We start from the raw sequence: 72,089 nt of genomic DNA, 5'->3' as shown, positions 1-72,089 counted from the left end.
TACATGGGAGTTGCTGTCAGTAACAAAAATATAGAGTATTGCCAGCCTTATCCTAAAAATATATTTGCCAAGTGTCTGATATAAAGACCTGCACTGGAGGGATAAGTGAATTTCAGTGGGAGTGTTGCAAGCTTGTGCACATGAAGTGACTGACAGCATCCTGACAGGTTCTACCCTGTATCTCCATCTGTGTCTGCTCTTTGAACCCCACATTCACAACAACAATATGAACCTGTTGCAGTTCTAAGAGCCATGCACACACACACACTTACAGAATGAGTACCTAGTAAAGTGCACAGAGTAAGACAATGAAACATTGAAATGAAATGAAAAGTCATTGCAAAGGACAAAAAAATATTCTCCACCAGCATGAATTCTTGCCTCACATGTCTGCAGTGACATTTCCAAGAATGCTAAAAACTGCAGGTATGCCATAATAAAAATCCTCTTACACCATTGAAGGAAACCTGGCATGGAGGCTGCACACAGGCACAGGTTATATGTATGCATGTTGTATACTCCTGCAGTGCAGATACATTACATACCACAGTTATTTCTGGAATTAAAAAAAAAGCATAATTCTTAACTTAACCATAAAACACTTGAATTGAATTGAATTGAATTGAACAGAAGAAACAAACAAATATGTTTGTTTTCTGCTTTTAATGTTGTAGCTAAGCTTCCTTTTTTTTTTTTTTTTTTTTTTTTTTAAATCATGGCTGCTCCAACTTTTCATTTGATTTTCCAAACAGCAGCATACAGGCATAAGGCCCACTGAGTCTGAGTCAGAGTTCTCATGCTCTGTAGTCACATGACAGTTTCCCAAACTCCAGCAGCCCCAGCTATTTGTCACTTCGGCTGAGCTGAGGCACACTAGTAGAGTTTGAGGAGCCCCCGGAGGAACATTATTATCACTATTATTAGTGTGTGAGAACATTACCAGGTCATGATTTCCTTCGACAATTAAAACCCTGAATCGTAGTGTGCTCAGAGGAACATTAAACACCTATTCCACATGAAGACTCCAGTTTGTGACTGCAAGATGATAATAAATGAATGCTGTTATGATAACACTGCATGCAAAATCATGTCACATTCATACTGTAAGGTTTAATTCCTATATGTGCACTAAATAAATGGACATAAGCCCCTCATAATATGTCCACATATAATATTAGCAGGTAGACTACAGTGCTCACACACCCAGGCCAAAACAGGCCCACCAACTCCACTCTCTCTGTAAAGCTGCCTCCAGCTTTCCATTAACAGAGTCAACACTGGCAACACCAAAAAAAAAAAAAAACCAAAAACCAAAAAACACACACACACACGCACACACACTCACTGATATCTGCACTGCACATGGATCAATCACAAGCAGCATATCATGTGGGTGTGGACGAGTGGCATCACCAAATGTCATCCTAAAGCAACGAACACCACCGTGATGACTTAAACGCACAAATCCTGCAGGAGCTGGAAGGAAAGAGCGACAATCCCTAACGCGTGTACCCAGATTTTTCTCCCGTTTTCACAGCAGCAGCAGCAGCAGCAGCACTGGCTCATCGCTGGACTGTACGTCCCCAACGTTGCACAAAATCGTTGCACAGGAGCGGCCGGGCGTCAATGAAGCGATCATTAAAAAACATACACAGCGCACACGTACGCGCGCACACACCGCAACACAGACGTGATCGGAGGTAGAGGGAGGGGAGGGTTTAAAAGGCAGAAAAGAAATGTGCGTGTCACTCACCTCGCAGTCTTATCCCCATGTTTTTTTTTTTTTGTTTTTTTTTTTTCCTCGCTCCAGCCTTCACTGACGTCACGAAGCCCCCTCTCTGCAGCAGAGAGCAGCAGGCCTGCAGAGGACGACCAGGGAGGAGAGAGACACACGGAGGAGGGAGGAGAGCGAGAGAGACAGTGATTGAACAGAATAAAACATGATTCATAAAACACATCCCTCCCATCTACCCCATAAAGCGCAGGGTCTATTGTACCTGTGCTTGCTGAAGGCTGTGGGTATGGAGAAAATGACAGACGGCTCAGCACAGACAGACAGACAGACAGACAGACAGCTGCCTTGCTCTGGGTGTCAGTCGACATAGACCAAACAGGGGTGATTGTGAAACATGTCACAGCTTTTACCATTTAGCGTCCTGTCAATCATCCAACTAGTATGTTTCTCATTCAGTCTTGATAAAAAATAAATAAGGAAGGGGGGGCAGGAATTCATTGACATGGTTCTTGGGGATTCTTGGGGTTCCTGGGTATTAAAGGTACTTGAAGGTTTCGCTTAACACTAAACTGTGTAATTAGCCAACCTGTCCAGCAGACATGGGGCAACCATGGGCCGTGGATTGTTTTCTTTATTATGTCAGTAATTTTGGTTTATTCAGTGCCATTGGGATGAAAAGGGAAATTCAAGAAACGTGTAATAAAAAATGCTTCTGAAAGAAATCACCTACCCTGACTTTAGGCTGCACTTTAAGGTGAGACCCTATAGGCGTTTTCCGAGGAACCTTTGTGTAGTTCTTAGAACTCTGGGAGGAAGTTCCTCTTTTTGTGTGTCTGCTCCGCAGTAACAGAACTATAATAGTTCTTACAACACTGATTTTGGGGACTTTTTCAGCTCCTACGCCAGATTAGGTACTTTTCAGTGCAATAGGAACCATGAGGTTTGTTCCTTAGTAGAGTAGTTCCTAGAACTGAGCCCCGAAACTGTTTGGCCCAAAAGCACCTTAGATGTGTCATCTATCAAGCACAAATATCAAACTTTCTCAGTTTCAAGCTTTGCCAGTGTCACTGCCAAATAGAGGCTCCAGAAGCCCCTGGTTCACTTTTGGTGATTTGGTAATGTGCAGATTTGTTTGGGACTTAGCACCATCAAAATACAACATCAACAGGGTCATGTATTAATCTTGTTTTGCCTTGTAGTGAAACTTTACTTCATAAACATTTGTTGATTTATTTATTGTGCATTTTCAAGTCAAGTAAAGCTGTTTTCATTAAATTACCATACATTTACAAACAAAAGTTTTTCTACAACTGTAAAGTGAATATCTTTGGGTTTTGGACTGCTGGTCATAAAAGATAATCAATTTGAAGACATTGCAGACATTGAAGACATTGTCTCACTAGAGACTAGTGACATAGGCCAGTATAGCAGTGTCATTTTGGGTGGCATCATGTGGAGCTTAAGCATCTGCAAAAAACAAGACCCAAATCACAAACATGCAACCTCTTTCCTTCAGGATTAGAGCATTAAGGTGCAGTAAATGATGACGACTAGAAACCTACTGAGATTTACCATAGTCCAAACAGTGCAGGCTATAACAGTTTTAAGGGCCATCAGGCCTGGTACTCATGGTCTCATCTCGTAGTACCTGCTTCCAAACAATAACAGAAGCAAACCAAAAAAAAAAAAAAAACCTGGACAGGATTTTCAAAGGATCAAGTTAGTAATCCACCAGTATCTCTCTGTCAGAAATCCCAGGTTAATGAGCATTCTTAGTCAAACTAATGGTCTTGGTACTTTAAACGATGATTTTGACATTTTTAAAGTTATTACATTTGGCAGTTTTAAGTGAAAACAAATTAAAATGACAGGATAAATACTGTTTTTGTACTAAAAATAATGTTTAACTGCTAAGATGAGGAAGGTTGAAAATACATTTTTATGGAAATTTTTGGGTGGCTAGTTAGATTTGGGTGGGACTGGGTGACACTCGGGGACTTTTGACATTTGACGTCAATCTCACAAAATTCCTAGATATGTCAGGAATTGTATTTAGAGCTGCTGTTGTATTTGATTCATTGTTATTGGGCAAAAATGACAACGGAGTAAATCATACATTTAAATTGCACTGAATTAAATGATATATTTGTCTGTTTAACAGTAACCACACACATAAGAGGTGATGCGACAGATGCATCCAGGGAATTTGTCACCCTCATCCCTGGTTAAGCTTTTAAATCTAGATTAAATCTTAGCTTTAACATTTGTTGATTAGTAACAACTTATAGATTTCACTCTCTGTCAATCTTATTTCCCCATCATCATGTGGCAAAACGTGTGTCAGGTATGATCTGAGCATCATACTGCTTATTCCTTTGTGGGTCCATGACATCAAAATGTTTGAGAATACTCTAGCTCTTTGTACATGGTCTGTTTGTGTGCATTACAGTGGGGTCATAATTCTTGCAGCTAATCTTACATTAAGTTGCAATGTGGTGGCGGAAAAGAGAAGAAAATAGAAACACGACTACACAACTAGAAATCAACTCCCAGTGCTTGATTCTCCATCTGCTGTTTTGGTCACATGTGTCACAGCCCGGGGATGTTTTCTGTACCAGTGACTTAAAAATAACTGTGTATTTCCAGGAACTATTTACTTTAATCATAAATTTTATATCATCCACCAACTTGTCTTACTTGCTGCTGACTCTATGGTCCTCTTACAGACATAGGTATTGCTGACCTTGCAAGGAAAACTGCATTGTCCTTGTAAAGGTTTCAATTTTTTTTTTTTGTTTTGACATTGCATGCTACATGACCAAAAGTAGAATTTATATATACACATCATATACATTTATGATAATAGCACAGTAAAAAGGTGTATTTCAATAAAGTCAATAAAGCTTTTATGTATTACTGACTGAATTAATGTACAATGTTCAGACTAAATACATTTTTATCTGCTAAGATAGTCAGGTTTAGGAAGATGAACAAACAAAGTGAATATGCAGCATTTGGTGGGATTTTATTGTTGCTTATAAATAAATATTGTCATAACCAGAAAATGTGTGCAAACAACAAACCTGCAATAAACCCTCTCTATGATCATTTTGGGAGATGTAGTTTGTGCTGCTGTTGAACTGTACTGCGTTATACAAAGAGGTGCCTTTGTTTCTTTGGTGAGCCTAGCCTTACTGATTTAAATGGGGTAGGATTTATTGGGATTTATTGCAGGACTGTGAGCTAGATTTATCTAATAAAATGCCAAATGAATTTATGTGTGAGTGTGTAATATACAGGGAAACAAAGTGAGGAAGAGGTTAGAGATCCTCAGAAATCCCTTTTAGGAGCTGAAGCACCACTTACTGGTCAGAAAAGAGAAGTACACCATGTGTAGACTGCCATTTAAAATACTGTGATTCATTTACTGACTTGTACGATCAAGTGAAATATGTTATTTTCCACTTGGCCACACCAACCTCTGAAACACTCCCTAATCTCGTTGGTACATGTGAAATGTTATGTGTAAGTATGTAGAGCATCAGCCGCACTGTAATACACACATCTTACCTCATTAGGGGAAATCAGGTTTATTTAGGAAGTACAGCGTTTACACACAAAACATTTGTTTAGGTTAAATTCACTGCACAGTAATGTGTAAAATGTATAAACCCTGCTTTAATATTAAAAATGTAATTAAAGTCGCTAGCACAACTTTATTCTGAGCAAGTACACAGAATATTGGTGTCAAATGGGTAATAATTTATCACACATCATCTGTCAATTTGTTCATGCCAAATTACATCATTCTTTTTACTAATTTTCTCTGCAGAAACTTGCAGGAGATCAAAAGTAAAGTGGCTTTTTCAAGGCCAATGAGTATTTAGTTAAAAAGCTTTGTTATTGTGATAATTAAAGTAATGTCACTGATAAATGGTCTTACATAGCACGCGACCACACTTAAGTACACTCAAAGCACTTTACACTACTTGCCCATTCACCCATTTGCAGACACAGTCACACAGTTATCAGGAGCAACTTGGGGTTCAGTGTCTTGCCCAAAGAAAACTTCATCATGTGCATTAGAGAAGCTGGGGCTCAAACAACCAAACCTTTGGCAGCAGACCTGCTCTACCTCTTCAGTCACAGTCACAGTCACTTGGAGTAGTGTTGATATAGGCTGTGAAGGATTTGCTATGAAATGACTGTAAATGTTGCACTGAACACACATTTTAAAAACAGGTATGTATATGCAATAAAATATAGAATGTTACAATAAAATAGAAAGAAACTGCTTTATTTATTATTTCTGAGTTTTGTTAATTATCATCATCTTTACTAATATTTCTAGGGAGACAAGAATCGCTGCTCTTCAATGCAGTTAAGTTGCAATTGCAGCTCTTTAGTGGACACACAAGATCAGTATTTTAGAGTTTAATAGTATAACTACCCATTGATTAAAATGATTAAATGTGCAAAGTTTGTTCAATGTCTGCTTTGTTTTTTCCTGCATCACTTATAAAACCAAAATTCAGCACTGCCTTATGTTGGGCATAACACTGTTATTTTATAATCACTGTATAAAGAAGTATCCAGGAGTCATTCTGATTAACAGCAAGCAGGTTTAATAAGGCAAAGATAGTCTTTTTGAATAAAATAAGGTTTAAATGATTATTATGGTTTATGATGACAAACTAACCTTTTACACTCCATTGCTAATTTAAAAAAATGTAATTATACAACACTAGTTATGGTCAAGCCCATTGACACTTAGAGTACGCTACATAGATGCTAAGTGACACATGCAGCACAAGGTGATTTTCACATAGTCCATTAACATTTAGTGTCTGACAGTCTGTCACTAAAGCAGTCACAGTATCTTTCTCTTTTCTATAGACATATTTTCTGTAATAACCTTGAGTTTTTCCTTCGTTTCACAGTAACAGCTGACACCTTAAGGCTGTTTCTACAAAATATAACCCCTTTCATGATTAAAAAAGTAAAAGCCCAAACCTGTTACATCAATCTCTACCCCTCTACGCCCTCTACATGCTGCACTCATCCAGTCATGACAGGGAAAGACTGACACACAAAAGCTTAAAAACTCTCTCCCTCAGGAGATTTTGATAGGATCAATATGATGCTGGGCCGTTTTCTCGTTCTCACGTCAAAAACCGTGGCAAATTTAGACCGAACACCTTTATCCATCCCTCCTTATTCATATTTATGAGACATGACTGACAAACTCATTGTTGGGTAATTACAGTGTGGTGAACCTTCATTGTCTTTAGATTGGTAGAGACTGAGACATGCTGTGCTTTGGCTTGCTGCACTAATGCAAACCTCTTCCATGTAGATATTATTAGTCACTGTTTGCTTAGCAACCATAACACATGTCTAACATTTTTGTACAATGAAAACGTTTTGCCTGGGGGTATATTTTATTTTGGCTGTGAGGATGTAAAAAGGTGATAAATGAGGAGAAAACTGAGAGAAGAGAGGCAAAGTCTCTGTTTGTTATTATGAAGCTAAACATTAAGCATGCTGAAGTTATTTAACACTTATGTTTTTATGCAATATCAGTACCCAATGTGAAATCAATGGAAGAGACAAACATCCAGAAATAGATGATCACATGTTTAGGTTCTCATAAAGGAAGATGAGCTTTATTTGGGGTGACCATAATATACCTAATAATAATAGTACCCATTAAATAACAAACGGCCCCAAACGAAATGAGCCTGGCTCTCTGACCTTAAGATCAGCTGTATACATTGGGTCATTGTTAAACAAAATAAGTCAAACTTAAATATAAGAATTAGTCTTGGCTGGAAGATGTAGCAGCAATATTTCAACAAAACGACAGAACGCAGTTAAAGCTTTGAACAGCAGGGGGCACCAGTAATATGCAGTGATTGATACACAGTATAACAGTCACTGTGAAATATTCTCATTTTGTCAGCAGCACAAGATTGAATCAAATATTTTAAAATGCCTGTAATTGTTTGTTCATATATTGTGGTTTGATGGTTGGATGTTTCCTGTTATTGTCTGCACTTTTCTTGTTTCGAAAATCAAAGGATCAGAATATTTACAAATGATTACACACATACTTTTGTATAAATGTTCCGCCCGTCACATCAACCCACTTTACATACATCTCACAAATAAATATACCCACAGATTAGAGACCACACACTTTGCAGAATGACAGTCAGCCTGGCTTCTTCAAAGCATGAGGAATTCTTGTTACATCAGTAAGTCAAATGGGCTTTTGCCATCTGTTATCACTCAGGGTAACACAATAGAACAACATACAAGCCTGTGGGAGCTAGCCAATATCAATATATCACCTCAAGTGCCAATTATACTCATTACCAGGATAATATGTGATGAAACTGCAGGCTAACAGCTTGAAAATCATTATCACATTCACTTCACATTGCAAGTAAGAATGTAACTCAACTGTAAGTGTACAGTTTATTATCAAGCAGTCCAGCTATGAAAATGAGAGTGTGCAGAGGCACTCTGGAGTGAAAGACCAAGCAACTAGCAAGTATATAACATTTAAAAATCACTTGAAAAATCATTACATAAATTTGGCAACCGGTGCTGCTATTACTTACAGTCGGCACTTATTAAAGCTCTGCAGAAATGTTCTAACTCCAAAGCCAGTTATTGAGGAATTATAACCTCATTTCTCCACTGGTATCAATGTGTGTTTTGAATTGTTCTCAATTGTTTGCTTTGGTCCAAGAGCCACTAAAAACTTTCTAAGTGTTGTAGACAGTGCCAGCTTTTATTGTCACTAAAATAGCAAAACTGGAACGAGACGCTGTTTTGGATAATTGTTTGAATGTTTTTGTCAAAATAAAATGCAATACGCAACCAAACACAAGCAAATCAAAAAAAAAAAAAAAAAAAGTTTACGTTCTGTGACTTGTTTCTGATCTGATCTGATCTGGTCCTTCTTAAACTATTTAAGCAGCCACAAGATCAGATACATTATGATGCACCTCCCTGCAAATATTGTATGTTTATCAAACTGTATGCAAAATATAATCATTCCAAACATACGTACATTACTAATCTTTTTATACAGAGTCTAAAAATAATTTACAGGAATTTTATATTTGTATTCACTTGACCATAAAAGGCAATTTTCTAATGGTTCATGTGAAACACAAAATATACTTTGTTACATGAAAACATGAAACATAAAAATTTCCAAAGAGGTGAATACTTACAGGCACTGGACATCTCATACACCAGTGACTAATATTGTTTCTGCAGCATATCCAGTTTTATTTTAGGACAACTGCAAAAAAAAGGAAACATTAAAAATGATTAATAATTTATTCAAACGGTCACAATACTGTAAATTTAGTTAGTGCAATGTCTCACATATCTGTATATATTTGCACAGGAAGGAATGCATGGCTTAAGTAAATCCTGAAAGAGGAGATATAATGATGGACAGGGGCTTTTGTGTTGCAGACACAGTGTATATGTATAGCCATTGTTAAGATGATTTCTGAATGGAAACTGATCTTGTTGACTGAAAGCATTAATGTCCCAGTATAGTAATACACAGGTTTTATATCAAAACCACATGTATCACAATGACAACGATTATCTGAATTCTTAGCTTGAGCCATGGATGTTGCCATAGTAACACGAGTATGTCTTATCAAGTATGGCCCTTGTGATTTTTCACTGCAACTTATTGGGGCTGTTCACTGTAGGTATGACAACAGGCTATTGAGTTGTTGCATTCATTTCCATGTTAATAGAGTTAACAACCATTGTGTGTTAGCTTAACCTTTGATCTTGCCTTGTCAAATTGTTGTCAGCTAATATTAAATTAGACAAGCAATAGAGGCATTTTATGTAAATGATGTAAAATGCTTCTCAAATTATAAATAGGCATAATTCAGGTGAGAGCTAATATGATGGTCTGTATGTGATATCAAAACTTTGGCTGCACGTTAATGATCAGATTATGAAAAGCCATTTATGATACAAGATATTCTGAGGGGCTGATGTAAATGATGTATATCTTCATCATCACATCACAGCACATATAGGCCAGCAGCATCTGATGGCCTAGCATACATAAAGCAGATTAATGCAGTTTTGTTGATACAAAAAAAAAAAAAAAAACCCTCAAATATCATGGTAAAACACTACTAATCTTCATTTCACATAATATACAGCTAATTTTGAGCAAAAGTGAGTGAAAGAGATGCCTTAAAGCCCCATGTCACCAGGATACACAGTACTTTAATCTATGCAGCATTTTGCTTGCATAGCTTAACCACAAAGTGCAGATTTTATTTGAACTTGGTAGTCACTTTGTAGCTCCAACATACACTTGCGCTTCCTCACTCATTGAAAATAATGAGGCTGTTTGATGTGAAACCACTATAGGCTGTAATGAGAGGAGTAGACTGTTCAGGACACATGAAAGCTCTTCAGTCCATTTGGACCATGAGCGACCATTACGGTGCAGGACCGAGACACCATGGAGGTCTGCTGAATTTATGAAGGGGGTGCAGGATTTAATGATGGACGCAACAGCTAAATCTGTCACCCTTTTAACTTCTCATGGAAGGAGGGAGAAAATATTTCAAGGGTGTTAAACACAGAGGCACCTACAACATTTGAGGGCATGGTGAATGGGCCATATGAACAGGAACATGCTCGCATTAAAAATGACTTTCTGCAGCAGTAGTACTGCAAGAGATCACAAATGAAGAGAATCTGCTACATAAATTAAACTCCTTGATTGTACCAGCTTTGAGACTGTTTAAGTGATTGTTCAACTTCAATCATACTTCTGTATTTGTTCATAATGATAATTTCTTTGAGGGTTATTCTTTGTTAGAAAAAAAATACTGTTTTCACCACCCGCAAAGTGATGAGTCCATAAATTATCTTTTTTATCTTTTTCTTGTCCAGAGGCAGGAAGCAGCACAGCTACCTCTCATCATATCAATCTCTTCCTCCTTCACAAGACGAGCCAGAAGAGACACAAACACAGAGAGTGGATGAGTAGGAGGAAGGAGAAGCTGAAGGTGATGGAAGGATCGAAGAGCCCCAGCTGTGATGGGGTTAATTTTTCTCCAGCTCAGGTTCTGGGGAACATTGTGATTTGTTACCTCTGTAAAAAGCCAAAGCGCCAAGAATCTAGTTAATGGTTAGACGCAGCATCCTGCCACTGGGCACCATTTTGGCTCCATAACAAAGGAAGGCCTGCCTCAGCCACTGAGTAGTGTGGAAGACCTGGGGACCCTGTCACTATCTGTCTCCCCAAAAACTGCAGTTCCTGATCAGTTAATAGTTAACGGACATGTGGATGCATCAATCTTGAGGAGTGACAAGGAGTATAAATGCACAAATACACAGACGGTGGGAGCCCAATGCTGATGCTGTAAACATATCTTGTTAACAGGAAGCAGACCCTATGCCGCCACAGCATTGAGTGACAGGATCACAGATGACTAACAACAACAGCACAGACTCTTTTTTCCCTCCCGTCTTTTCTCACTAGACATTTGCGCTACAAATTCTTCAGTGCTGAAATTTGCATTATTTGATTTAAAAACGCTTCAAAGGAACTTGTTTTTAAAGGCAAACAGCAGAAATTATTTGCACTGATATTCTATATTCATATGCTAGACATAACTTTACACATATGTTTTAAGCACTATTCCTGTCTGCCATGGTTGGAACTACAACTTTATGTCCTTCCAACACTGCTCCATTGCTCAGTTTTCAAACTTGGCCATACCATAATTTCCAAAGCTACTACCTAAGTCACATTGTTAATTCACATGGTGATTGCTTACAGCAGAAGACAAGGGATTTTGGGAACTTGCAGTGAGATAAAGTGTTTTGATTTTTAAATGTGTACTGCCGATCTGACTCATGCATATGAAAGCCCCCATTTAAAGTGCCAAGAATCACAGGAGGCGGACAAAACACGTCTCTTTAGGTTTCCGACACTCTACAGGTTTGAGATCAGAGACAGCTGCAGCCTGATATACAGCAGGGCTCGGGCTTTTAGGCTTGGGAAACATACTGTACTCTATACGCCTGTGTGACCCCAGCATGCCTCCTATAAGCTAAGACAAGGGGCAACGTCACTCTCTGTGCACTCCCTCCGGTGAAAGTGATAGTCCATCACTAGCTAAAACCACTGGGGGGGCAGAACTGGTCATTATGCACTGCTGAGGGGCAACAAGGATGAATAAGAAGAGGAGGGGAGGGGCATGTGTGATGCTACAGCACTCCTATGCTGCTAAACAGAGGGGGGTGTAGGGGAAGGTGGGGGTACAGCAGCTAGTAGGGCTGACAGATAAGTACAGTACATTTAATTTATGCTAAGCAGCATTGTAGACAATCCGTATGGACACCTGTGGCAAAAAGTAATTAAATACATTTACTCAATTACTGTGCATGTCTATAATTTTGAGATACCAGTGTATTTATATCTGATGCTACTGGATCTGATGCTACTATGCATCTATCCTACCTATTATGCATTTCATCAGGACTCCACTACATGAATGTGTCAGCTATCGGTATATTACAGATTTCACATGTAAAACACATTATCAGCTTATAAAACATGATGCCAAAATACCAACCAGCGTACAAAGTTCCTACAATTACCAGCTCCAAATAACAAATCAATGAGTTAAATGTTCTGTTAATCAGCTCATTGTGAGTGATTAGGTCCAATGTGATTCTGCTAAAGGTCTATCGAGTTTTGTTTATGTCACACTAGTGTTTTGTCCTTGTTTTTCCTCACCGGTCTGTGGGAGTTTTCAGGGGCATTAATGCTTTGAAATGGTGTGGTATGCATAGTATGTATTTTGACTTTTGAAATTCAAGCAATAATATTATGAATGCAATGGTGGGGACTACAGCTGTTTCAGTATGCAGTAGCAGAAAATATCAGACTCTTCATGACATAATGGTATAAATAGTGCCACCTCTAAAAGGCTACTAAATAACATCAAACAAAGTCTATAGTCATCCTAGAAAGCCTTTAACTAAAAACTTGATATGATTCAACCCTCCCCAACATAATCCATAATCCAGAATTTATTGATCTATTTATCTAACTAATTTATCATCAGTTAAGCAACTTTCCAGAAAAATAAACTCTAGAAGTAACAATAAAAATACAATGGAAACCAAAGGGAAATAATACAAATACATGTGTAAACATAAATTAAGTGATTTTAAACCTCTATAAACAACCACTGTATGCTTCCATCTGAATGATTTAAGTCTCTCATGTACTTGTCAAAGAAATAATGAGGCTCTCAGTTCTCTGCTGTTCTTTACTAATGGCTCCAATTCACAACCATCAGAATTCAGCAGGCATTAAAACAAGTGTTGTGGCAGAGAAAGCAAGCTGCTAATGCTGAAGTAGCTACATTTTGCATACATTTCATGGAGCTCCAAAGAGCGACGCTTGATTTTGATGGTTAATTTAGATGCAGAATACATACTGTAGTTGAGGCGTTGAGGCTGGTGTGCACATGCAAATCGTCGCCCTGCTTGACGGGGAGGGTGCACTGTATGAGCGGAGCGTGTTCAACCCACTCATTTTTATACTAGTCTTTATGTCCCAGCCCAGCCTCCTCTCCCAGTCTCTGATTCCATCTTGGCAATGACAGATATGCACACACACACACACACACATACACTAATTCACTTCACATACACTCTCAATCGGCCTCCCTCACTCACTTCTTTCTCTCACTAAACACACATGCGCACAGTTTCCTCAGACTTCGACACATTCTCTGTGCTTCTCTATGGGTGAGCCATCATTATCTAGAGAGAGTGCCAGTGTTTGGCCACAGTATGCCTCCTTCCCAGCGCTGAACTGAACAGCCGAGACATAGGCTGCTGGTAGTGACACAGCTGTCACAGACATGCCTCATTACTGCTGTTGCAAATGTCAAAGCACTAAAGTAATCACTCAGAGCTCTGCTGGACACATGGTCATATGATAATTTATTTTATGGGAAGAGGGGTTAACAGCTGTGTGTGTATAGGATGATGTTATATAGATGGTTGGATTGTACACATTTTTTTGTGTGAGATACTTTGCGAGACAGCTGCATGCTAATGTGACAGTAGGTTTTCTAGGTATTTGCAACAAGTAATAGCATGACAGACATTTTTTTTTTTTTTCACAAGCACAAACTTCCTTCAGAGTCATTACTGTCAATCCAGGAGGCTTTCAGCTATGTTGTGTTATATATGCACCTGAAGTTTATTTCCCCCACACACGTCAAAGTATTTGTGCTGGACAGTTCATTGGTAACACATTGTTGCCACCTTTGTTCAAACAACAAAGTGGCATGACCATAGGTAGGATGTTTTTTTTTTTTTAGCACACGTAGCTGCTGACATAACTGATTTAAATGGTCATTCCCTGTTAGAGGACGCTGTAGTACTCTGTCGCCAGCTGATCGTGTTAATATAAACATTACAAGCCGCTGTCAAAGCAGCCAATACAGAGTTGGACCACAGTCAGAGTGGCATTGTTACGGGGAGAGGTCACGAGAAACTAATCAGTCTGTGATGTTGTAAGATGAGTAGGTTCACTTGATGGAAATCATCCATCCATCCATTATCCACTGTTTGAGGTGGGCTGGAGCCAATCGCCAGTCCATCACAGGGCTGACACATAGAGACAAACACTCACACCTACGGCCAATTTAAAGTCATCATTTAGCCTAACCCCAATCTGCATGTCTTTGGACTGTGGGAGGAAACTGGAGTGCCCAGAGAAAACCCACACAGACTCGGGGAAAACATGCAAACTCCACACAGAAAGACCCCCAGGATTGAATAGGATTTGAACTCAAAACCTTCTTTCAGTGAGGCAACAATGCCACACCGCCATGCCGTCCCTTTATGGAAAACATCTGTATCGATTTGTCCTTCATAAACTTGGAACTGTAATTAAAATATTAAAACAAATTTTGGAACTTGACATAAAGTGGATATAGAGAACTTTAAGATCAGAACAACATTTGCATTTATTTAAAAAAAACTCCTTAGAGCTAAGGGGAACTGCAGAATCGTAATAGTTTTCAGGGGTCATCTCCAGGACAGACTCATTTCTCAGTATATATAGACGTTTAATTTAGTGTTAATGAAAAAATTCTAACAGAATATTTTAAAAATCACCCTGTTCCTGCATAACCAAACCAGAAGCAACACGAGTCCAACAGAATGGGATTTTATGCAAACAGGTTAAAGAGATATATATGAATGTGAAGCTAAAGTCTGAATGGAAGTAAATGATTTTTTCCATTGATTATTTAAATTCCTGAGGCTGCTATAGTGCACACATGGCTGCACCACAGTGCTGCAGCAGTATTGTAAGGGCTCAAACCTGGAATGTTCCAAGGGCAGCTATAAATTTTCCTGAGTAAGTGAATTGGTATGAAGTCATTCAGCTAGATAGGGTATGTTCACTGCCTTCTATTTCATTTTCAGCATATACTGTAATGTACAGTACTGACTATAGTGATTTCATGCACAGGATAAACATGGACTCCTTGACCCTATAGAGTTCCCTTATCATGTATGAAGGAAAAAGAAAAAAAAGTTCTTTTGCCAGTCTTTGCCTGATCAGTAATACAAATGAAGAATTTGGGAGCCAGAACAATGGAAAGAATTAGGCACTTTAAAATGTTTGCATAACGAGCTCCTTCTCGCCGCAATGGTTCTCTTCTTTTTAATCACCTGCACTCTCCAAACCACCTACACCCTTCTTCATGATCAGATACAGGACTGACGGGTTGATGTATGATCTGAGGAATTAATCTGCTAAGCCTGATTGCCATTACTGCCATGCGATTATGCACCTTGATTACTGAGCCCACCCCAAGGACCATGACGTGCCCCAGTGCACATTTTAAAGGTGCGCATAAAATTATGTGGTGATTACCCCACAATGGATCAATCCACAAGGGAATGAGACTGTGTGGCCATATAGACCGTCTCAAGTAGGACTGTGATTATTAATAGGTACTTGAGGTGACCTGATACCAGAAGCTTGAACCACTGAAACTGCCTCTGATCCTTCATATAAGCAAATAAATTCATTTTCATACATTCTGAAAGTCATTATTGGATTATTGTTGTAGAGGTAGAATTGTTTGGAGTTCAAGCATGGACAAAAGGGATGTTAGGCTCTTCAGAGACGACTGGGGCTGTACTTGTCCCTCTTAAGATAGGCTTCAGGCATTTAATGGCACCACAGATGTGGATGTACTTGAAACAGGCGACAGGTTTCGGTTATCAGCCTACATAATCTAGATCTGTTGTAAGTCAACATTGGCATGTGCATTCTGCAAGAGAAATATAGATAATGAAAGTCATCATTGGGTTGCGTATGATGCAAAAGAAAATTTTAAAAATATGCAGAAAAAAAACACCAAAACTTTTGTGGTGCCAATCAGAAGAACAGGAAACCGTGTGCTTACAAGTAATTAACATGTAAGTACATATCATTCTGCAATGACACTCATCCTCAACATTTGGACCCATCTAATCCTTCACTGTCATTTTTAAGGATTTTTTATTTAATCATGAGCCAAACTACTCATTTGGTGCAGCAGATAAATAGTTCTATTGACTTATCCAGAAGCAATCCTACAGCAAGCGATTAATTGGATGAGACAATGCACAAGTGCAATCACATCTGTTCACGGTTTTCTTTCTGGTTACATATGGAATATGTTAGTCACACACAAGCACTGCCTTGGATAAACCCCCCACTGCAACACTCCTAATGTTAACATGTTTGCGTTAGTAATACCCTAGCAAGGATTTAATGGACTTGATGTGCTACCATTCACAGCAGAGGTCTACAATCTAAGAAAGCATGGTTCTCGTGTGTCCTCCCTGCAGAATTACTTAATGGCTTCAGCAATTATGCATATCTAGAGGAATAAAAAACATAAATGTCAGTCAGTGGAAAAGAACTGATTTACGTCTTTTGCCTGTATCAAAGCGCAAGTTAGGAAGGTTTATGACATGGTAAATGTATTTAATGAAGACAACAAAGCTAAAGCCATACTCACATGCCGTAGATCAAGGACCATTTACAGTATGCAAATTTTAATCTGAGCTTCCAAATGCACAAATGTAGAAATTCCATCACTGGTCAGAGTTCAATAACTCTTCAATCTTCAAGTGTCTGGATAATGGTCACTGTGACGGCACATCACTGCAATTGAAAACCTCAACTATCCATCACTGGACCGTGTTTACCACTAAAACAACATGGATAAGGGAATGCGTGTTGATGCCGGTTGGGCCGTGTGCTATTGTAAGTGATGATGAGTGATGGACAGGAGAGGATGGGTACATACTATTCACAGTGCTCCATGTGGCAGCTTGCATTTTCACACTGGTACAGTATGTTTGTCAGCTACAGACAACGCAGGCACTTACGCACTGCGGTGGGCAAGCAAGGCGGTGTTCTGCCAGCCGACTGCGTCATGGACACATGCATGTGTTACGTACCACCGCGGAGTCCCTGGTAATACATGCTTGCATGGTTTGCAATGACAGATTGTAAGATCTTGGCATCGTGGAAACATGCACAGGGCACAAAGCATCTTGAGAACTCACTTTAAATATAGACACAACAGTCATCTCACCCAGATCTCTTGCATGTAAACTACAAATGATACTATAAACTTTTGCTTACCTTAAACGTTACTAATACTGTGCTAAAAAGTGTTGAATTTTACCACTTTATATAAAAATGCAGTGACATTTGGTTCTGTTCTTGGTTTAGTAACATACAACAGCTGTTGCTTTGAAGAAAATGCCCTCACCATCGGAAGAGGCAGCAATGGCTAGAACCACTGCTTTTACTTTTTCTCTTTATTTAACTCAAAGGGTTTCAAAGCATGTGGGCCATTAACTGCATTTACAAGACTGTACAGGCAGTTTTGACAAGAGGAGACTTCAGTACCACCATCCTTTGAGAGGAAAAAAATACACGATGATAGACCATAATCGCATTCAGCAATTGAGTGGAAATTAATATCCTTTTATTGCAGAAATGGATCAGTGAACGAACAAAGGAATGAATGAACTGAGAGCATCAGATCATCTTACTGACATGGCAAGAAAATGTCCTGTTTAACAAGTTTCCTGTAGAGATTATCATGGTGCTCATCTCTACAAACACATCACGAGAAAAGTGATCTTTGAGGGGATTCAGACCCACAGCACCGAGTAATAGGCTTTTAACCGTAATGTGTTTGAGTCAAAAGCCTTGTGAGTCACAGGGCAGATCTGTGGCGTCTAATGTTAGGCCTAAAGTGTGGTGCCACAGGTGGCCTGTTATAATGTATATTTCGGGAAGCGATACACTGCCCTGAATACTCCGATGGGGGGTCCTAACACTGCATGAACGTGAGAAATAGTTGAGGAAAAAAAACTCCAGTTTTGCTGATTCTAAATCATGCACAAGAAACTCACAGCTTCCAGAAAATGTTTATTTTGTTCATAAATTTTTCATAAAAATACCAACATCAATTAATTTAAAGTATTGTAGAAACTGTGTATGTACAAAATCTTTACTTGAACAGTTAATATAACTTAAGGCGAGTTAAAGTACTTTTTTTTTTCTTTCTTTCTTTTTTTTTTTTTTTTTTTTTGCAGTTCCCTGTTGGTGACAATTTCACCAAACTCTCAACACATTGTTTTTTTTTTTTTTTTTTTTTTATGTGAACATTTCAGCATAACAACATCTCCAGTAAAAGATACCACCTGTCAAAAAAAAAAAAAAAAACCCCTTTCATCACCAAGGTAAAGTCCACAGAAACTCGCAGCAATGTGTGCTACCTGATTACTCAAAAGCAATGTTTATATGATTTGCTAGTCATTTCTAGCTTGATTAAATATACCTCTGTACATTCTGTAAAATCCGTTTTTGTTGAAAAGCCTGTACCACATCCAGTTGTACGTCCTGGTCTCTTTTAAACCCAGATCCTCAGTGAAATACCTCTTATCATACCAACAATGGAATGAAGTGCGAAGAAATGCTTCTGATATCAAATTGTAACATTTAAAATATTGTGTTACTCAACGATAGCCCTCAAAAAAACCAAGACATTATTAATGATTTAGAATACATTTCACCCTAGAAATGACGCTCAAATGTGATAGATGTAAAATATACAGTTATCTATAAAAATACAAAGAAGTACAGTAATACAAATATATTTATTTCCCATTTATGATATATCTTTCACAATCGTAATAATTCAAACAATTGTAACACAACACAAAGACCAATGACGAAAAAACACTGACAGCCAAAATGATAAGAAGTTAAACAAACACTAAATTTGATCAAAGATGGACAGCTTTGTGGTCAAAGCCATAAATATGTTAGCCTACATTCATTCTATAACCTTCACTGTGTGGTGAAGGAGTACCTTGACAGTGGTTGATATTCCATTTAAAGGAAAAAAAAAAATTAAAAACTTAAAATTAAAATTAAAAAAAAATACTGACATAAACATGCATTTTTAAGAAACATAGTCCAAAACCATTGCTCTAAGAATGCTAAAAGCAGAAAATAAGAATCTTAAATGGAGATATTAATAATCTGTAAGTGCAATCCATCCAGGCTGAGGGGCGGATGGAGGTTGGAGCTGTCCGGATGAAGAGGTGCTGAACAGCAGTCATGCAATGCCGCAGCAGAGAGGTTTGGCTCTACTGACAGGATCAGCAACAAGTCACTGCTGATCTGTTTACCGACTTTTACAATTTTATGCATGTTTGCATAAAGTCAGCAGCATCAGCAGCTGGCAAATAAGGCCAAGGCAGACCTCCCCCCCTCCCCCCCTCATCACCCCCCCCCCCCCCCCCCCCCCACACCCCACCACACACAGCACCACCACCACCACCACCCCCCTCCCCCCCTACTCTCCTCCAAAACTGCAATATTCGCAAAACCTCTCATGTCAGGCATTGGCCTGCCGGTCAACTCAGACGTCAACTTTGTAGTCAGCTGGCTTATCTTCCAAGACGGAAAGATTCCTAATATTGTACGTGCGGGCACATAAGCTTGTCTTCAAATTCCCTCGGGAAGAGCGAATGGCCATGCACCGGAGGTCACCTGTGGCTTTATTTCCATTTTCTCCTTCTGTTTCAGGTGTACGCGCCCGTGCCGTTTCCTTTCGTCGCTCCGGGCAAACCGTTTGCCGCACACGTCGCAGGAAAACGGCTTCTCCCCGGTGTGAGTCCTGGTGTGGGTGGTAAGGTGATCACTACGGCTGAAACTGCGCAAACAAATGCGGCACTGGAAAGGTTTGTGGCCCGTGTGGATGCGGATGTGCCGGTTGAGCTCGTCCGAGCGAGAGAAGCGCCGGTCGCAGCTCTCCATGGGGCAGGTGAAGGGTTTCTCTTTGGCTGGGCCGTGAGAGGCGGCGGGGCTCTTTCTGGCCCTGGGGGGCTTCGTCGCACGGGCAGTGTAACTTTGGGCGAAAGAATCCGGCAACAGGGAAGAGTAGAGAATGGAGTCAATGGTGCTCGGTAAAGCTGGAGATGCGTATAAGGAGTCACACTGGTTAGATGGCTGTGGTGGTTCAGGGAAGGGCTTCAGGTTAGAGGAGAGGCCCATCGGTGGGGGTGGGAGGTAATTATTGTACAGGGGGCTGGAGTAGCTCTGAGAACAGGTGTCAGAGAAACACGGCTCCTGTTTGATACCTCCCTCCGCTTTAAACTCCATCTCTGGGTTGGGGCAAATTGGGGGGAACGTGTCTAAAAGTTCCTTTACATCCATTTGCTGGTCAGGGGGGAAATCGCTCGACATCGGGAAGGTTTCCGTCTGGAAACTCGTCTCCAAACAGTCCGACTTATTAAACGCCCCCCACTCGTAGCAGCTGCTATCAAACTCATTCTTGACAACCACAGGGAAAGAAGCGGCCTCTGATTTTGGTTCAGTCTTCTTCTGGTTTGGAGCTCGCGAGGAGCCGAAGCTGAGCTGGGAAGTGGACGGGTCTTGGGCCTGGCTGCCGGCCTGGTCGTCAGCATACCTCGGGCAAGTCTGGTTCGGAGAATATACAGGAGGGGTAGGTCCGGAGCAAGTGTAGGATTGCCTCTTCACGCCGGGGTCTCCAAAACTGCTATTGTCCATCGGCGCAGGGGACGGATAAGTTCCCCGACTGCTGCCGCTCTGTTGCACTTCTGAAAGTGGCAGCGTAGATATACCCACAATCTCTGTGATCATATTGAGGAGTGTTTCGGTGCTGCACGGCGCTCCCTGAGATGCCTCAACATAGAAACTGCCAGAGTAGGAGAGCGAGGAAGGGGTGTAGGTGTCTTTTGGACACTCGCAGGGGTTAAAAGCAAATTCCGAGTTGGAAGCTTCGGTTTTGAGGGTTGCAGGGGTTCCTTCTGCGGGATTAGAGAGAGAGAAAACTTTGTCATCGCCAGTGTTACATAGGCCTGCTTAAGAATCAGTGCAAATTAAACGAGAAAGAACATCAGCGTTACATAAACACTCATGCGTATTTTGATTTTGGCACCGGAATACTTGGGTAAGATGCCTTGAAATACACGATTGCAAGAAAAGTGTCGTCTGTTTTCTGCGGTAGATCATATTTAACACGTTAAATCCTCGTGCATGCACAATTTATCGACTGCGCAAAGACGCGAACTCACCGTGGCCAAACTGGGCAGGTACCCCCCGCTCTGCATCGACATACACCTCCTGGTTGTCTTTCCGCACGCTGTTTTCCATTCCCAGGGAAGAACTGTTGCAATTTTCAAACTGAGGGTAAAAAGAATCTTTCGCATTCAAATCCATATTGTTCAACATAATGCTGCACTTAGAAGTCCGTCTCCCCCAGGGAAGGAAAAAAAAAGGGCAAGCGAGGAAAATGCAAAACAAATTATGCAGATGACTTTTTTTTCTTTCAACCTCCCCTTTTGATGGTTTTCAACAAATGATCCAAAGTGGTCTGTGTCAAAAGGTGTAAAAAGCAATTAAAGGTATTCCTTTTCGTCTCTCTGCTCCTCGGTGGGTATTTGCTTGCTGTGGATTTCGCATGAGCGACTTCCCCTCTCTCTCCTTATATACACTTTGGCAGCTCCCTCGGCCCTCCTCCCCATTCATCAGCTCCAGTGAGAGGATTCCCCGCTGCGTGTAAACTTCATGCCCATATATGGACAGAGGATGTGACGGAGTCCCCCCACCAACCCCATCCCCAAACCCAACCCTCCCTCCTCCCGTATACCGGAGAGATGGAGTCTGACGTTGCAACAAGTGGCGACCAGCGCTCGATGGTAAAAAACCTTGTAATGATGCTATTTCTTCAACCATTATCATTAACATTAATCCTGAAGTATGAACAGTCTCCAGCCTTGCTCCTCTATAAACAAATACATAAAATCCCTCTGAGGCTGAGGGATCTCAGGCAGCAAACCATCATGTGAGAGATCAGACATGGCAGAAAAAAAGTGGACACTAGCGTTGTTTCACTGCCCTCATATCCCAGCCTTATTGAAATGGGAATAGAAAACCAGAAATCTAATATTTTTTTAGGTAAGGTGGCAACAACAATTTGATTTGTTTTTGTCTTATTATATTTCAGGGGTTTACAATATAATCCAGCAGTAGACATTCCATGAATGGCACAGAACCTACTCAGCATATAGTCTACACATCAGAGGTCAAACACAGGTTTTAGAAAAGTGTTTCACTAAACAGAAAAAAATATTTGGGTTATGTTCGCTCAGTCAGTACTATAACTAATGACTATGACCATGTACAGCTTTTCTAATAATGAATTGGCCTATATGATACTGTGTGATACAGATGCTAGAGGAAAGTAAACTGTATGCCATATGAAACAATATTAATAGGACAGAGAAAAAAGATCAGTAAACATTAAATAGGCTGACACAATACAACGAGCAGGGATGTTTACAACCCTGCAGATATACAAACCATACATGAAAGATGCTTTGATTGAAAGGTAGGAGTACCTGGTCTTTGAGGAGCTGACACTGTTGATCTCAAGGACATGAGATAGCTCATAAAAGCTAATAAATGTAATTAAGCTAGACTATAATTTTGGAGTACAAAAGAAAAAAAAAAGCAACACATTGAAAGGTGATAAATGAAACGATACAAACTGCACCAGTTCACTAATTACTTTAAGAGAAATACTTGCACACATCTGAGGCCTGATACAAGTAATTTCTCCCCCTGACACTTCCTTTTTTATTCACCTCATTTCTGGGTCAGATGCCCGTATGGTCTAGATGTTTTCTGTAGTTAAATTCAACACCTTTTTTAGTCTGTCTGCCGCTTAGATTTACTTTCAGAAATTTACTCTCTGTTGTGTGGCCACTGGAAATGGTGGTTTTCTACACCATCAGGCGCGAATAACTGCAAAGCCCTGTCTAAACGAACCCTTGGCCTTTAAAAGCATTGAAGGGAGTCGATATCACCCCTGAGGTGTTCAGTGGTTGAACCCAACTGTTCACATGACATTTCAACCCCCAAAGCATTTTTTTTTTTTTCAGTTTCGCATCTGTTGCTGGGTGCACTCCGTGGTCACACTTCCTATTACAAAAAGTCAATACTCTTTCATATGACTTCTTAGTCTGCAGCAGACCTCTGGCACTGGTTACAGGTTCAGGACCATGGATAGCGGATGTTGCAGCATTCAGCCATGTAATCACACATGAACCGACAGCATGCAAACCCTTTACTCTTTGCTCCGTATGGGTCCTGCAGTTGAGTATTCATGTGAATCGTATTCTTTTGCCTGAAATCAATCCAAACACAACCCGTAGGAATATGGGATTATTTTAGTCACTACTAACATAATGATTTCACCTTAATACTCTGATGCATTTCTTTCTATACTGTAGAAGCAGTGGTCAACAGAATCATAATACCAGTGCTGTACTCTACCCTTGTCCTGTTTCCCAGTTGTGGAATATAGCTAAGTGTAATGCATTTAAGTAAAGCATTTGTAAAAATCTTGAAAACAAACTGAGAAGAGGAAATAACACTTCAGCTGCATGTCACAAAGCCATGACACATGTAACAAGGGGTCATGAGTGCACATGGTCATACACAAGAACATTTTTAATGGTAAATAGATCAAAACCAGCAAATCCCATCCTTCACATCGTTATACAGAAAGTATCTCACTAATAACCACAGGATTGTGTTCTTATTTTGAGATGTCATGAAAGGTCTCCTGTTGGCTCGCATCTCAGGTCATTCTAATAGTATCTGAATATACTTTTTTTTTTATGGACATTAACCAAAGCTACGAAAGATTGTGAGTTATATGGAATAAAATATATTGTGTTGACTGCATCACAAATGCAAAGAGATTATTAGACATAATAAACAGCCTGCTTATAGTAGACTACTCAAATTTTATGTTATTTCCTTCAATGCCGAGCAGTGGAAAATGTATCAAAGGATCTCTGAGTTGCTACCCTGTCATCTTTTTAAGGCAGTGTATGATAATAGCATATAAGCTCTTTCATTGCAGCAGTGACATTCTCCGCAACAAATCGTTTTCACCTCAGATGTGCACCCTAATTCTAGGCCCAGAGATGTTTAGCTTTGAGGAACTGCCTCCAAGTAATCCAGAGTCTATTAAAACCAATCTGATCACACAGAGTTCAGATCACGAGATGCTGTTATGATAACTGCAGTGTGACTAACCTCTCTCCTCCATAAAATGCCACAGCACAGGGACTAAGTAATGGATTTATGTAATGTTAGCACTTACTGACATTATAGCACAGGGGTAAGTCCATACCAGTGAAAGTTAAATGAAAGCCTTTGTTTTATTCCATCACATCTGAGCGCTGTGAGACAAAATGCTCCAGTTTCTTAGGAAACAGCCTGTTAGATAGAGAAAGAATGTAGAGCAATACGAAGTTGTCTTCATGTTTTAACAAGAATATTGACTCCAAGAGAGGTTCAAAGTGTTGGCTATGGAAAGAAGATGAAACATTCCTTTAATGAAAGCCGATCTTGGCACTTCAACTGAATGAACAGTTTCAGTCAGTAAATTGGAAAATGCATTAATATAGTCCTTACCTAAAATAGGCTCAACTTGTAGTATGCCTTTCTAATTTAGATAATGGCCAGTGTATTCATTTGTCTGTCTACGCAAGGTAACAAATTAAATCTATATTTCTAGATATCATTACTTAATTAGTTATTTTATTAACTGAGTGCTTCCATAATGCTGTGTCCATCCAATTCCATAAATCCATTAGCTACAACTGCTTATACTTTTGAGGGTCACAGACTCAAGCCAGTCCCAGGACCATTACATGACAGGAAGGGGTACACCCATAACAGATAGCCAGTCTAGCACAGGGATGACACATAGAAACAGACACTCACATTCACTGATCTATTGGTTATTTAGAGTTGCTGTTCATATAACCAAACTTGCAGAATGCAGAAACAGGGTGAATATGCAAACTATACACAGAAAGGCCTCAGCCATTCAAAGCTTCAAAGATTTAATTCATATACATCTAAATGCATATTTAAGACTAAGATTAAGATTCATCAGCACTGTTAATGGCATTAAGAGCCTGTCCTTTGAGCTAAATGCTAATGCAAGCTACATATTTGCATGACTTGAAATGTTCCTGCATTGCAATAATACAGCTAATTTTGCATGAAACAAACCCTGTATTTTACAAAGTAGTCTCTCTCTAGATTTGAAAACATAGATGTTCTGACAACTACCATAACTACTCTGTCTTACATTTTAACTATCAAAGAGAGAAAAAAAATGCAGTCTATCATTGCTGTGATCATGTTTTGATCGCATTACTCCTGCTTTATTGTGTGTGCAATGCCTTATGCCACCTTCATAACTGAAGTGAAAGCTTTGTGCACCAGGGCAAGGTAAATATTTTTCTTTATACTGTGTATGTAACCCCCTGGTCGTGTTATTTTCAGGTTCACTCCTGGACAAGGTGTGGGAGTTTTGCTTGCAGGAGGGTGCCTGATAGAGTTGAACAGGCAGTGAAGAGTGATTGCCATCTGAGATCATCACCTGCAAGATGAAGCTAAAGGTGGACCATAAAGTCTCTATTTATTTATTTATTTTTATTCTGACTTACAACATTATTCTTCAGTGTTCCCAATGATATTATAATCATGTAACCATAAGAGTGTTACGCTATGAAGAAGACCTGCTATGCTGACAACAATAAACTAATCTAACCCAGTAATTTAGACAAACTTAGTATTGTTGCTTGTTAAAACTTAATCACAAACAGCACATAAAAATAAGAGCTCTAACTTTAACAAGACACCACTTATTCTGCGGATACTTAAGACAAAATCCTCAACTCTCAGGTGACACAGGCTGTTCAGCAGCATGTAGGCAAATTCGCTATTGTGATTTGTTATTTATATAATGATGCTTTTGTCCTGAAAAGCACATTGTAATTCTGCTTTAGGTCAGATTAGACATGTAGAGGACTTTCTTCCAATTTTGAAAACCAGCTAGTAGTTTCTGTTCATCCAGTGGAAACAGTGGAGTTTATAGCAGCACTTTTTTTTTTTTCCACAGTGATTTTTTTGACTGACAATTTTAAACCTAAGCCATCTTTTGTCTCAAGACTGTAATATCTGAAGTGTTGGCTACTTCTGGTGTCACATGCACATTCATGACAGCATAAGAGGCAATGATTTTATAATTTTGACTTCAAAATGAAATATATCTCACTTGATGTACAGTAGCTCCTCAATGTCTCAATGCCTTGGCATCCTGTCAACCAGCTATGCAACCCACACAGAGTATTATTTTCAGAGTAAATAATAGAAAAACCTGATCCATACCAGGAAATCCACTGAGATACAGAGGCTGTCATTGCTGTGAAATAAAAAAGCATTTCAAACCCTGACCTGGAGAGAAAACACTGCATTCAATCTATAAGACATTAGAAAAAAAAACAAGGTAGGCCACAGCAATGGCCACATTCATATAGTAATAAAATGCATATGACATAGTATGCACATTTACTTCCAGCCTCAAATGCTGTTTTGTACTTTTCAGACTTGAATTATTTTTAAGTTTGTGGATGCAAAACAGATTTTTGGAGCAATCCAATGAAAGCCAGGGTTGCACCAGAGCCGAAGAATCCATCTACCTCCTCCAAATCACATCCTGACATGTCTCACAGTCAAATCTCCCCCCACGGCACTAGATGAGGGAACATCTTCAATCTAAACCTGGATACAATAGGGCCTGTAAGAGACCGCAAAAATGGATTGGGAGTGCTAAAACCACAGAAACCTCTGCCGGAAACACGACTTTCTATAAATACAAGATACTCGCCTCAGCTGCCAAGTTCGTTATTTTCTCTCCCTCTCTCTCTCTATCATGTTAGATTCTGCATAGTTATATATACTACATCATCATTCAAACACTGGGCAATTGAAAGAAAAATAGCACAAATAAGAAAAATAAAAGCAGCGGAAGCGTGGTTCTTCTTTTGAAGGATCATCTCTCTCCTGAGAGTGGGAGTGGGTTAGGGAAGCCCGGTACCAGGCCCCGATCCTGCTGCTGCTGTTGGTGTGGCAGGTTTCCCGTGCAATCCAAAAATACTTTCGCACTCGCCCACTTTGGTCCCTAGCCGCCTGTACTCTTTGGTTCTACAACAGGGATGGGTGAGAATTATATTCAGCTCTCCAATCGTGATCGCGGAATGTCCCAGTGTTTCTTTAACCATGCCCCCAGACTCCTCCACACACACTGCACTCGCATGGCTCCCACCTTGCCCTCTTCTCTGCTGGATCCATGCTTGCAGCACTCTGACAGTCCAACTCTTGGGCCTGATCCAGCTACTGTACCTGCTGTTACCTAACTGCTTGCACATTTTCAGCAGAAAGCCATAAAAAGAGAACAGCAAATGTTCATATTAATCCTTAAACTACATAACAGATTGATTTAACGTAATTTAGACTAAAGAATACTTCACTTCCAGATAACTGTTTAACTGTGCATACACATATGTCAAAATGAAAGTATATAGGTTATTTGCTTTAGCAGATACAACAGCAATCCCCTTGGATTGAAACTCAATAACATCCACTACATAAAATCATTATCACACAACACTGGACTAATTGCATGTACTTTTGACCAACAGAAGTTAATAGGTCTACATATTCTAGTCTCTGACTCATCTGCACCCACACTGATTTCTGTTTGTTGCTCTTTCTTCCATCCAGTGACACCACAACATGTATGAAAAGATATGAACATTAATAATTACAAAGCATTGTTTTCCGTCACTGCTTTATCGATGCACATAGTCATTACAGGGACATGCAACAGATTCAAACAAATAGCTAACAGCAGACATGTGAGGAAACAGATGAAGAATTTTAAGAGCTTGCAGCTAACAAAAGTAACTATGGAAACGGCCAGCTCTACATTGCACTAGCTTCCACAGCTCTCTCCAGAAATAAAAACTGTTGGGCTAAGAGCGAATCAGGTAAAGACAAAAGATCCCGGGTGAACCTATTTATAGTGGGACTTACATAACATACATAGACCTATGTTGGCTGAGTTGGTGCTCAGCAGCAAAGCTACTGGGGGCAAAGGCAGGGTACAGAGAACTGAAGATGCTGCATCCTGGAGGGTATTTTATAGAAAGACATGAAATATAAACAGCAATTAGGCCACTGTGGATGATGATGCCAACTGAAGTAAATAGAGAGAGAGGAAGGCTTGCTGTTTTGATGACAGAGAGAACAAACACTGTTACGCTGCCCTGGGAGGGCAGTGATGTCAAAGCTGGAGTTCCACGAACCACATTAAAATGCAGTAAGCTAATGACAATTGACACATTAAACAGTTCATGGCCACGAGGCTCAAGGAATACACATGCAAATTCATACGTCACACGGAGGAGGAGTTCGTAGCCAATTTGTTTATTTGTATGGGAGGCAAATAAGTTGGGTCAGAGGAGAACACATGACACACACATATGATCATATGCCTCAGGACAAAACATCTCACATCTCCAGTGAGGTAATGTGAACATACAAGCCCACATACGCACATAAACCCTGTGTGAGCCACTGTATTTCATGTTCGGTGATCTAGAAATACAGCCTGCCACCATATCTTAAATCCAAATTGAGCCATTAGCATAATTATCCACTTATACTGCTTTAATTCTAAGTAGCTCTCCATTGTAAGTAAAATGATAGCTAAGCTGTATTCAAAAAGCCTCTTTTCCACTCACAAATGCCTTATTAATTAGCTCCCTCTAGCATAAGTTCGCAGTAATTACATTCAGTGCAGTAGTCAGTACTACAGAGGGGTATCTCCAGTGACTGTTAGACAACTTTATAATTGCTCTGCAGAGGCATAATAGTTTACATCAAAAAAATACTGTATTTCAACACTGAGTATGGTCGTTCGGACGTAGCATTCACTTCATGTGCACTGCACTCGCCAGTCACTTCACAGGTAGCACAGGCAATCACAAAATATTAACTATAGAGAAGCTCTGATAAGGTTGGAATGATATGCAAATAAATACTCCCTGACTCATCTGTTTATTATGCAGCCACATTAGTTAGCTCTGATGCTGTTTGGCTATTATCCCATCTCACTGTGAAAAAAGGGTCTTGGGTGAGGGGGATGGATTGTGCAGTGAGTGCTTTAGTCACACAGATTGTCCGCACTCTTCAAAGAAATAAATGCATTTTCAACTGTAGTTGCATAGAGGGGATGTGGAATCCATTTCCTCTGAGAGAAACAGCAAAAGGCAGAGGATATGGCTCATCTGTGCCCAAATCCCTTGATACCATGCTTTGCGTTAACAGGTCAAAGGGTCACATTACAAGCTTGTGTCTCCCACGACTGAGCCAGAAGGCAATCATTGCACATTTATACATCATAGCTAGTTTTTGAGGTCTAATCTCACAATGATTCAGTTAACTGAATGTTTCATAATGTAAAAAAAAAAAATGTTAAAAGATGAACTTAACAATTTAAGATGCACACAGTCACTAACATAGGGTGTTTATTTGTATTGCTGCTGATTTAAAATATCTATTGCTTTTACAAACTGGAAAAACTGAGGGGGGATATTGCATCTTCTGATAAATGCGGTGAAACTACCAAGCGGTGGATTCACAGCCTATTTGCTGATCTTCTAACTGATAGAGGCACTATTTTTAGCCTTGCTACCTTAATGCACCATGCTAAGCTTTCACCTACAACAGCATATCTAGCCCATTCAAAGCATTCATAAAAGTCCAGGGGTTGGAACACAGTGGTCATGCACACCAGCTCAATGTCGGTGCTTTCAGTATAAGCATTTATTTTTGGTGTCAAAGTATTAATAAGAACATTGTGACTGTATGCCCTGGTGTGTGAATGTATGCCAGCATATGTCAAGGAGCGAAAAGAATTTGCCATCCACTGAATGTATACCCCATGCTTTTTGATGTTAGCTAATTAAGCACCAAGCCCTCACAACAACTGCACTCCATGGAAAAAAAAAAAAGAAAGAAAGAAAAAAAAAAAGAGGAATAACTTGCAGCAGATTGACGTCAGCTAGAGGCCTTCAAATGTGTCATCTGACAAAAGAAAGAGGACCAGGCTGCTATACTTAAGGTCACAGTGTGTGTTTAATCTACTGTCTGCTTTGACTGACAGAGGACTGCTGACATCTGTACTGAAAATGTGACTGCTTATTAACTGCAGGATGAATAAAAAGATTCTGTAATTTCAATCTGTTACATTTAAAAGAAGGACAGGTTACCTGTAGGTCAATAACCGGAGCTGCAAGCAGGCACCAATTTTGGATACTTAGGCTAATTATTGCCAGAAAATGTAATTCCTACTTCTAACACTGTACATTCAGTATGAGGTTAGAATACACTCTCTCTCTATTGGAGCAACCAAGATGAAGTCAAATGCAGTTTATATTACATTCACAGAGGACAGTGTATTTTTAAAGACATATTAGACACAGTTTTTTGTGAGAAACTATTATATTCAGAAATTGATCAATTAGAAGCTCCCATTGTGAATGTTTTGGCCAGAGGAATGAGCCATAACAACCAAGCTCAAATAAGAAAGTTGGGACTGAGACAAAAGGTAATTTTCAGTTTTCTACGTTTCAACCAGAGGCTGTACTGTAACTATAGGTTAATCTGTATTTACCAATTTGCTCCCATTAGGGTATATAAGTCATCTGTATTAAGAAAAAAAAAAGAGCACAGTATGGAAAATTTATTTAAATCATTTATTGTTTTTTAACAAAACAAGACCAATGTCACAGTCAAAGTTGTATTCCCTGCCAGTCAACCCAAAGGCTGTGTATGCAAAATATGGCTGCTTTTAGAAGCAGTAATTTTAGAAATGCTGACCAAGACTTTTATAGAATTTTTTTTGAAAGACTGAGATCAAACAAATATCAAACAATCACCCATTAAGACAGAGAATTGAAGACATACTGTATATTAAAGAGAAAATGGCACAATTAAAAGATAATGGCCCGTATTTGTCAAGTGAAAGCACAACTAGCTCATTTATGCACTTTTCCCAGACACTTGTGACAAATCTGAGACAGTTGTCCATTTAAAATTGTCCTTACATCTAGTGTGAAAGCATGAAACTCCCTTCAGAGAGGTGGACCACTTGCCTGCATGTTAACTAAAAATACATGTTGGTCTTAATTTTCCATACTAAAGACTGCAGTATAAAGCAGTGATGATGCTGGTGTGTGAAAGTGTCAGTAATGTGATTTCATTAAGTAAAATGTATCTCAAGTATAATTAAAGCACTTTACAGTGCTTGGCTCCACATGCGGCAAAGACAGGGAGCTGCACTTACACTGAAATTGCCCTTCAGATAATACTGGCGTAAAACCTGTGGTTTTAATTAGAGGTTAAATGTGGGATTGTGATCATAAATCTTTGAGCTGCACATCAAGCAGACAAAACATACTTCTATGCTTTAACACCTGATGATGTTGTTTCTATCACATTCAGATAAATGGAGGCCAATATCTTTGAAATTAAGAGATAAAAATCAATCAGTATCAGTACTGCTCAGCCATCATCAATACTGTCAGCGCTGACCAGCCGGTAAAGGGGTGGCTTCCTTGGCCCCTGCCAGTACTATCATTATACTGTTCCCAGATATACCCTGTTTCAACATACTGTTTAAAAACATTATTGATAATGTTAGTCCGGAGTTCCTCATAAAGAGAAGCTGCCTTCTCTTTATATGGCCCTTCAATGTTGCTGTAGTGGTGGAGGGCTCTCACTGCCAAATAGTTGACATTAATCCATATTGGGCCCCTCCAGTAGGGGGCATCATGTTCTGTGTTTCGTTTCATATACAGGGGATCAGCCTTAGAAAGTGAACGCAGCCCAAATGGTGTCCACAGCTTGTTGGAATCTCTTATGTCTCGAAACATATGCTCTAGTTTGGGTGAGTCCGGTTGGAGGATGTGCAGTAAGAAGGGAAACAAGCTCACATAACCCAAAGCATTAACATACTGCAGCTTGGGGGCCCTGCGGACAGAGCGCACGAGACGAGCCGCAGGGAACTGATGACGAGGTTGTCCAGGAGGTACGTACACCTTCTCCTGCTGCAAGGACACAGCCTGGGTGTGGTTACCAAAGTCACTAAAAGCACGAAGTTGTTCTGACCAGTGGAGCTCATTCAGCAGGTTGTTGTCACTAAGGATTCGATGGGTGAGTTCATAGTCCTGATGAGGCTCACCTAGAAGCTGTGCTATACTAGCCATGATGCCTGAGGCCAATGCCATCCAGCAGTGTAAATCCACATGCCGCTCATCTGTTGAGGGGTGTGATGCTCGAGGGTAGTCATCCAGTCCAGAGGTTAAGGTCTTTGGATTGAGGAATAGATTGGTGTCCTTGTCCCGTCCACGCCAGCGGTAAGAGTTGGGCAGGGGTCCTGTCTGTGTACTATTGTACCATTCAAACCAAGTTTTTAGTCTGGGGAAGAGCCGTCGGAGGAAAGACAAGGTTGGTTGAGATGCCGCCTTGTCTGAATTAGCAGACAGCTGTTCAATAAGTTCCTGAAGGGGTAAAAAAAGAGTAGGTGGGTTGGCATTCTCGTTCCGCTGAACCACAAACTCAGCTGGGACCTTACTGCAAGCCTCATCTCCCAGGATCTGTTCACGCGGGATCCAACCCTCCATATTCATCAGGTCTACCCAGTGGGCAATAGCCTCCCTTGTCACCTGCGGATCCCACTTACTCAACAGCAACTGGTGAAAGCCCTCATCCCAAAGAAAACCTCTGGGAAAGAAAGAGCGTGATGGTACGGCAGTGAATAACGCACGTTCAGGGTACAGGAGCGGGTGCTCATTGTAGACTGACTGCACCACTGATTGGCCATAGAAGTAGCCCATCCCACCCAACATGTTGCTGAGTGCTGCCTTGCCAAATTTAATATGTGCCTGGCTAAGTCCCTTGGTTTCAAGCCCAAAAGTCTTCTCAAACTTTGCGTCGAACTCCGATTTCCTTTTCTCCAGCTCCTGAGTCATGATGGAGCCAATGAGTTGATTAGGACGATCGTGAAAGCTTCCAGACTCGAACAGAACTTCAATCTGGAACGGTGTCTGGACAGTCACCTGGTGGACCACAAAGTCACTCTCTTTCCTTGTGTCAGCAGGTTTCTGTTGGTTTTGGTGGTGGGGGGGCTTGTAAGTGTCTACAGAAATATAGTGTCTCTTCTCACCAGATGGAGGGTTATAGACAAACCTGCGGTTCAGACTGTGCTTCACAATGTCAGTCAGCTTATCCAAGCCAGGTGACAGAGTCTGGAGGTAGTTGTAACTAAAAAGATAAGAAACTGTTGTCAACTGTCCTGTGTTTTCATATTGATTAAATAAATGTAGTAATACAGTGCTTTTCAAGTGTGGTTTACTTTACAAAAATGATCTTATCTGCCTTATTTGATGTGTTTTGGTACACTTAGCACACTGTTTCTTAGCCTTAGCAAGTTTCATGTTGTGACTAATAGATTAAACTTTAAGCTCCCACTTACACTACATCGTCCATCTGCATACCGTGAATAATAACTCATTCAGTTTTTATTATTTATATCATGGCATACTGTGCATTTGCCTTTTGCGTTGCTGATCTTTTCATAAAAGTGTGAAATATTGATGTTCCTTGTGAATTTTTTTCAAAGTTCTGATCCACAGAAAGTACTGCAACAACAGTTCTTTTTATAAGTGGATTAACATCTCCACTGATATATACACACACATATATGAGGCAATTCAACACCCCATATCATGATGCTCATATAAAAACAGGATTTAAGCATTAGCACCTTAATAAAACAAAGGTGGAAAATGCTGTTTTTGCTGCCATCTAGTGGTTACATTTTTTTAACCCAGTAGCAATGTAGGTTACCATTACAGCTTAACACTGTATTATTACTGATCATCACCCACAGTGTTTAAAAATAAATAAATAAATAAAAAGTTTATGTAAATGTACTTTAGCACCTTATCAAGCAATGATATCTCAGTTACATGCAGTTTATATGACCACTGTGTGTCATAACGATGTTTTCTCTCCTTTCTATCAAGGGGCATCTACGTATGCCTTTTCCCTTAATTGTCATTCTATATTGTGTTCCTTCCAGCTTTCATGATCACTTTCTTTGGAAAGTGCTGAAGATTTTCACTCATATATTTATGCAGTTACCTGGCATACTTGCCGCTGGATAATTCCCCAGTAACAGGCTTTCGAAAGGTGATCTTAAAGTTTCCAAGCTCCTCTGAGGAACCAGTGATGGATGCGAGGCGGTGTTTTTCTTCCACGTGTGCCTGCAGCGAGCCCTGCATGTCTGCTGCTGCATAAAACATCAGGGAGATGACTGGTGCTTGAGGGGCAGAGCTCTGATGGGTAAAGACAAAAGAAATCTAAATCTCATAATCATCAGCGTATCGAACAGAAAACAGTTTGGTTCATGTAAGGGAACTCTGCAAAATATAGTAAAGCTAAAAAAAACAACAAAAGGTAATAAAGCTAAATCAGTCAGCACTCACATGCTGCTTGGCAGTGATCCTCCAAGTCCAATCTCCTCCATGATCACCCCCCATCCTCTTCACAAACTCTGTGGTTAGCGTGAAATCATTGTCTTGGATTTCCTGGACACCAAAGTTGATGCCATCATGCATCAGCCAGCCATACCCCTGCAAACGATCCCCCTGCTCACAAGTGTGCCTCAAGTTTACATCCATGTCAGAAAACTGACGCATCCACATCATGCCTGGAAAGATATAGCAATGAAAGAAATTCAAGTTGGTTGCATAGCAGAAAGGACAGATTGTAACAGATTTTGACCAAAATCCTGTCTGTGGTGGTAGACGGCATTGACATGAACAATACACCGTTGACATGGAATGTATGAATCTCTTTTTTGAGGAACACAAAACAACATGCACATATTACATCCACAGCACTTTAATGTTAAATTACCAGAAATGTGCTGATACATTTCCTATTTTTCCCTCTTCGTACGCGACAGCTTTTCCAGTCTATGTGGAAGTGTGCTTGGGAAAGACACTGAACCACACGTTGTTCCAAGTGAAAGTGCCACTGGTGTGTGCATGGGTGAATGATTATATTGGGCCATCTGTGTGAGTGTGTCTGTGAATAAATGGATGGGCAAAAAGTGAGCACTTTGAGTGCATTTAAGTGTGTGTATAAGTCCATTTGTCTCATTCTCAGTGGACTGCATTTGATTCACTAACCCATTTCTTCCAAGAAGCACTAACATCAGATAACAGAGACAGTGTGTTACTAAATGTAAGACATTTCAGATGAACTTTAATACATTAGGTCAAGCACTTTAACTAACCTTTGAACAAGAGAATTTAGGTGGCAAAGGAAACTTGAACTGAAACAGAAGCTACAGTTTCTGTCTGTCATTACGGGGATGTATTGTATCAAATGTGTCTATGAAAAGGAATTCATATATTCCATGTCGACAATTAAACATCTACATCTTCTACTACATGTTTTCTGAAGAACTACACCTGTAATGTCATCCAATAATGTAGCTTCTCCCACTAAACACAAAAATGGCTTCCCTATGGATCTCATAAAGTGAGTGGAACCAGCAGTTAATCATTGGTGCTTACTCAACATGGTAAGGTCTAGTGCGCTTTATGCTGTCAACTAACAATAGTGGTCATCGAAATTACGTGACAGTGTACACAGTTGCAGGAACTGCGGCCAAGTTTTACTTGAATTTGACAAGCACCTGGGCTCGTTTCCCACCCTGGCCCATTAGTGCAATAAAGCCCATATTTTCTCAAAGCAAACTATTGAATATTAAAAGCAACATTAATCCCAAAAGCAGAAATCAGACTGTAGGATTCCAATTACTTTAGATATGACTTGTGAATGTGACTAGTGTGAATATGATAGTAAACACATGTATCTTTACTATCTTTAATTAGTCACTATTTTGGTTAGTTCTTATTTGTACACTATTACAAAAATACTGTATCTCAACGTATAAATTCTCATGAACAAGTCAAGTCAGTTTCAGCTTGACTCTGAGTGCGTAAATACCTGTCACAATCGACCGGGGACTCCTGGTTTTCATGCCAAAGTAGACCTGAGGCCTGTACGAACCCCAGAAATTGTCTGGGGAAACCTTGGCACTGGTGCTATTGTCATCCAGGACAGGAGGTGATGGGTGCAGAGTCACCACCCGTTTAGCCAGGCTGGATCGCATGTAAAGGGCATAAAAGAACCAGACCAGGCTGAATATACACAGTCCAATGGAGATATTGATGAAGACTTTGCCAATGTCAACTTTCTTTTTCTTCTCCTTGCGGTGAAATGCAGAGGGCTTTTCATCTTTCCTTGGAAGGGGAGCGGCTTCACCAGTCACCACCCTCTTCCTCTGCCTGCCCATCCTGCCCTTCTGAAGCTGGAGACCAGACAAGGACATTTGAATGTAACAGCAGACTTTTGCGTGAAGCTGTGTCAAAGGAACTGATAGGTAAAGGCCTTTTTTTAAACAGAGCTTTCTTATGTACTCATCAACCAACATTTTTATGACTTTGCACCTTTTCTCTGCTGTAAGGTGTTGATTTTAAAGGAGGGATTTACTACAATTACAGTGAATACAGAACAATCAAAACGCAGACAATGCAAAGTTTTCAAGTAATTAAAAGTAAAAGTCTTAACACAAGCACATAATCCAAAGAAATTGTATCTTCAGGTAGGATTTATTGGAACTTATTCAACACTGATTCAACTTCATGGCCATTTTGCAGTTTGTGGTGCTTTTGTAGTAATATGTCTATTCCACTTATACTAATCATAGCTGCCCAATACTGAGGCAAGTAATGCTAACAATATATCCGCATGTAAGGGGTTTGTTGTTGTGTGTTTGTTAACCTAAACCCAGCACACACAAACAAACCTGACTATTTTCTGTGCCCATGGTAAAGACCTCAGATGTAGTCCACCATTTCTGTGCTGCAATTTCTACTTACGTATCTGCCAATACGTCAGCAATAAGTTAGTGTCGGCCTATATTGAGACTATTCGATTATCAAAATAGTTGACTGATCAATGAACGAATAAACCTGCAGCGCCAATAAACAAGTTATTTGGAATTTAAGAAAGGGCTGTTGTTGGCTGCACGGTTTAGCTAAGTGTACCTAATAAACTGGGAACTGTGCTTACGTCTTCACTCAAAAACAAAGGAAATACAGCTCATTAGTATTTAAAGTGCACGATTTAACCATAATGACGACATTTAGCAGACTAAACCCCTCTATTGTTTCTGTAGCAGCCTCCTCTTGTGGTCTAGCTAACGTTAGCCTTGCATGGAAAACAAAAACTGATAATTTCATAAATTAAATTAAACACAGCTAAGATGTAAAGCGTCTCCAAATTAAGCAGCAGTCGCCGACAGTTTACCTCAATACTGTCGCCGCTATCCCCGGGCAATGCAACGATGCCTGCAGGCTTTAGTTAGACTAGTAGTGCCGTGAATACTGTCGTTCGTTACGACTCACTTAGCCTAATGTGGCTTTAATTACTCGTAGCTGATAAAAGAAGGGGTCCGCTGATAATTCTGACTTGATGTTCATTGAGAAGATGGTTTCCTACCTGTCAAAACACCGGAGTCTCAGCTGCTCATTCTCCGTCGCTAGCTAACTAGCTACTTCCTGGTTGCTACTCGCTTTCACTGACGTGTACGCGGCTCTCCATGCTGCGTTCATGGACCGTTGGAAGACAGGTATCTATGCTTGACAATAGAGGGATGCGTTTTTTGATTTTACAACATCTGCGAGATTCTAAGGTAAACGGTGTTTTCTCCAAACAAGCAGTTGTTTACAGGATAAATAAAGAAATATACTGTGCTGAATGGAGGCAGCCCACTTATTTTGGTTCTGCAGCTACACCCGAAACTTTGTTCTGATATTAACTCCATGTCCACAGACATGTCTTTAAAAACCCACTAAAGGTTCCTCTAAAAATGCTCTTTAACATTTAAAAACAGTTAAAACTCCCATATAAAGATGCTTAAAAAAGTTAAAAATATTAAAACCTACGCCGATATTAACTCATTTTGTTGCTGATCGTTGATGTAAATACCAGAGGTGATTTTTGCATTAGTTGCAACCATGACGCTAAACAGTTTGCTGACAGGTCCGTAAGCTCTTTCCACCAAGACCATGCTGTAGCTGAAAATCTCAGAATTACACGTCACAAGTGATGAGATGTACAGTTTAAACGATATGACGTGAATGCATCGTTAGTCTATGAGTATGACGTCATAAGCTTCCATGTTGCTCATCACTAAATTAAAGATCATAATGATCATATTGTTAATGTGCAAGAAAGAAAAACAATCTCACTCTGCAGAGGGAAATGTGTAATTTTATTGAAATATATAAAATGAACTTCTGTGGGGCAGTGGTTGCTGATTCAAAAGAAACCAGTTGTACAAATGTAGGAATACAAAACATTAGCAATGTAGTGTAGTCTCTATCTGACAATGGATCACTGCATGCATCAGTGTGTTCTGTGATTTACACCAGTTTCCAAATATAAACCATTTAACATAAACTTCCTTCTATCAGTTATTTACACCGTTTGCATAATAAAACAGTGCTCCGAAGACAAATGACCAGGTACTTTTTAACTGCGTTCCGTTAACTGGGGCAGAAGACAGAGCTTTATGTGTGTGTGTGTGGGGGGGGGGTTGGGATGGACCTTTGGCCTTAAAGAGCTTCCAAAAACAAGTTTAGGATATTAATCCCTGTTCTGGCCATAAAAATGCAAAGTGAAAGATTATGCTGAAATATTCATTAAAGATCATAACTGATGATTATGACCAACAATGTGATTGTGTCTGTTACACTTGTGGTTATTCTTACCAATACCACATGGCATGAGGGAGGAAAAAGAAGAAGAAAAAAAAAATAAAAAAAAAAATCAGGAACTATTTTGTTGGCTCTTTTAATGAACTAGTTAAACTTCTTATTCACATCTAAAACTGTTATAGACAGTTGCAAAAAAAAAGATATCTTGGTGTTGCAATTTCTCAGTATAGATTCAGTTTAAAGATTTCCATATCAGTCCTACAGAAGGTGTGGCTTGGTATTTTAAGGTTACCTACCTGGAAAACACTGCTGCCCATGTGGCTTTACAAAGTGCAAGTAAAGACCGAGTGCTTAAAGTATTGCTGGTTTAATATGTAACTCCAATTTACTTTTATTTTCAGAAAGAGCTTTCAAAGTTTTTTTTTTTTTTTTTTTTTGTTTTGGAAATTTAAGAAAATCACCAACACTTCTTACTTTTGACTACTGCTGTGCTTTGCTATATGCACATGTAGCCTAAGACATTTCAGATCATTTTTGGCAGAAAATAAGTTTGAGATCTTTTTTGTTAAGCTAGAATTACCAGGTGCTCACTTAACTGTACAATGCGCTCTTTTCCCCCTCATTTATAATGTGTAATATGAAAAAATATAGAGATGTGGCAACAGGTGAAGCAAAGCAAGACACAAATTGCCCAAAGTGATCTCCCACAAAACCCAACCAGGCCACCTGTCTCTCTTCTGCAGCGCTGATTTCAATTATTTGACAAACAGGTACAAAGACTGAGCCAAGATAGGCAAACCAACCCCAGAAATAAAGAATATTCTTACAAAGAAAATATGTCAAACAGTGGTGATCAAGATGAAGGGAACCAAACACCCTGGCCACTCTTCAGTCTGCTTTCACCGAACGTCAACGCTGGTTTGTGTAATAACATTATCAGGAGAGGAACAAGGAAACTTTAGACTGCTAGCATGCCCGGGTTCAGGAACATAAAGCTGGAGAGGAAGCAGGATGTAAGAACCTGTAGAAACCCTGCTCCTCCCTGAACTTCCTCTTCTTCTTGTAGATTAGTTCTTGATCACTCCTCCATCTCCTTCACTTACAAAACGCTTTCGCCCTCTGGTGGAGAAAGTAAAGTTAGTCAAATTTTTGTATGCACCTTAACATTAAAGGTTAAGCCTGGTAATGTGTTATATTTTTATCATTGCCATCAAATCTTCTGAAAAGGACAAAACCAACAATGAATAGATCTTGTACTGTATATGTGGTTATATAAGTGTTATATGTGCAGCCACTATGTGCAGTCACTGAACCTTGTTTTAAAAAGACTTTTTTTTTGGTCTTTAAGTGCAACCCTTAACACTCTGGCTAGAGGGCGCTCAAACAACAAAAAACAAAAAACAGAAAAGGCAACAAATGGAAATTGGCGAGTTCTTGTTGAAAAAAAAAAATGCAATAATGGACGAGGAATAAATGTTTATGTCACTTTGTCACCACGTATCTCCTGTGTATTTTAAAGTGCTGATCATTGCCCAACCAACCTGGAGGGACAGGCATCCCTCAGCTGTTTGGTGATGACAGACTCCTGATAGCACAGGTCCACAAAGGTCTCCATGATAGAGTGGGCATGTGGCACATCAAGGCTGATTTCAGGGAGTTCATCATAAACACGCTGGAAACCCTACATAGAAAACAATGTATAAATATAGTTAGTTTGAATTTTTTCCAGATCTAAGTAAAATGCACATACATTTTCGAAAATACTACTTTCACAGAAAATTTCTTTCATAGAAAACGATATTTCATCTTAAATTAGTGTAAAGAAGTAGTACATTAAGGGACTGACCCGGTTCATCTGATCCACAGTGATCAGCCCTGTTTTCCAGAAGGACTGGAGCAGCTTTATCATCATATGACTGGCAGTGTCCCCTGTGGACTCCAGCACCATCACAATAGCCTGAAAAACAACAGTAAGACAGAGAAAAACACTTATGTGTCTAATCTAAAGTTAAATATGATCAGAACCAAAAAGATTTTTTGATAATTGCTGTTAGGAGCTGAACCTGATGAGATTTGTGTGTAAACCTCTATGGGGGAAAAAAAACTATCATAATTAATCTTTCAGGTGAGCTCCCACCCACTTAGTAGCTCCTCACATACACAACACAATTATAGACTGAATGAAAATCTATTGCTCTGACTGCTATTTATTCACATTTGGCCACAGTGACAATGTTCAACAGGCAAAACAAACATCACTTCACTATCTGATCTCCCCACTTAATATAAAAGACATTTTAAATGTGGTTATCTTTGAACAGCAACAAAAAAATCTTACTAGTCATTTTGGTTGGTGTGTTGAAATCTATGACAAATACCTTTGCACTTTGAAATCATGACGCAATGCCAGACTGTAGAAGCAGTAAAAACTCGGTAGACACCTTTCGAACGTGTAGTATGTGCGGGACAAATAGCAACAAGCTACACCACAGTACAGGGTGGGAGGATTACAAAACTGTCACCAGAATAGTTAAAGCTCATAAAAAAAAAAAAAGTGTAATGTACAGATTGATTACTACTGTTTTTTTTAAAAACATATTTTCATGTAAACGAGTCTATTCAGCTTCATTTGCTGAAAAAATAAAGAATTTGACAATTTTCTCACTTTGAGCAGGTGTAGTTTTGACAGAATGTTTTAAATAATGAAAGGGCTTTCAAATAACTGAATGTCCATTTTCTTTTTGAAAATGAGAAACATTGCAAAAATATATCATGCAACAAATTATACCTCACTGAGAAGTTACATTTGCACAGAGGATAGACATTTATATATATTGCAATGTGCTTCTCCAGTTTGAATTGATTGACTTGGACAGAGCTTTGCTAATACACTTAGTGCAAGCAGGAGAAAGTCTCTGCCAAACACACACTGTCCTTGGCAGAGACTCAGGGACTGTCATTTCTGTTTGCTCTTCAATTTACTTGAGCAGAGTGAAAGAGAGAAAGATGGTGAACATGTAGAAATTTCACCAAAACTCCAAGACTATATGATGTCCCAAAAATAATTTCAAAATAAGATGAGGGTAACATTTTGACTTTAATACCTCATAGACCAGCTCGTGGTGGAAATGGGGGACTTCCAGGTCCCGCAGACAGTGCTCAGCCTCTGATATGTCTCCTGATATGAGATATTCCTTGAGCAGAAGGTTCATCTAGAACAATTGTGCACACATAAAAATCACTTTTGAGATTTCTAGGTTTTTGCATATCAACAAGGTATTAACAGTGTGTGCAAACTATGAAACACAGCCAGAGATTTATACCTGTACTGTCCTTAGAATGAGTTGCATTGTCTACAAAGCCTGTCAGAGACTGTTCTGTTCAGAGTTTTGCCAGCAGGAGCAGACAGATACAGTGTTTCTGCCTTTCATGTCTGCTGGCTCAAAATGCATTAAGGTTTGCTGACCCACATTTGGCAAATTAAATTTAGAAAAGACAGGAACTATGCAAACAATATGATTGTGACTTGGTCAAAACAATATTCAATGAAAGAGACAGTGAAAGTATCAATGAACTTTATTAGATTCCATATCTGTGATCTGCAGACAACACTAAGTTTCATTAACAGCAGCTGAACAGAAAACACACATTGAAGGAAGAATTATCTGCATTACTTTGTGAGGAAGACAACTACTTGTGTTTATGACTATAAACCTAATGTAAATGTAAACCTAATGTCCATTACTTACATTGTCTAATGTAAGTAATGGATGGAAAATGAAACGTAAGTATAAAATGTCCTGAATTTACCATGTTATAGTAAGAGCTGTTTCATTGCCTCTACCTTGGCTGTTCAGTCTTTATCTGTGACAAGGCTTTAGTCTTTCTGGTAGACCCAGGATACACCAAACCTTCACATCTGTTTGTATTCTCAGCACTAAATACACAGAGAGTGAACAGAGAGGTCAAAATATTTTCATCAAGCTCTAAGAGAGCACCTGATCTGACCTCCTTGGAGAAATAAAACCTGGCACACATATCTAATATACAACTTGAAGCCAGTTGAATCTTCATTTGTTAGTTTTACCTGGTTACTGCTGAGCTGCACAGACATTTTGTCGTTAAACCTATTTATGGATCAACTAATCATGAGAGAGGCATGATTGTTGGAGCAAGTTCAAAACTCTGGGCCAGGCGGACACTTCTGATTCACCGTGCTATGGGAATGTGGTGCCAACTGAGCATCAAGACAAACATAAGAGGAAGGAAAGGTAAGACAGTGACAGAGCAGAGGGCAAAGAAACTGAAAGGATCAGATGAAGTCATGAGTAAGAGGATAACAAAAGAGAAGAAAGTGAGCAGTGAGTTAACAAGGCCCTGTGTTTCCCTGAAGCCCCATAAGCTCACCCTGTGGCTGCGGACATCTAGGCAGGAAATCAAAACTGGACAGGAGAGCCTGGGGCCTGAGGGCTGCTGAGGCTTACATAATGCTGTATGACTGAGGGCACCACTCTCTCATTTCCACACATGCACACATTCACTTAAAATGTTACATAACTCATACAACTCCTACAATATCTACACCCACATTAGCATGAAAAATTCCAGAAAATCAAAATCATGGAAGAATAACAGTAAACAATAGTGTGTGTATGTACGTGTGTGTATGCACAGTGCACGTAGCGGTTGAAGCCATGGGTGTGTATCCGCTATTCCCACTTCTCAGGGCAAAAACTGCCCCGCTGACAGATCAACTTAACAGAGGGCTGGCCTGTGGCTCTTTACCCAGCATGCATCTCTGCCTTCTGTTTATGTTACATAAGGTCAACAAAGAAGCAGAGCTGACACTGACCTCAGGTGTTAAGGACTATTTAATAAATTGTTGTGAATACTGAAATGAGCAAATAATATCCAAGTTTATCAGTTTTTAAACATGTAATATTCTGCCGTCTGGCCTGAACTCACCTCTTTGATGAGATGTTTGACAGGTCTCAGGCCTCCACCCACACCCCACACATTATCTAGGCGAACCATCTCCCTCTTCATGGTCAGAAGCACTGCAGCACGGTCTAAAGCCACTCTGAAAACAAATTTAAGAAGGACCAACAAATGTTTTTTTTGCACAAAAATTGGGAAAAAGAATGTATATTAAATCTAATTTGCTTGAAAACACAGAAAAACTAGACTTTTTTTTTACCTAACTGTCATAGAGGCCCAAAAATACCAAGATAGCACCAAAATACAATGTATTTTTTTCTACGTAATTTTTCTATCTCACAACCAAACTACACTACGGGAATGGAAGATATCTGTTCCTCTTAAAGTGAACAGCTACAACAGCTTTTTAACAGCTAGAAAGAAAACCAAAGTGTGATCCTGTTGCATCCTAAATCATTATTAGGTCATCTCACCTTAAAGAACCCTGAAAATCAAATCTTACAGCTGTCGCATTTAAAGGCTGATTTGTTTTAAGAAGCTACTTGTATGTTAGTTTTACTTGTCTTGGCTCACCTGGCATGGTCACAGTCCACTTTGCCCTTGTAACAGTCCAGGAAAGACATGGGAAGGACGTGATCCGCTATGGCTCTGGCTATAAACTGGCCTAACATCTGATGGTGGTGAAAGAAAGTTCAGGTTTAGTTTGAGACAGAGACATAGTGCAAATTTATTTAATCCTTTCTGAACAGTAGTTTCAGAGAACACTTGGAAAGCATGTTTCCCAAACAGGTAACAGACCATTTTTTTCTTTGAGCAATTACAGAATCAATTCAATGGTTCTAAAGAACTGAAGGCATCGATTTAATCTAAGGAATCAGAAGATTTTAATTCTCCAGGCTGATTCACAAGATCACACTCCACTTCTGTGGCAATTACAAGCAGATGACGATTTAAATTAAAAAGTGATATTTTGCTTCTTGATGACCATCACAACCACAAACTCACATTCTTGATCTGTGACGGTCATAAAAAGCACTGCTGAAAACACTTCTTTTTCAGATCCTCAGTCTACCTGTGGAGCCTCCGGTGTGTCCAGAATGAGGTCTGGCAGCTCCTTGAGCATCTTGTCGAAGGCACGCGCCATGTCAACTTGTGACAGCAGCTTGCCCGACAGATCAGCCAGCAGGCGGGAGGTCAGCTCTCTGTGGCTGGCCTTGCCTTCGAGGGACAGGGACACAGCCAGGGAGGAGAACTCGTACTTATGAGGGCCCAGGTTGAGCTCCTTCAGCAGCATCTGACAGGTATGAGGACAAGTAAAAAATGTAAACGTTGTCAATAATGCACAATATGCCAATCTAAACTCTAAAACAATTAGAGTTTATAGATATTTACAGTCTAATCAGTAGTGGTGTCAATCTAACAATCAGCTCTAAAATTACTTGTTTCAATCCACTCATTTAAAATAATTTACCTGGACCTCCTTTGTGTCTCCATGTTCAAAGTACTCCTGTACAATTGGGTTGACCATCTTTTCCAGTTCCTTCTCATCCACCTCTGGCACAACCGTTTCATAGACTGTGTCTCCCTGTGGAAGGACAGACACATTGTCAGTCAATCCATGAGCACAAATATGGATGCATCTTCATTTTTAAATATTCTATCCTGTGTTTAACGTGTGTAACTGCATTTCAGCAATAATCATTCATTTTTAAGCGCCATGGGCCTGACAGAAAGCTCAATAAAATTCCAGATCCTAAAAATGTTCACTGTCATAGGAATTTTATTTAAAAAGCCTTGGTTATACTTTTATCATTCCGTGATGCAATCGAACGGCAGCTGCACTGTTGAATCCAAATAATGTCACTCGGTCCAACTAACTTTTGAGGTGAGGTTGTGTTTGACCTAAACAACTATAGAAAAGACAAATCTTAGCACAGACAGAAATAAACTTTAACAGGAGAAGAACTACTTTCCATTTTACCTTCCAGTCTTAATGTCATGTACCGTTTACAGCAACAAAAATTATTACCCTATTGTTTGACCTCTTCTGACATGCCCAAGTCCATATAAACAGGGAAAAAAATCTCAGAATAAAAGACTGAAGCCTAAAGTCCTACACGCTAATTCATTTTCCTGTTTCTGTTCATTTCACATCAAGTGCCTGTTGACTGTAAAAGGCAATGGGAGCAAACCAAAACAATCATATGTGGCCAAGTGCAGGCAACATAAGAAACCGGCATTTAAAATTTCTGCAGGGTCTTCACATTAAAGCAGCTTTTTCAATCATGGGTCTGTTAAACAAGAGGAAAGGAAAGCATTTAAATTTCCAAATACAGGATTATTGAAATTATTAAGACATTTAGTTATTTTCCCATGAACAGGATGACCTGTTCCACTCAGAAATCCTTTATCAGATGACTCCCTGAGGCTGATCTAAAGGCAGCTGTCTGCACATGTTCATGTGTGTTTTTCTGTGCCACTCTGTCCCAGTTCCCTTTTTACACACCAACATCTTTCCAGTGCATTCCAACACCATTCAAGGCCAAATCACTCCATACTGACAGAAGTGCCATTCCCACTCTGCTTTGCCATTACCATGGTCATTAACAGGAGACAAGCAAACTTGGCCCTCAGCATCACACGAAGCATTTGCTTGATAACGTGGTTAAACATTGAACATGTTGTTGATTGTTGTGGGACAGAGCCATCTGGGTGAAACAATCACGTGAGTGGGCATGTTTGAAATGCACCTTGGTCAAATCACATTGACTTTTTCATATAAAACAGCTCCTTTATACCCCAATAGACCATTACATGTCTAACCCAGTACAGGAAATAATATCTCTTCACTGACTGTGGGGAGAAAATAAATCCTATGCAAGACACAATAAAGAAACCACACGAGAGCAATGTATTGTGTAACTCAATAGAGATGCCAGACTGCATGTGTTTATTGTCCGACTGTGAACTGAACAGTAACTGAGTGTCACTATCCTGTTCTCACAGCAAAGCCTCTTATGTTCAGTGCATCCCAGCAGCAGCAGCCCTTCAACATCAGCACATTTGACACAAGAAATAAAAGGTATGGGCCAATACAACGCATGGCTTTGATCAGTGGGCCTCTTTAGAACAAAAAAGATGCCCCACACAACGGGCCTGACCAACAATAACTGTGATAAACAAACCTGTGCTGCTGATGCTCAAAAAACAGTGTTGGGGGGCATGTGAGTGCTGACTCTTGATGCTCAAATAGCATCAAATAGCAATAAAAAAAATAAAAAAAAACACAAAGACACATATGCCACAGGAAAAACTTTTCTAATGTGGGTTTTCAGAAAAAAAGTCGTCTTTCAGACTAATTCGTCTTTATGATAACAAATTAAGCCTGAGAAAATATTTGTAGTAAACACTGAAAACTATTTGTTTGCAAGACCTGTTTTAAAATGTGCACACTTTCTTGGACAATGTGACTAAATATTATTTCACAATTTTTACACTGCTGCCACCTATGTGCTCAAGTATACTGTCAACATTTATAATCATAATGGAAAGTCCACATTTTCTTACAGACCATCATCATACTAAGGATCATGTTCAACATTTTTAATGACTATGTCTTCTAAATAAACATGTACACTGCTGCACCAAACATCCAAAATCCAAAGAGACAGTGTGCCATACTAACTCACCTGAGCAGATTCATCATAGTTGGGGTCCCGTGCATCAGGCTCCTCAACTTCATAAACCATCCCAGCAGCCCCCCAAACTCCTTTACCACCTGCCCCACCTGCAGCCAACAAACAAACTATAAAAGCAGTTCACCTGTGGAAGAGGCACTGGTCCAAGCATAGCTTAAATGCACTTAAACGCAGGCTGTGAAAAACACAAGGCTTTCAACCAAACTAGTTGCCTCTGTCAACAATCCACATGTATATACAATGCAGTCAGCACACGTGACCAGAGCTTCTTTCATTCCCACTCCTGAAGCTGAAAGCTTATCTGTTTCTAATCTTTATGAAAGAGGTACCCTTATTCTTCTGGGCACCTCTACAGCACAAAGCTGAAATGTCTTTAGTTATACATGAAGTGGTGCTCTGTCGTAAAGCCGGTTACAGCAAACTGTACCTTTTTTTGGTAGGCCTCTGCCCTTGCCCGTCCTGGATTTGCGGTCGTTGGTGTTGGCTTTGCCCTTTGGGCTGTGTGGGTCACTTCCAGCGAGCTCTCCTGACTCAGAGAATGACTCGCTGTTGGAATTACGGGATGAGGACTTGCGCAAGCGGCGCTTGGCTTTGGCTTTGAGCCGTGCCTCATGGAGTGCCTTCTCCTGGGGCGTCCAGTTACCGTTGACCTCCGCCTCATTCAGCGCATCATCATCATCACTGTAGGGATGGTTAGCCTCTTGCACGTTGTCATTAAGCGTGAGCGTCCCTAAGAACAGAAATTTGAAAGAGCTCATTTACTGTAAATGACTTGGTTTGCACTGTGCCAAAATGAGACAGTAACAAATACTGTAAATTATCAGTTATGAAAAAGTCACATGAGACATTTGAACCCCATCTGGAGAACCAAGACCTATGAACCCAAGATTCAATTCTCCTAAACGAGTAATGTTTCCGATATGTTCAGGAATACCAATATTAATAACCGCAATAAAAATTCAGAACAATCAAAGAATTTATCGTATCTATGCTAGTGAATTATGCAAGCTTTACAACTGAGCAAACAATATTAATCGAAACTGCAAGATGAACAGTGTCAACAACAACAGCTAACGGCAATGTAAAACTGACAATTATCTACACAAATGTTGTTAGAAGATAAGGTGATTGTCAGTATATACTTGCTTAAACATTAATATATGTGGGACTTTAAAAACTGTTAAAAAAACCAAACATTTTCCTGTGTGCGCTGCAGCCATTTCAATATATTACAGCTGCACTTTGCACGTCAGCCTAGAAGGTCATATACTGCAACACCCAAAACAACACAGGAAGGTGGCAGGGCAAATTCACAGACATTTCGGTGAGACTCCCCAGCTTTATCAGCAGATATAAGGTCAGTCAGGATGTCAAGTAACTTAACAACTATTCATCTGTGGATTTAAACTACTGTTTTTAGAAATCTAGTCCCAGGTTGTTTTTGCGGTGGGTGAAAAAAGAGACGACGACAACAACAACAACAACAAGTGGGATCTCCTCTGTGCAGGCATGAGGAGGAGGGAGGGAGCAAAGGGGAACACATGGTGAAGAAGTGCTGACACCAGTTATTTTTTATTCCCCTGTCATCTCACGTTCTCTCAGTGGCTAGATTGGATCTGACTACATATGGTATGGTTGGTCCCACAGCTGATCACATGTCAGGGCTGTAGGAGAGAGAGATAGCAGGAGGAGGAATTCTGAGGGTGTAATGAACACTTGGATCCCTTATACATGGGCCCAGATGACCCATTAGATTATAGGGCATGTAGAAAACAGGGCAGGGAAAATGTCCAAGCCACAGAGAAGCCTAACATGGCACAGAACAGCAGCAATTTATGTGCTGCAAAACTACCAAATGACTAGAACTAGTGCAAATATCATACTTGGGTTTAGTTGGCTCAAAAAAGTAAATAAGAAATAAAAGGAAGCACCTTTGCACAAAAGCAGGGCACCTCCCTGAAATAACCTGTCGTATTAAGAGCAGCACCACACCCTTGGCCTTCTAAATCTGTAAACAGCCGACCATGTGTCATCTCCTCCTTTTGCTCCTCCTCCTTCCCCCTCCGAGTACGCCACAGGGCCTGCCAGTACTGTAAATTAGGAACTATCCAATGGCAGCAAGCCAAACACAAGACCAGCCAATTGGGAAAGTGCAGAAAAAGTCAGCACTCTCTGCTGCAAAACAAGCACAGCAAAACACAGCCAGGCTAACAAACTTTTTAAATGCGGCAGACCATGCCCCTGTAATACACAGCTTGAGTCGCTGTTTTATGGATCACTATAAAACGTAGGTCTGTGTGTTACTGTCACAGCAACAAAACCCACTGTGCTGTCTTTAATCCTGCACACCCACCAGAGTACACAAAAATGAATACCAACCAGCTCAACACTGTCATGATGGTTTTTCAAAACTGCCCCCACAGATGACTACTTTTTAAACACACATCCAGACGCAGACGACCTCTGCTCCACATGCTGAGTGGGAGCTTTCGACAGCCAGAGAGCTTGTTCAGTTTTAGGCATCCACACAGTTGCATTGTTGCATTGCATTGTAAGAAAAAAATAAGAAGGCAGTAAAGGTAATGGAGTTTCCCTCCACGACTGTAAAAATGGGTAGTATAGTAAATTATAGCAAAATCTGTCAAATTCATTTCTAAAGCCAAAAACCTTTTTCCTTCTTCACTCCTGCGTTTTGCCGTGGAGAACAATGTACACTCTGATGACTGTTTCTTAGGTTCTCTCAGCTAAAACTAATGCAGTCTAATACAACTGAGTCTTGTCATTTTGCAAAGTGTAGTTTGTGGTGCTGCTCCACTGCATTATTCGGAGAGATAGTGTATTATTTTGCTATTTAACCTAATGTCACTGACAAAATAATAGAAATACCTCAGCAGCACCACAAACTACAGTCTGCAAAATTATACAGTTAGAGCTCTCCAAAGGTTTCAACAAAAACCTTCATGAAGGGGAGGTTTATTGCAGAACTGGTATATTACACTGCATTTGTTTTAACTAAGTTTCTCTGTGCACACTTTTAAAATGGAGAAGATTTGAACACCTATAAATCTGCATTTTTCAGTCAGGGGAAGATACAAATGCAATTTTAAACAAGGTAAACAAACTTTTGGTGGGGGAATGGGGGGGGGACATCAAGTACAAGTTATTAGTAAGATTAGTTTTATATTGTAAACTTTTAAACCATAACTAAAGCAGATTTTTGACGACAGCAACCAGCAGATAGCCTTTGATTTAAAAAGCAGAAAAAAAAAGAAAAAGAGAATGAGCCAAACTTTATAAATCCCTGTGCACCTTAAACAGATGCAACAAATAAAAAACTGCCAGCAACTTGTGCACTAAATTAACTTCTGATGAAAAGCCTGTGTCCATTGTTTATACTGTAGCTTAGAAGGTGGAGATCTAACAGACAAACAACCACAAGCAGACAAGATCAACAGGGTTGCATGCAAGGACAAATATCCTACAGTTAGAAATGTCTAATACTAAAACTTTCTTTCTTTATTCCTCACCTTCTTATTCAGTCTTTGTGTTTGTGAAATGAAATGATGCAAAGCATTTTAGAACTATCTCCAAATATCTCAGATCATTCATTTGTCAACACATGTACAGAAAGCATAAGCATACATGTGTGGTATAACTGTAGGATATTTGTCAAACAAGCATCTGCACAACGATAAAGGGGAGCAACTGGAGAACAGTTGTACTGCATATGGTCCTGTAGTGAAATATCTGTTGGAGGGGGAAAGGGTGTGGATGTCCTAGGGGTATAACTGTCACTTCATTTGATCAGACAACCCAAAGTCTGCTTAGAATGATGCTTCAGAAACATAGCCCACACTTTTTTATATGTATAGTACATGACAAAAACTGAGTAACCAGTCAGACACGGTCAACGGATAAAGGTACCCGAGTTGCTGTATGTAAAAAAACATGTTTCTTTTTCTTTCTTTTTTTTTTTTTTATTGACACTAAGAGAAAAAGGAAATGATTTGAATGGCAACGTTTGCTGAGTGGGTGTCTTGAGTCACTTCTGCAGAGCAACAACACAGATTAAGTGCATGGGGGAGGTGCACAAAAAGATTAGAGCTGTTCAGATAAATAGCTGAGAGCCTGATAACATTTTTCTCTTTTAATAATCAGCCAAATCACCTCCAGTGGGGAAATGTAAAGCACTACTTTGCAGGAGCACTAATGTAAACATGTTTTCGTGAACATATAGCATGTGAGGTAGGGGTTAATAGAAGAAGAAAGGGCAAGACCATAACATAATGTGTACTCAGCAGGGCACGAAGAGATCTGGCTTGACATTTCTGTGAGAAGGTTTCAGCAATGGTGCTTTTAATGCATGTATATATCCAAGATTCTCACAAGTGGGGATTTACACAGGCATGGAGAGCACTTATCATGGCACAGACCAGCTATGTGTTCCTTGACAACTCAGATTGTGGTGAAACATTATGACCATTAACATAAAATGAATAACACCCAAAGTTATTTCTCATTTTAGTTAGTGGTCAAAATAAGCTCCATGAAACCAGATCAGATAACAAATGCAGTTATTTATTGTAAAGACTTTGCTCCTAATAGCAAAAAAATTGCTCAAAGCTGCAGTGTCACCAAACTTCACAGTTTGCACACTTGAATCCATTGAATCCTGAGCCACTGAGACACGTACCTGGCAGCTGCTGTGTTATGTGTTGTGAACAATGATTTAATAAACAAAAGTGGCAAACTCCACTTGTACTGGTGAAGATCGAAAGATGTGTCACAATTGTTTTTCACAGATATTTGTCTCGAATATATTGAGCTGTTTGGCTGCTGGTCACTCTAGAGACATTACTTTCAAGGTTTTAAAAACTTATCACTCATTTGGTGGATTCATTGATAATAAGGAACCAGTTATAACCTTCAAAACTGACAACCACAGATGGGCACTCACAGTATTAATGATCAGCTGGGAAAACCCATGTCCAATAAGACTTTCTACACTGACACACCACTACACCCTTTCCCATACTTATGTCTAAGTTCAGTTTGCAGACTGACCCACAACTTAAAGAACTGTTTTCTCCCTTTTTCTTGCAGCTCAGACAATAGGGCCTTTGACAGGGTGCGTTGACCACCTCATCAACAGAGTCTGCTTGATGAAGCGTGGCTGACCTTCATTGAGACAAAAAAATGGCCAGTAAAGTTCATGCAGAAGGACCCATCTGTGCACTGAAGTACTGGCTGCCTCCAACACGTCCATGCCAGTGAAATACCATGTAGTGCCTAACATGCGCTCACATTTATCTCTGCGTGGCATTATGGCAGATTGTTTTCAGTCACACACACACACACATTTCAAGGTACTAATATTTGAGGGTAAATGTGAATCACAAAGGTGAGATCTCACTTCAATATATTCTAACCTGGTGCTTGCACTAACTATACATCTCTTATGTAACATTTAAACGCACAAAAAGGCGAGGGATTATGTAAGGCTTTCCTATTGGCTCTTATAGCAGGCTATACATGTCGACGTCATTGCCACGGAGAGGAAAGCAGGGAAGCCAGTTTGCCACGAGCTCAAGTACCATTCACAAAGCCAGTGCGCAGTGATTGAAGCACTACCGTAAACACACTGTGTATGTGGCGAGTGGGGTGACAGACAGGACGTCCGTGTTCGTTTGGAGAATTCAAACTGCGTCCTGATTTGTGATTTATCTTGATGAAAGAAAGCTTGTGATAAAAGGGGCGTTAAATAGTTAACGTTACTGCACTGCGCAGTGGTTTAGATTCAGGCTTAAACATCCAAAATGATAAAAAAAAGAGGTTGAATAACAGTAATAACATAGTGCAAAACAAAACAGCTCACTGTCCTTTATGCATTTACTGGTTGAGCTGGGTGTGAAATGCGCTGAGCCGTTGCGCCAGTGTGTGCACACGACGGCTGGTCAAAGCGGAAGTAAAGCGTTGTGACCTCGTCCAATCAGAAACGCCAAAGGGTTAAATGTAAAAGCAGTTCGACTGTAAACAGCGTGTCAAAGGTCGCAAAAACTACACAAATGCAAATGGAGTTTGGTTGTAGTTGCAGCCTCGAACATGAAGAGCTGCGTCAATGTGCAGCGATAGTTGCACCAGCACTCGCCCTATGTATGTATGTGCGCGCGCGCGTGGTTTTAACAGAGCACATGGTGGAACATGCACGGACAATGGCTCACGTAAAGGACGCCAGCAGGCCCAGCGGTAGCTCTCGGAGACTTGGCACCGAAACAGACGACACAAAGCACGGCCGCGCTCTCTCACTCACCGTCGGCTTGCGCAGCGTTGGACCACGTATCCACGTCGGTAGCCATGGCGCTTTCCAAATGCTCGATTTAAAAATCCTCACGACGCGCTCCTCCTTCCGACTTGCAACGAACACCCCCAGCTGCAAGTCAGACGTCTGCAGAACAAGCTGTGTATTGTAACAGTCTTTTGACAAATGACCCGTGATGGAGAGGGGGGGGGGGACCCGAAATCCTCCTGACTCCTGATTTTTCGTGCTGCACGGTCTGAACTAAGAGAACAAAAAAAAAAAATCTGAAGATGAATTACGAGGAGAGCAGAAAATGCTAGTGGGTGCAGGAGAGGAATGTAAGTTTAGAGTAAAACGACAAAAGTGAAGAGAAAGAGAGAATCACGTTCACCAGCCGCAGAGCATTTCAACAAACAGCCTGCAAGATAAACAAAAGTCTGTTTTTAACTTTGCAAAGCTATCCGAGCGGAGTCACGTGGAGAAAACGCGGATGAGGAGTGGTTAGTAGGAGGGGCGGGTACTGGTCCACTCTGACCAATCACAGAGCAGGAATAAACGGATGTAGACTTTACTACATCGCTGTATTATTATTCCTTAAAATAAATTGTTTTAATTATCTCATTACAATAAGACTTTGAAATAAGCAACTATAGTCTGTTCATAAATATTTTACTAACAAGGATGTATTACATCAAATCGTGTCAAGTGCAGTGTTACACAGTGACGGTTAAAGACCACAATAAAATATTTATTTGAGCATTATAATGTTTTTATATGAGGACTGCTTTAAAGAAACAGTCATTGCTGCAGATTTTTTTTTCACCTTATCATTTGCAGTGGTTGTACATACAAACAAGTGACAATGTAGTTGTCAATATAATTGGCCCTAGTTTGTGTACAGTTGGACTGGACATGGACTGTTTGTTTCAAATCCACCCTCATCTCCCTGATTACCTTTCAGGTCATTTACTGACTTCTAACAAGGGCAAGGATGCCAAAAATAAATACTTCAGAATGATAACAAATAAAAGAGTTTGTGCAGGATTTTAAATGAAATATCAAGGGCATATTTAAACCTGCTACGTTTCATGCTGAAGTATATTCTGTCATCAACAATTCACACCACCAGATGGTGCTGAAAACCTGTGTAAAAACTGATGTTTGCTGATGGTCAATCATTACTCAGGTGCTTGTGGTAGCTATATTTAATACAAGCCAAAAATCTTTTGACAAAAATGTCTGCAAACTTATGACACTCACTTAAACGATAGGGCAGGTTTATGTTTTTAAAATATGTTCTAGCTTCTTTTGTCCCCTTCAATGGTGCTTCCTCATTTCATTTGCACCAAAATGCATTCTTTATGATATGACACTTGTCTACAGTGACATGTCAGGTTTGTAATAATCATGGCTGTGTTAACTTGCAGGAAGCCAAGAGGCAAAAATAGCCCCCTAATAAATCCTTGTATCTACTACTCCTCCCAGTTTGTGTGGATTTTTCTAGCTCATTATAGGCCTCAGGTTTGCAGTATGATTATCTGAATGATTTAGGAATATATGCAATTTATAACTTTATGAATTGTACATAAAATCAGACAAGAGATCCACAAATGATATGATTCTGTTGCTTTTCTTCACATCTGGACTGCAACCTTTTCCTGACTTTGTTTTTGTGAGCTATAGACTGCTGCAACATTTCTGCATATTGAGGCATAGCAGCCAACTGAAAGTTCAGTTTTCTAGGGCACCTGTTTCCTCTTATGCAACAAGGAACTACAACTGAAATAATGAAGGTTTTTATATTATACAGTATTTTGACAGATCAACCCTCTGCAAGACAGGCCTCAAAGATTAGAGAACAAAGTAGGAACGGCCTTTACGCCCATTGTCATATTAGTTGATTTTATGCTTCAGCAAACCTTTTTTCCAGGCAAATTTTCAATTAAATTTGCATGAACCATTTAAAACACAATTTATTCTAGAGCATTTGTCCAGCTGCCCTCTTTGCCTGGTTGGAAATTCAGGCTTGATAAGTTATGTTTCAGGGGACAGCAAATTATTAAGTCTTATTTCTGAAAACAAGATCAGTTTTATCAGGCATGACTATGGTTATCAGCACTGAAAGCTAAATGTAATCACACATTACAAATGAATTTTTCTTCTTCATCTTGAAAAGCTTTCAGAGTGAGTGCTGCCTGATGATTCCTCCTGACTCACAGTGACAGCTTATCACAAGTGGGTGTTTTTAGCACATCCCCTGCCTAAATAAAAGTTAGACATCTGCTGTATATCAAAGTAAAGCATTGCTGGTACTCCAGGCAACAACAAGAACAGATTTCATAATAAATAAATAAATAAGCACAGGCATGTATTTGGTAGTATTTGTTACCATTTATTTTGACACAAAATCCACAGTTTCTGTTGAATAAATTAGTGCAGATGTCTGTGTCCAACATGGATGAATGCCAGTAGTGAGCATCAATAAAAAAAAAATCTCAAATGGAAGAAACCTAAATTAAAGCCCACCTTTTCAAAAAGCACCAAAAGATGTGTAACCAAATGAGTCTATCTCATTGTTTGGATTTTACATCAGAGTATGCATCAGAAATCTCTATGCTATACACCAAGATACAAAATCTACTTATTATTTCTGGTGACATAAAATGTTTGGATATTTATATCAACAAATATGTAACAAATACCGACAATGCTCAACTTTGGCCTCATAATAAGCAAAAATGATTTAACAGCACAACAACACGGCTGACAATAACTCTCACATGTGTACAACACACTGAAGAGCTGCAGCTAGAATTGCACAAAGATGCCTTCAATGAACAGCACATTTTGTAGTGGTAATAATCTGAACTATTCCACATACAATAACATATAGATACTGCTATAAATCCTGCAGTGTTGTAGCTGCAGGAGAAAAAGGAGAACATTTTATTTCCCAGGGGACAAACAGTCTTAAGTTATCCTGAATCAACAGAGTCTGGTTGTTTTTTCCTGGCAAACTAGTTCAGCCGTACCAATGTGGGCTCTGTTGTTTTTTTTTTTTCACTTCATCAATTCTTGGCTATACAAAATAAAGTCAGTACAAATATAGAGTAAACACTATCTTGATAAGGAGACGTAAACAGTCCTTATTAGTCAAAACTCAGTGAGGTAACAGTCTTGGATCAGGCCTTGGCCTACAGTGGCAATGAGGGTAGAATTTGGGCATTTGTCTGTACATACCAGTCTCTGACAAAGTAGGTTTATATAGACTTAACCAGATCAGTTCTGCTTTAATGTGAAATGTGAGTTGGGGTAAAATTAACCCCAGTTTGTGCCTATCATGTATAACCATTATATTAACGTCACAGAGCTATAAATCTATTCTGAAAGACAGAGGGCCTCTGAAAAACCCATAAAGTTGTTTGTTTTTTTTTTAACAGCACTTTCAGAATCCTCTTGAACAATTCTCTCCAGCTGCATAAAAAATACGCAAAGGAGATTTAACTGTTTTCCGAGATTGCAACCTAATTATATATGTTGCTCATATTAATTAAATTGTTAATTAATACTACATAAGAAAGATAAGAAGCTTCGGAGTAGCTCACATCATTTATGGGAGCCATTTCATGTCCTGACATTCATCAGAACTCACCGATGAATGTTCAATTCTAAAGAATTTCCACTTTAATTTTCTACCATATTACACCATTTTTGCTCCATTTTATTTTGAAATTGGCCAATCTCAGTAGCTGGAGGAAGAAAACCAGCTCTCAAAGTGCAACCTAAAATTTCAGAGCTGTAATGAGTTGTAAGATATGACTCATTATTTCCAGCTATCATCTTTGCATTAAACAAGAAATAAAGTTCCAAGTTAGGATATGGGTATAAAATCTTTTATATAAGCAGTGGAAGGATATTTATTGTTTTTTTTACTAATGGACAGAAGAGTCTACGAGGAATTTGTGAATATCTTCAGAACAGTGAGGTGACCGTTCAGGTTTTTCAAATCTCTTCATAATGGTAATGCCTGAGACATGCAACCTGGGGTGAAAATCGGATAATCTGAGTTTGCACTTGAGAGAAAAATAAGCCAAAAGCATTAAAAATGCTGTGTTGAGTACAATCAAGGGCCTCTGCCCAGCACAGCTCACGGATCAGTAATGTAGAGGTAAATGTCTCAGTGAAAACTATTGCTAAATACAATTTTTGCAAGTCTTACATGAACTACATATTGTGTATATTTTATGAAGAGACTGCTAAGCACTGCAAGAAAATGTTTGCCCATTTGATGTACAACTATACATAAGTTACAGAAAACACACACACAGACACACCTACATAGCAGCATTAAACTATAGAATGCCTAACAGAAAATCAGTTCTCATTTAGGCACCATATACGTTGATAAAGAAGATACATCAGCTACCACTAATGAAAATAATGACTATCCATTCCTTAATCCAAAATGTAAAGCATACAAAAGGCGTTTATGTTGATATGTCAGAGGATGAACAGTCTCATTCAGAGCCTTGGTCACCTCTGAGGCACCCATGCAAATCACTGCACAAGCGCTTTAAGAAGAGATGATCAGAGGACGTCAAGATTCACAACAAATTCAAATTGCAACACAAACCTTCTTGCATTCAATAGACAATCATGCTTCTACTTTGATAAATAAATTACTGTAGATCTGAATGGAGCCTATTTTATCTGTCCACAGAACTATAGATGAGTTGAAAGCTTTGCCTGCAAGCATTCAATAATGAAGTCAGCTTTGCAACTGAGTCAAGGACACAGCACAGCGGCCTCCTCTCAATGAACTACAGGGGACATTTGTCTCATAAAAATGACAAAACAAGCAGAAAAAAAAACGTGATTAGAGACATTCTCTCCTTCTAAATTTCGTTCTTTTGTTTAATTCTGGGAATTAAAACGAGATTGCATGTATGCTATTCCCAATAAGTACAGAGACTAACTTCTCTTTATTCTACAAAGTACAGAGCCTCAATAAAGGATATCTCACTCTGCTTACTGAGGCAGAGACTATTCCTTAGTGACACTGTACAACTGAACATCGACTGATTGATTTTTCATCAAATAGGATCAACAAGGAAAAGCAGTCCAACTCCCAGAAGTGAGTTTAGCCACAGCAGTAATCAATAAAAGCAACGCTCTGACTATGACTTTAAACCCTCACCTCATACATTTACACCTTCGATATTTAAACAAGCATTACTTGACTCACAGACAGACATTACAATGGGCACTTTATTTCAAAGTGTCTTCTCAAAGCCCACACCTTGCAGTTTTTATTGCCTTGCTGCAGTTTTGGACACTTTGCTAGAGGTTTTCAGTCAAGCATCATGCTATAAAAAAATTTTAATAAATAATTTAAGTGTATTTTTTTGTTTTTGTTGTTGTTGTTGTCGCGGCACATAGCCTTTTACATTCATTATCAGTGACGGATTTAGGCTTAAAGTTTCCGCCTTGTAAAAACTCAACAGTCCATCCATGGAGGAATCAGATACACTGCCTTTCAACAATGGCAGCAACCAGCCACTAACAAGCTCAAACACATCAAATCCTAAGTCAAACAGTCAGGTAATTAACAGTCAGAAGCAACAATGTATAATCATAATATCATTATAAAGCTTTGCCACCCACACATTATAATCAATGTTTGCACCCCTTTTCATTAAGGGAACAACAACAAAAAAACACGCACTATATAAAACTCTCACCCCCTTGAATCAGTCACAGTAGTTGCCTTCTGTCATTATTTCCTCTGAGAAACAGAGTGAAGTAGGCTGGTGAAAGCAAACATTTACCCTACAACAAAAAGAACTGTTAATACTTCAATGTTCTATAGTTGAGAAATCAAAGCTCTTCATATGTAAGTTTTGAAGGTGCTCATTTGAGAACAAATTGTTTCATGATTTTGCTTTAGAATAATATTTTTATTATTTTATTTTATAGTAAAATGTCAGTTAGTGATAAACAATCTTGTTTATGTTTACAAAAGTTGATCAAACTGCCTGTGATGTGAGAGCTAATATATACTATACTGCAGCTACTACAGTATATTAACAGTTCTTCCAAAACTTTTCGCTGTATGACTCCTTAAACTGAAAGATTATTATGTGGTGACCGATCACTCATTGCATACTTCAAAGTTTTGTTTCTCAGATCATTTACCTTTATCCTTAAATTCCTAGAGGTCAAACCAATCACAATTTCATATAAAAAGGAAAGAGAAACTCGTATATAATTCTGTATAGCAGAACAAGGTTTCCCGTTTTCTGCAGACAATGAGACGTAAAAAGCAAATGCAGCAGGATGTTAGTACGTTGACACGGAGCCACTCATAAAAAAATGGATTTGGTTGGCATGTGGGAGAAGAGTGAGCTATTCATATGCATTTTCATCACAATAGAGAACAAGAAAAGCGTCCTCCTAACCAGCAAACCAAATTAGCTGACTACAAAATATGACTTTCAGCTGTCGAGTTCGATTAAAATACAGAAAAACTGTCTCTTTGCTGCACCCATGAAGTCCTGCAAGACTTTTCTTCAGTGATTCATCTTTTCACCTACTAGTCTTGATCTGTGAGGTTGCTGTAAAGCCTAAGCAACTAGCTTTTTTCCACCACTTTGACTAGATCTTACTTGCTCCTAGCTTACAAGGACTCCACAGTGATGATGGCCTCGCTTGTCTTTTGGATGACACTGGAGGATGAAGAGAGGCGGCCATGCTGCTGAGCTCGGTCGTCCAGGAGAGGTGAGTGCATAGCGGCCTTGTCTGCCCTCTCCTCCTCCTTCACCACCTCTTTTCCACCTTTCTGCACTTCCTTTTCCTTTTGTTCCTCCCTCTTCACGTGGCATCGACACACCTCAATGCCCGAGTCACCTGTTAATCGTCGATGCCGGAAATGATCCTCCTCGTCATCTTCTTCCTCCTCTTCCTCTTCTTCCTTTTCTCGTTTTTGCTCATTGTTGTTGTCACAATGTGTGAATACAGCCACATTTGAGGAGAAGAGTGCCTGTTTAGGGAGAGACGGTGTGGGCCTGGGTCCTAGGCCATGAGGTGAGGCCTCTTCTTCTTTCTCTTTCTGAACAACCATGGCTCCAAGTGGGTCAGAGGGGACAAGTGAATGGACTTGTCCAGGAGGGAGGGAAGATAACAAGATGAGGGGAGAAAGTGGGAGCCGAGTCGGGTGTTGAGGACGTGGGTGTAAAGGAAGAGACAGTGGAGGAGCTGAAGGTGAGACTCTGTCACTGCCGTTAGAGGAGCGTCTCTGTACAGGTACGACATCTGGAGCACCCACAGGTATAACATCAGGTGGAACCTGTGGTGCAAGTGGTGGGGAGGATGTTGGAGTGAACGTGGCTCTTGGCATGATACCACAGTCACCCCCTGTTTCACTGGGTGTGGAGATGTGGCTGCTGTCATATGTCTCGTCTGTTACCTGGACAGAGAAGGAGGTGCTGGAGGGGGAGGTGAGGGAACACGACTCGCAGGAGCAGCTGGTGTAGTTGTCAGAGCTCTGGGAGGAAGTCAGGCCACTGGGACCGGGGCCAAGGTAGGGAGGGCAGGGGTGACGGTGGTGGTGATGATGGGGGTAGGAAGAACTAGGACCCCCAATGGAACCTCCCTGGAGGGCGAAGACAGAGCTGTAAGGTGGAGGAGGGGTGCTGGGCTGCGCAGCTACCTCCTCATAGGAGGGCAACTTGAAGGAAGCCAGAAAACCTGCAAGAAAAAAAAAACATCAACTGAGGAGAGCAAACTGCTTTCCTTTATATTTTTTTATAAATCACTTTTTACTTTTTTTTCTAAACTTATGTGTCCTCAAGAGGGATGTTTTTACCAAACACCCAGGAATTAATTTGCTTGGAGTGTGGCAAATTTTACTAAGTACTGTAAGATGAACAAAAACGAATGAATTACATACTCTCTAGCCTTTCTTTCTGGGATGGGAAACCAAATTAATCCATGCTGGAATACCTAAACATTTATACTGACTGCTTTTATTGGGTTAGGTTCTATATAATTTCATCATTATTTACATTATTTAGTGTTTCTGCTGATGTTATTTAATTTGATGCAATAGCTATATTGCTGTAACAACAATGTAGTCTAAGTATCTAAGCACCTGTTGTCTATAGCTTGTTCTTATATATGCATTTTTTCAGGTACAACTTTGTGCTGAGACTACAGATCGAAAATGTGCATTGTCTCTGTTAAATAAACTATTATATTAAATATGACCTCCATTAATAGTAGATGTTGCCACGGTAACAATTAGTAACACAGCAAAAGTACCAAAGCACAAACCTAAATGTACAGCAGGCGTGCTTGAGTTATCTGTTTCCTCAGAGAAAAAACACACAAGGAAAGCACAATATATTTACATTCTGGAAAATTGACTTCAATATATAAAACATTTGAAAATATTTAACATTTTAAATATTAATATTAATAATAAACAGTTACTGTTAAATATTTGACATTATTGAAGATAGGCATGATTTAAGCCTTTTCAGGCTCTGCAGCTGACCTGGCTAGAGAATTACTCTTCAAAAAATGAAATAAATGTTTATGACGCAAACATACTGAGATCCAGCATCGAGGAAGGGTAATTGCACGCCCCATTGTAAGCGATCAGATTGATCTCTCTCTGTCTCTGTTGCTGTTGGATTCTCAGCTTGGCCCGGCGGTGACGGTAAGCACAGAAACAGCTGAAGAGGATCAGCACTGTCCACAGCAGCCAGAACCCTGGAGAAAACGAACATTTTGTCTAATGAAATCTCAGGTTGACTCAGTTACAAACTAACCAGTGGGTTTACACATTCTAGTAAACCACATAAAAATTATTACTGGTTTCTATTATTCATTTTCCTGACAATACTAACTGTAGACTTATTTCTTAGCTTTACTTGTATTCATTTCGCAACATACTTAAAGTAGGTAATTCACAGCAGAAATGCTGCTTTACTGATAATGCATGATTGCTGTGTTTTTTTTACCCAGTGTTATATGAGCCTGTGGTCTGACCAAGAAAAACTTCAAATGTCATTTCAAAGTGATTTTAATTATCACTGAGCTTCATAGCATTGTAGCATGTGGTCTGAACAGATGGCTTTTGCTCCCTGTTTATCGACAAAGGGGAAACTTTCAAACAATGACTAAACATGTAATGTAACAATTTAATAAAGATATCATTTTAACTAAATAAAAAAAAGAGTCATAAGTTAGGACCACTATATCTTATCTGGGTTTAAACTGTTCTGTGCACGTGAGATGTTTGGGAAGGTGAAGGTTACATGACTGGTAAACTAAGAGTGACTCGGAATTAGTTTGAAGTCAAAATACTAATATAAGCTGTTCTTAATATTGCTTACAGATTTCATATTTATTGCTTCAGGGCAGGACAGCATGATAAATGTCACAAAATACAGCCACTGCCTCAGGACTCTGTGCAGTGACAGCATGGACAAAAAGTCAGTCAGTTGACTCACACCAAAGTTCATAATAGTAGGTACAGCAGCCTGTCTCTCCGCAGCAGTGTCCTGTTTCACACAGGTAACCTGGGCTGTTATTTACTCCAGGACAGTACTTGGGGCTGACTACAGGCTGGCTACCAGAGCCCCCATGCTGCTTCACCACCTAGTGGACAAAACACCACATCACAATGTAACCGCAATGACAATTATATTGCAGAAACAAAGCTGTAATAGTTGGTATGGCTATGGGTTTCCCTTTTACAGACCACAGTGTGTGTGACAGCTCATTCTCAACCTTGGCTAAACTAGTATGACCACATTGTATTAACTCATTCACATGTTGGTCACATGACCACACCAATGCGTCTCCATTACAATCAACCAAATGTCATCTGATGATGAAGACCATGAGAGGCAGTTAAAAGCTCTAGAAAAAGCTAGTAGGTAGATTTTAAACACAGCATAGTTTTTTTTTTTTTAACTACTTGGGTGAAGTGCAACAAGTCTTAAAACATGTCACTGAAATAATCAACTTATTATGGCAGACACATTAACAAATTCATTTGGAGTTGTATTAATGTCTATCTTATTAATTCAATATTTGCTCTTCCTTTAGCTCGGTTTTGGTCTCCACCAGCTTCTGAGGCAAATATCTTGCACTTCAACTGTAAAATATATAATTATGTTCACCAACCACTTTGTAACTGTATCTGTCTACTGTTTGGTGCTGGGCAGGTGCTGCAAAGTGTTACATATATATATATAATAAATATATAATATACAATATTGATTATTGTAGCTTTAAGATCATTTTGTAAGATGACTTTGTTCAACGGCAACTGCAATTTAAGGTTAAATTTTATAAAATCTTGTACCTTATTAAGCGTGTGCATGTCAACCTCCTTCTGTGAAACAGCCACCTAAAATAGGAAATAAAAGGTCCTGTATGAACTTACAGTCCACAAACTGCATTAAATGCTAGTGAAACAAGGTGTGGATGAGCTCATATACTTGAGTGAAAGCATAAACCACAATAATGATGCAGCAAGAAGAGGTTGCTGGAGCTGAACTGTACATAGTTACCACACATGAGACTCAGAAGTGCTAAAAAATAATTACACATTTCCATAGCAACCACTGTCATGCTTTGAGGCTGTTTTTACTCATGTGGGCAATGTTTTATATTATCCAGTGGTATGAAAGGTTTAGTTGTGGTTGAAGGTCGAGCTCCCTACCGTAGCAGCTTCAGTCACGTCCAGCCCCTGCAGGGACATCGTCATCTGGTAAAACACACACCATCGTTAAGATGAAGCAGGTATAGGAGAATAGTAAAATAAAGAAAATATTGCCAATGCATGCTCACACTAACAAAGGCACAAGCTTGACAAGGAAAAAAATATATACTGTGCTGCAGTTCTAGTAATGATAGATGACAAAGAAGCCACTAAAGGCCTATTTTCCAGTTTGAAGAGACTGGTTGCCATACACATCGGTCCTGCAAGGACATGGGAAGGTCAGTGGCTTTTTAACAATACCTATTTCTCCTCAACAGATCGAGAGAGCAGACAAGCACACATCAATTTCCAAAGATACTCCGAAAACAATGCATGCTCTCTCCCTTTCTCTTTCTTCTTTTCTTTGCAAAACATGCATCCCTAACATCGTCACCCCAAAACCAAAAGATATATGATTTAAAATAGAGAAATATTTGAAAAGAGGAATCAGTTACAATTTTTGCTTAATGAGTGAGTGAATCAGTAATCATGATTCATCCACTGATTCATTTTTGCTGATCCACAAATCATCAAAGCACTAAAACAATCACATACTGTATATTTATAAAACCTCAGAATATTATTTATTATATTCATGTAGCATCTCATCACTAAAATAAAAACGTCCGTTTTCACACAGACTGACCTACCTATAAAGATTGAGGGGAGCAGAATTAGCATATAATGACTTGTGTCCACATATTATGTGCAGTCATGCACGTCCTCACTGCCCAAACTGAATTGTGTCACTGTGCTGATTTCAAAATTCAGTGTGTCACTCGTGCCTCTGTAAATGTCATCCAGGCCCACTGTGGAAAAGGGAAAAAAGCATGTGTGTGTGCGTTGCTGGATGTGGGGCCACTGTCAAAACAATGTGGGGACACTGGAGGCTGACTGGCTTTTTGCACAGCAGGCCCACGGCCATCTAAATGGGAGCTCTTTTGTTAACAGCTGGCTCCTGGTTATGTAGCCAGTATGTGGAATAATGCCCTGGACTGCTTTGTGTGCCTGTGTATGCCAGTGCACACCGAACTGGTTCAGAATCACAACTACAGTTTAGTAATTAAATACCAAATGATAATGAGCCAAATTCCTGAAGCAATTGACTCACTGCTCTGAGGCTGTACATGTGAAAATAGCAGTTGGAGACACTCATATTCACTGAACAGAACATGCATAGTAAACACCTGATGCGGTTTACTGTATAAATATTGTATAACAACCATTACATGACACTTTGGTGTAAGGGCAAAGTCTCATCAAGGACATGCAAGGTTCAAAAAGAAGGTGGGACTGCAGCACACATAGCATGTGACAGACATCTCAGGTTTCTGTCAAAAATGAAAAAATAATCTGATAGAAGATTCAGAGTACAAATTCATGCAGGTTTATGCATGCATTTTTAACTTTTTCACAGTTTTGAGGTGCGATACCCAGATTTTGCAGAAATCCTAGTTTATTAGTAAAAATTCTACTGACTGAACTGTTTCGAACCTCAAGAACTCAAGTTTCAACATGATTTAATGTAGGCTATTTTCTATTTTTCATCTAGTTTGCTACAACTAATTAAACACAGATAAATAAAAGATATCATGAGCTTATTTTTGATGAGTGCAGATGACTAAAACCCCACAGTTGAGTCCTGCTGCATAAACCGATGCCAAATGCAACCTCAGCTAGTCCATAAACAAGCTTCTACGCTGTTATGAAAGTCCGAGTCAAGAGGGGAAACACTCTGGCATCAGTGAACATTTCAACTGAGTTCCTGTGGTGAGCCCACCACACAGCACTGAGTGTATCCACAAGTGTGAACAGATCATTCAGGCTTCCCTAGAGACCACAGATTAACCACAGATGATTTCCTCCTCTGGGGACCCAAAGGTCTCCATGGCATAGCAGCAAAAACCATGTGCAAAGGCCAAAAATTAGAGTGGCTGACAGAGAAATGTTGGTGAAGGGATGTTAGATCATACAATTATCCCAAATATTAATAAAGGTTAGACTAAGGTTCAATCGTTTATTCCCAAAGCAAACTGCTGCCATCACCTGGGTCGAAGACTCACTGTCACTTTTTGAACTGAACTCAATTCAGCACTCAACACTTTCTGCTGCCTATAGGAACCAATTTCTTAAAAAAAAAAAAAAAAAGCAACTCAAATTAAGAAATTGCCATGCCCTCTGACCAAATCAAAATATTTCCTTGAGGAAAAAAACAACATTGTCATACAAGCAAGACAACACTATATGTGAGAGTAACAGGCCACAAAAGTCAGCAACAATCTGCCTCCATCGCTCGTCTTCTATGGGCCTCATCAGTACATTACCGGATTTGTTAAACTTTATCACACCATGTAATATTGTTTTAGAGATTAGTCTGTACTTTGTTTTACACAGTAGTATTCTATGTAGGCATGTCTGATCATTTGTTGACTTTTGGTTCTTAATGTCAACTTTGAGGCTGTGATGCTCTAAAAGGCAATGAAAAGCTCTTTTAATTACCATTAGGAATAAATCTTTGATTGCATAACTCACGTCTCTACAACGCTGGAAACCAAGAATGAACTTAACATCTAATTGCTGTTTATGTTAAGTCACAAACCATCACAAAAATCAATATTTAACCAACACCATTACTTTACTATTCCCAGAGAAATCTTAGATTACTGTCTGTTCTTGGTTGCTCTATTAGTTTAAAACATTTGAGAATTTCATTATTTTTTATATTTTAAAATAACCTAAACTTCCCACATATATAGTTGTGCATTAGTAGACCCACACCTATAAAACTTATTACTCACTCACTTTACCGAACACACACACACACACACACACAAACATGTGCTGCAGTGGTGCAAAACGCACAAAATGCAGCTACTGCCTCCAAAATACGCCTAAAGATACAACAAGTCATGCTGGAGGATTGAAGAAACGGATGGGTGCACGGGTTAAGACCAGAGCTTATCAACAACAACACGGGCCGAGGGAAGCAAGTTGCTCTGCTGAATCACTAAAGCCCAGCTGTTGACAGCAGTGCGTGCAAAGAACGAAAGCGGTGCGGCACATTATTACCTCCTCAGCCTTCACCCCCAGGCAGAATGTCAGCGTTTTCTCCGGATCCATGGCGAGAGCGCAACACCAAGCTAAACAGAGAAAATGTAAAACAACAGCGATGGGATGTTATTCCGCTAAACCCCCATCACCGCTGCCCCGCTCCACAGACAGGATGGCCTCTCCATCCGCCATTCCCCCAGACGGACGGCGGGATGCGCCTAACAAACTCCGCTGCGCACACCGGGTACCGCCTAGAGCCAGACTCCCCGTGGAGTTTCTGGATGGAAGAACCGGAGAAAAAATTCACCGTGCGCTCTTTTACGCCGTCGACTATTGGTTTCTGTAGTGAGATAAAGATGTTTCAATCTTTGTTTTCGCAGGGAGGGCAGGGGCTCTGCATGACGTCATGCGTCTCCAGCCCCCAAACTACTTGTATGGGAGCGCTGCGCCTTTGATTGGCCGGACCGAGCTCCCAGCAACAGACGCACAGAGGCTTCTTCAGCTGGGCTTTATTCCCTCTGCTGCTGTAATACTACACGGAAAAACCACAACAACTGAGGTGTATACAAATATAAGCTGCATATCAGAAAACAAGGAGTGGGCTAAATGGAGGGAAAATGAAATCACTTGTTATTATGGAATGTGTCAAACTATTGTTGTATTTAGTGAAAATTACATTTTCCAAAAGATTTGGCTTAAAATTTTCAGACCCCTTTACTTTTTGTACCTTTCATTGTAGAGTCATCCACCTACACTGAATAAGCCCTAATGACAAATTAATATATATAATTCTCTACAAGCTTTTGCACAGCTGGATATGGGCAGTTTAGCCTATTGTTATGCCAGATGTTCTGTGGAGGTTTAAGGTTCCAGTCAAGAGTAGTCAAAAACTTGCCCTGATGCCATTCCAGTCTAGTTGGCCCACTGTCAGTCCGACCTGAGGGGAATCCCAGTTTCACTAATTACATCTATTGTTCCCTCACTTGTATCTGTTCCTTGCTTCTTAGGGTTTTTCCCAATTTCCCCATGAAATCAGTTGTTGGTCAACCCAGAAGTCTTTCTGGTGTGATTGGACACACATTGGAGTTCACATTAAATACTGGAGAAAAGGACTTCTCATGGGTCCTGTGCCCTTACTTCTTTACCTTGGCTGAATCCCAATTCCTTTCCTTTATCACACCTCGCTCTTCAGTCCGTGGTTGTCCCACAAGTCTTATTTCTGCTGTGAGGAGCGAGATGCAAAAAGCGAGGCTCTATAATTGATGATACACCAGTGCATCCTCTGAAGAAGTTTGTTACAAATTGACACACCTCTTTGTCGGAAATCAGTTTGTGACTGATTGGGCTGCAGGTACTTCCTCATGCCCCCAGTGACAAGGACAAAAAGTCGAGAATAATCGTTCAGGAAAGATAAGGAGAGAGCATTTGTCTTTGGCCACCACATGCAAAACCATTCCCTTTTTGGGGGGCTGTCTAAACAGTACATAATGGATGACTGTGGCAGTATAGTGTTGGTTTAGCTCACAGTTATCATGCAAAGTAATTAGCTTATTAGCTTATCAGGCTACAGTGGATGCTTTGTGACTTTCTAAGCTGAGGTAGGTGAGGATGTCTAATTGGCTGTTACATAGTGAGTTGAGCAGCATGTTGCCAGTTTCAGTAAAGTGTAGTTTGACAGTGAAGTGACTAGTTGTAACTGATTAACATGTTAGTGATAATGGAAGGGTTGTGGTACAGCTTGCACTGTGTTGTGGGCCCATTATTATTATCATGATGATGATGATGATGATGATTCTGATTATTATTATTATTATTATTAGCTTTGAAATAAAGAATCTGTATATTCAAAACTGTGCATCAGTGTCAGTTTGTGTTTGTTTGTCACAAGAGGGCAGCAGATTACAGGCTTTTGCTTTTGGTGTCATTTGCACTGTGGCTTTGAAGCAGGATCAGGGGCCTGTAATTTAAACAATTGAAATTCTACCTCTGTAAGTCCTTAGCAAATTTATATTGTTACAGTGACTTGTCTTTGTCTTTGTGGATGTGTGTGTGAGCCCCATGACACAAAAGGGAAACAGCAAAATTCTAAAGTATTTCCACTGCCCCGCCTGTTGTTTTCCTGCATTTCATACCTGTGGTTTAAAACCCTCACATTGAACACAAGTCTGAGCTCTTGCTCACTAGTTCTTGGTTGTGCATTTGAGTGTAAATGTGTTAAGCCATCTGGATTAAATGCACCACTAATAATCTGGGCGTGTTAGCTTTTAATAGGTTTTGTGTTCAACCAGTCAGATAAGTGGTATTTAGTTAGCAACCAAGTAGGAATTGAAGCATCTTGCTGTTCATCGTTATTCCATTCTGTTGGTATCTCTGTGGTGAAAACCTGAAGTAAAGTTAACTAGGAAGCCATGACAGAAATTGAACTCTAAAAACAAGATATAATCTTACTTATAGGGTTTGTGTGTTTTTTGTTTTTTTTAGTAAGTTTCGTTGTGTAACTTAGATTAGTCAGTATTTTTTTGTCTCCTTTTAAACTCCACTCTATGAATTGTGTCCACCATAGTAGTATATTATATAGTATATTATAGCAGATTTACAGTAATTTCCTTAAGCATTAAGGTGAAGACGTTTGGTCAGCTTGTTTGCTCACCTACATAATGACAACTGTGTGTGTCAACTCTGTGTGATGAAACACACTTCCTCTGACCCATCATGTGCACACCCACATAGAAACGATAAATAAACCTACAATGTCAAAGAAACACTGTTATTTGTTTTAGTAAATATTAATTTACTACTACCACTACTACAACAACAACAACCACTACTACTACTACCACTACTACTAGTAATAATAATGATAGGGTATACAGATTTTTGCTCATATTAATAATGACTAATTCAGAATAACTATAAATATGTCAGAACTTTTGGTCAAACAAGGTTTGTAAGAAGGAACACCTGGGAGTACTCTAATAGAGGCCACACAGTCTGCAATATCATTTAGCGGAAACTTAAATTAAAACCTACTTTATATATTTTTTATTTTCCATGGTGTGGTTAGACATGTGATTTACAGTATGTAGCAATTACTCCTGCTAATTACTTTATGCCTTCTCAGTTGCTCAAGAAGTTTGTTTCACAAATTGCAAACTGGCACTGTGAGATGTGGCCTTGCAGCACGTCTCCTTCTCTCCTTCTCTCTCCCTTCCCTTATCTCATATCAGAGTCATCAACCCTCTCCCGCTGCAGGAGAGTAGCTAATGTACAGAGCAGCAACTATAGAGTCACAAATGCATAACACGGGCATTTTGCTTCACAAAATATATACTACTTTCTAGGGAAGAATGGACAGCTGCACTCTCACAGGTACAGCATTTTTATTCAAACAGGAACAGATAGGAAAACAGTTTAAAGTGACAGTTTAGGGGAGACCTGGATCAAAGTTCACTTGGCATTGGATCCTCCTGAGCCAGCAGCAGGCACATGTGCTGTCCAAAAGGCATGGTTACAACCACTAAATGATTTCTTGGCACACGGTGGTTTTAGTTTCCATATTGTAGAAAGTAGACAGTAGGGAGATCTGAAAATAAGAGACCTTTTCAACCTATGACAGACCTTTTCAGATCACACATTTCGACATTCCTGTAAAATCTTGATACTGCATACTGTTGTGATGTTATAACTAAGAAAATGATGTTGTTGTATCATCATGCACTGGATAAGATATATTCCAAACACTGATGCAATCTCATTTGCAAAACCAACATATTGCAAACGCTTTACAGAAATGTCAATGACGCAGGTACAGTCATGTCTTTAAGAGCACAGCAGTTGATGTTGTATGACAACATGGGGCATAACAAAAAGTTTTGTTTTGTGAAAGATTACATGTAACCCCTTGCCAAAACTCATGCATTCATGCTATGGACTTTGACATTTGTCAGAAGAAAAGTGCTGAGAGTAAGGAATGTCTGCTACCCATCAAATGAGAGTCATAAGTCTTGACACTGACTCCATTCTGGAAAGCAGACAGGGAAAAAAAAAAAACAAACCCACGTCATACAACTAAAAACTTCCCTTTTCTCTCTAAATGCCTGACACAAAGTCCACTAACTATAACCAAAGCTTACTAAT

General features: G+C 39.7%; 4 protein-coding genes across 6 annotated transcripts; all 4 read right to left on the bottom strand.

Annotated features, from left to right (window-relative positions):
- Positions 1–19,877: 19,877 nt before the first annotated feature.
- LOC113128737 (early growth response protein 1-B) lies at positions 19,878–21,626 on the bottom strand. Its single transcript, XM_026304266.1, has 2 exons — positions 21,470–21,626; positions 19,878–21,202 (listed from the first exon to the last, which is right to left on the bottom strand). The coding sequence occupies exons 1-2, from the start codon at positions 21,624–21,626 to the stop codon at positions 19,878–19,880; spliced, it is 1,482 nt and encodes a 493-aa protein (XP_026160051.1).
- A 9,442-nt stretch (positions 21,627–31,068) lies between these two features.
- On the bottom strand, positions 31,069–38,090 carry mogs (mannosyl-oligosaccharide glucosidase). 2 transcript variants are annotated; one of them, XM_026304236.1, is made up of 5 exons: positions 37,974–38,090; positions 36,417–36,780; positions 34,883–35,106; positions 34,539–34,732; positions 31,069–33,656 (listed from the first exon to the last, which is right to left on the bottom strand). In XM_026304236.1, exons 2-5 carry the CDS (start codon positions 36,763–36,765, stop codon positions 31,886–31,888), a joined length of 2,538 nt encoding a protein of 845 aa, XP_026160021.1. In that variant the 5' UTR covers positions 36,766–36,780; positions 37,974–38,090; the 3' UTR covers positions 31,069–31,885. The 2 variants fall into 2 exon arrangements, with proteins under 2 accessions (XP_026160021.1, XP_026160022.1); XM_026304237.1 differs by lacking the exon at positions 37,974–38,090 and adding an exon at positions 37,782–37,937.
- A 639-nt stretch (positions 38,091–38,729) lies between these two features.
- Positions 38,730–54,605, bottom strand: pdcd4a (programmed cell death 4a). Its single transcript, XM_026303957.2, has 11 exons — positions 54,140–54,605; positions 48,257–48,559; positions 47,821–47,918; positions 45,603–45,716; positions 45,204–45,425; positions 44,705–44,802; positions 44,159–44,273; positions 42,298–42,405; positions 41,040–41,150; positions 40,735–40,874; positions 38,730–40,312 (listed from the first exon to the last, which is right to left on the bottom strand). Exons 1-11 carry the CDS (start codon positions 54,183–54,185, stop codon positions 40,261–40,263), a joined length of 1,407 nt encoding a protein of 468 aa, XP_026159742.1. The 5' UTR covers positions 54,186–54,605; the 3' UTR covers positions 38,730–40,260.
- Positions 54,606–58,067: 3,462 nt separating this feature from the next.
- On the bottom strand, positions 58,068–68,328 carry LOC113128667 (proline-, glutamic acid- and leucine-rich protein 1-like). 2 transcript variants are annotated; one of them, XM_026304153.1, is made up of 7 exons: positions 67,971–68,328; positions 64,863–64,907; positions 64,503–64,547; positions 63,643–63,790; positions 62,738–62,899; positions 62,459–62,488; positions 58,068–61,873 (listed from the first exon to the last, which is right to left on the bottom strand). In XM_026304153.1, the coding sequence occupies exons 1-7, from the start codon at positions 68,019–68,021 to the stop codon at positions 60,804–60,806; spliced, it is 1,551 nt and encodes a 516-aa protein (XP_026159938.1). In that variant the 5' UTR covers positions 68,022–68,328; the 3' UTR covers positions 58,068–60,803. The 2 variants fall into 2 exon arrangements, with proteins under 2 accessions (XP_026159938.1, XP_026159939.1); XM_026304154.1 differs by lacking the exon at positions 62,459–62,488.
- Positions 68,329–72,089: the final 3,761 nt, after the last annotated feature.

Source organism: Mastacembelus armatus, chromosome 1, assembly GCF_900324485.2.
Source record: "Mastacembelus armatus chromosome 1, fMasArm1.2, whole genome shotgun sequence".
In the NCBI taxonomy this organism is placed as follows: domain Eukaryota; kingdom Metazoa; phylum Chordata; class Actinopteri; order Synbranchiformes; family Mastacembelidae; genus Mastacembelus; species Mastacembelus armatus.
The sequence above is the reverse complement of the archived record's forward strand: the minus strand, read 5'-3'. Positions and strand labels throughout refer to the sequence as shown.

Coding starts and splice junctions, on each gene's coding strand:
- mogs (XM_026304236.1), bottom strand. CDS start 36,765: ATGGGCAGGCAGAGGAAGAGGGTGGTGACTGGTGAAGCCGCTCCCCTT. Junction 34,733..34,882: donor GGATCACTGCCAAGCAGCAT/GTGAGTGCTGAC, acceptor TTTACCCATCAG/AGCTCTGCCCCTCAAGCACC. Junction 33,657..34,538: donor TCCAGCGGCAAGTATGCCAG/GTAACTGCATAA, acceptor TTATCTTTTTAG/TTACAACTACCTCCAGACTC.
- pdcd4a (XM_026303957.2), bottom strand. CDS start 54,185: ATGGCTACCGACGTGGATACGTGGTCCAACGCTGCGCAAGCCGACG. Junction 45,717..47,820: donor ACTATGATGAATCTGCTCAG/GTGAGTTAGTAT, acceptor GTCCTTCCACAG/GGAGACACAGTCTATGAAAC. Junction 41,151..42,297: donor ACCACGAGCTGGTCTATGAG/GTATTAAAGTCA, acceptor GTTGTTTTTCAG/GCTATTGTGATGGTGCTGGA.
- LOC113128667 (XM_026304153.1), bottom strand. CDS start 68,021: ATGGATCCGGAGAAAACGCTGACATTCTGCCTGGGGGTGAAGGCTGAG. Junction 64,908..67,970: donor TGGGGGTGAAGGCTGAGGAG/GTAATAATGTGC, acceptor GTGTTTTACCAG/ATGACGATGTCCCTGCAGGG. Junction 62,489..62,737: donor TTCCTCGATGCTGGATCTCA/GTATGTTTGCGT, acceptor CTGAGGAAACAG/ATAACTCAAGCACGCCTGCT.
- LOC113128737 (XM_026304266.1), bottom strand. CDS start 21,626: ATGTTGAACAATATGGATTTGAATGCGAAAGATTCTTTTTACCCTCAG. Junction 21,203..21,469: donor ACCTGCCCAGTTTGGCCACG/GTGAGTTCGCGT, acceptor CTAATCCCGCAG/AAGGAACCCCTGCAACCCTC.